The sequence below is a fragment of the Onychomys torridus genome, chromosome 11 (assembly GCF_903995425.1).
Source record: "Onychomys torridus chromosome 11, mOncTor1.1, whole genome shotgun sequence".
Taxonomy (NCBI): domain Eukaryota; kingdom Metazoa; phylum Chordata; class Mammalia; order Rodentia; family Cricetidae; genus Onychomys; species Onychomys torridus.
Window position 1 is genome coordinate 62216684 of NC_050453.1, and position 70576 is coordinate 62287259.

The 70576-nt window shown below is 48.6% G+C and overlaps 1 protein-coding gene and 1 pseudogene across 1 annotated transcript; both read left to right on the forward strand.

Moving 5' to 3' along the window:
• The first annotated feature begins 4765 nt into the window (after window positions 1–4765).
• Window positions 4766–49885, forward strand: Mapkapk2 (MAPK activated protein kinase 2). Its single transcript, XM_036202912.1, has 10 exons — window positions 4766–5291; window positions 42683–42822; window positions 43030–43094; window positions 43359–43438; window positions 43834–43960; window positions 44477–44552; window positions 44918–45042; window positions 46262–46347; window positions 46464–46544; window positions 46994–49885. Exons 1-10 carry the CDS (start codon window positions 5055–5057, stop codon window positions 47129–47131), a joined length of 1155 nt encoding a protein of 384 aa, XP_036058805.1. The 5' UTR covers window positions 4766–5054; the 3' UTR covers window positions 47132–49885.
• Window positions 29785–29883, forward strand: LOC118593624 (annotated as a pseudogene).
• Window positions 49886–70576: the final 20691 nt, after the last annotated feature.

A 70576-nucleotide genomic window follows, 5' to 3' on the forward strand; every position in this document is an offset into this window, starting at 1 on the left:
AATCTGATGCCCCCTTCTGGCATGAAGGTATACATGCAGAACACTCATACATAAAATATAAAAATACATTAAAAAAAAAAAAAGAAGGCTATGTGGGAATATGTCTATTCATGATTTATGTAGGAGCTGTGAGCGTGGACTGTGGGTCAGAAAGACTTGGTTCTGACCTCTGCTGGAAGAACAACCCCAATGAAGTTATTCCTTTAGAGCTCAACATTCTCATCTATATGATAGATACTTGTGAGTAACAGCATATATCACACAGGCACACCTAGAACATGAGGCTCTTCAACAAGAAGGACATTCGTGTGTCTTCTATATAAAGGTCTATGTAAGTGGTTTAAGACTAAAATGGCGGTCTGTGTTCACTAGGACCCAGGGTCTTTGTGTTTTCACCTGTCATCTTCAAACTACAGCTTTCATGTCCGTGACAGAGGAGGGCCGCCCAGCCTCCAGAGAGTTTCATTGTAGCTAGCAGGAAAGAGAAAAGAGGAGGGAATTTTTTTGTGACACTATTCTGAAGATACAACACCACTCTAGAGTGTAGTGACAAACTTCTACAGAATGACAGACCAAAGTGAGGGTACCAGCTGAGTCCAACGTGGTGAATTAGTGAGTTTTATTGGGGTTACATACAGAAATATGGGCAAGGGGTTAGTTACTACAGGAGCAGAAATGACTCAGACACAGCTGTGTCTCCAAAGCCCACCCCAGTATGGTGGCAGCTCATGAAAGCTGGAAACAGTTCATTTATCAGCCTGCAGGTAGCTCAACAGGCTGGAGAGCGTCCTTCTCAGATTGTTCAGTTGGTCTGAACGCCTTCCAGGAAGCTGGGCGGGTCTCAGTTTCTCCCGGGTAGCTTGGCTGGTTTGAGCCTCTTTTGGGTAACATAGCTTGTCTGGTGGTCACAACAGTCTTTATAGCTAAGCATGCTGGTGGAGGGAGGGGCCTATTGCATCAGGGAAGTTTTAGGAATTTCCGGGAACCTTTGAATTGTTTACTTCCTGTCTTGAGGAGCTCCCCTGCATGATAGAATGTTTCACTTCCCCTTAAAACATCCTATTGTCTCGTCCTCATTTTAACATCCTGTGTTTTAAGGAGAGCTCCTCCAAGATGGGCGGTTTTAACCTCAGAGGGAACTCCTCCACAAGGAGTTTCCTGGGTAGAACTAAATCTTACAAAGGAGCCAGCTGTAACAGAAGTGGAGGAATTAGGAGATGAGATTTGTATTTAGACAGGCATGTGCGAAATAGTGCATCCCTGTCACTGTCAAAGCAGGGGAGAATAAAATGTCATTGACTAGTTAAGGCGACTAGCACCCTCGGCTACAGACATTTGTGAGATTTAAACATGGCAATGCAAGTTGAGAGAAACCTGAACAATAGCTGGGTGTGGAGTCATCACTCACCTGTCGTTCCCATTGCCATCTTCATCCTCTCCGTGAGATGGTGGGGAGTATTTCAAAACTATGACAATGTGTTTCCTTATTTTAACTGCCTCTTGCTGATAAAGTAATCCCCAGCGGCTTCTCTTCTTTTAAAAGATACTTTGAGTTTCATCGTTTATATCGTTTTTATTTCATTTTGCTTTGTTTGAGACAGAGTCATGCTTTGGAGCCCGGGCTGCCCCGAAACTCACAATGCGGCCTAGAGTAGCCTCAAACTTATGTCAATCCTCCTGCATCATCCTCCTAAGTGCTGAGATGACAGGTTTCAACCATGCCATCCAGCTTTTAAAGATCCCTTTAAACATGCCCTCATGAAGGGAAACTGCGTAAGGAGGAAGGCAAGGGAAAGGTGAATAGAGCGTGCAGACAATGGCTGTCTCAGGTAACGCACACAAGGATGGGTTGGAGGGTAGTCTGGGAATCACCTCTTTAGATGCATGCTATTGTCCAAGTCCTAGTTTGTCTTTTGGGTCCACAGGTGCCTATGACATTACTAAATAACTATAACCAAATAGAAACAGAAACACACAGACCAATGATCCGATAACACACATGTGCCATGAATCTGGGACTACAACTGATGTAATTCTATATACTTTTGGTCCTTAAATTACCTTCATGTACACTATATTACATGATATATGCATTTGCATGTCAATACAAATCATACTTTGTTTTGTAAATAGATTCCCAACAACAATTTCTTTTTTTGTAATGCTTTGCTGGGGCTCATACCAAGGGCTTTGCACATGAAAAGCATATATTCTATTCCTGCACTGCAGCCCCAGCCTGACTTCCAACTTTTGAAGTACTTTTACACATCCTTAACAACTCTCGCTTAAGTAGCTCTCAGCAGATGACTGAAAGCTTAGTGGTTGACAAGCAGGATTCTGGGTTTTATTTTGTCCTTGTGATATCTCTACAATGTGGGTACAGCAGATGTTATTTCCACTACTTTTTAGACAGGAAAGAAGAAATTGAGGGACTTTTGTGAGGTCACATGGCTAGCCAGTGTTAGAATCGAAGGCTCTGGGTCTCTTTGTTGAGTGCTTTTCCTGTGGTTCATCCTGCTCTCGGGCTGCTCATTTACACTGTCCTGTGCCAGATGTCTTGTCCTTTTGAGCTGTGATCACGTGAGTGTACATTTGGGGTGTGTATGTGGAATATGTGTCTTAGTTGTCCTGTGTGTTCTCTAGGTGCATCTGGCCTTTGTAACTCCAGAAGAAACTCCCTATTGGGTTTCAATTCCCCTTACACAGGAAGGCAGAGCTCAATGTCAGAAACAGGTTGCTAGGCAATGGGAACGGAGCAAGAAGCAAGGAAGCAATGCTTGAGGACCAGTGATGTTTAATAACTCCTGAGAACTGATGTTGTATGCCTTGTGAAGAGTTATCATAGATGCCATCTCATTTAATTGTTACTCAGTTATGAATGGAAATGTTAAGATTTTTTTCTCATTTTTCCAGATAGAGGTGCTTAAGGTACCTTACTACGACAATTGGATCTTGCTTGTTTCTATTTTGTAGTTTCCCACTGTGCCTTGCTGTCTCTGAAGAGCTCATTCTCTCCCCAGCCTTGTGGAAAGAAACAGGTGACTGCTGAATGCCAACAAGAAGTCCTGGAGACCCCACTCTGCCCTGTGGTGGTGCAGGGCTACACAGAGCTGAGGCAGTTAGGATGGGAGCCCCTTCCACCTGAGCCCCTGAGGACTTCCTCCTCCTCGTCCGTGTTCCTTTCTCCGTCCCTGCATCTTCGTGGTCTCAAGTAGTGCCTTTAAAAAGTCAGGGAAACCCAGAATCGTCTAGCTTCATCTCTAGGGGTAGAAGGAGGCTATGTAGCTGCAGACCGAAGTGAGTGAATCTGCCTTCTATCCCCAGGCCCCCCCCTCTGCCACACTGCTGACACAACTACTGTGTCTTCCCCACTGGACCAGGATTATCACCATCTGTCACCACAGGGCTGAGCACAGAGCACTGAGCACAGTACTGAAGACAGTGCTACCTGAAAGGGGACCAGTTATCTCCTTGGTCCATAGTGAGTTGTTGCTGGATCCTAAGAGGGTGACTGTAGTTCTTCACCTTTTCATCTCTGACTTCCTTGAGACAAGCATCTTCTGAAAATCCGAACAGGGAATGGACACCAGCAAAAGCAGCCTTACCCTCCTGGGCTATGTAGCCAAGGCCCTTTTCTCAGGACACTGCCCCAGCTCCAGAGTTTTCTTGGGACACATTAGAGACTCTGCATGGCCATGGGTCAGGCCTCATCTCTAATGTGTCGGTATCTGGGAGTACATTGGAACTGTGTACCTATTTTGCTCCTTCATCTCATTTCTTAGCCACTTTAACAGTCAAATCCTTGTGGATCTCAGCTATGCTATTGGCCAGTTAGGTCCCTTTTCCTTGGAGACTTGTACTAGAACTAGATTGCTTTAGAATCCCACTGTTTGTAGCCTCAAGGATGAATTCCCCCAACCCTGGAACCATTCCCCAGCCATTCCCCCCTGCTATAGTAGCTCCATGAATTCGAAACACAACAAAAAGGTATATATAGGAGAGGCGTGAGGTTTGTGGGTGTTCTGAGATAAAGCCTGCCTTTGTTGCTCAGGCTAGTCCTCTGAGCTGTCATCCTCCGGTTTCAGCCTCCTGCACATTACAGGGATCTACAGTGCCCCCATCCCTTTCCAACCTCGGGTCCTTTTGGATTTACATTAAAAATATGTTCAAAGCCAAGTAACTAAACTGTTCATGATTACACAACAATACATTTTCACTGAAAAACACAATCCATGAAAAAAAAAGTGTAAAACGCCAAGCGTGTTATGGAAATCGTGACTATTGCCTGGCACCTGATCCTAGGATGAATAGCCTCGGTAACTCCAGCACTACCCCAGTATCCCCCCCATATCCCGGGGTCCATGCAGGCAAATTTTTACCAATCACCCGTTTCTTTCAAAATAGACCTCTTCTCCAAATTCTCCGATGACCTATCTTCTAGATCCGAGCAGCTGGGGAACTACAGATTTTGTTTGAATTATCCTGCTGCTTTTCTTTTGCGCTCCCCCTTCCCTTTGCCTGCCCCTTCCCCTGGTGAGGAACTAGGATTTCTCCGCGCACTCTCTCCCTGATCGCCAGCTAGCACAGCAGTCCGGGCCAACCAGGTCCCTCGGCTCTCCCGCCGCTGGACATCCTCCCCTTTAAGGCCCACCCCCCCCCCATGCCCACGCCCCCCCCCCCCCCCCCAAGCCCCACCCTCGATCCTCCCCTTTAAGGACTAGCCCAGGACGCCGAGCAGCCTGTGACGCGGCCGCCGCCCCCGGGCTGCTACTTCTCGGCGCGGCGATTCCCCCCCGGGCCGGGCCCCCGCCGTCCCGCGTTCCCCGGAGCGCACGTCTCCGGGGGGAGGGAGCAGGGCTGGTGGGCGCCCGCGGCGCACAGCGGGACCCACGGGGCCCCGCGACCCGCCGAGCCTGGAGCCGGGCCGGGGCGGGGCAGCCGGCTCCAGCCCGGAGCAAACTTCGCCGCCGGGCGGGGCGTGGCGGGGACCCGGGCCCGAGCCGGAGGAGGGGGCGGCCGCGGCCCCCGCCTCTGCGCGCGAGTCTCCCGGCACCATGCTGTCGGGCTCTCCCGGCCAGACCCCGCCGGCGCCGTTCCCCAGCCCGCCGCCGCCCGCCCCGGCCCAGCCGCCGCCGCCGTTCCCCCAGTTCCACGTCAAGTCGGGCCTGCAGATCCGAAAGAACGCCATCACGGATGACTACAAGGTCACCAGCCAGGTGCTGGGCCTGGGCATCAATGGGAAGGTGCTGCGGATCTTCGACAAGAGAACCCAGCAAAAATTCGCCCTGAAGGTAAGTCTGGGCCGCCGTGGAACACCCTGGGATCCGGTGCAGCTTCCGGTCACCCCGCGAGTGGCCGGGACCCGAGGGGACTCACGGGGACTGCCATGTTTGGGGTGTGAGTGGGATCCAGCCGGTGGCCACGCTTGGGTCCGGGACGGCCTCTGATCGCTTCACCCGGCGCCGAGGACACGGTGACCCCATCCTCCCTCCCTCCTTCCTTTCTGCGGGCACAAAAGGCCCTTTACTCATTGAGCTGGTTGGTCGGTCGGTTTGGAGAAGTTCGCTCTCCGAGCTTTACTTAACCCTGCTCCTTATTTGGGATCCGGAAAGTGACTTCGCTCTCCCTGGCCTCACGAGGTCGGCGCGCAGTGGCGGGGCGCGTCGGCGCGGCGCTGGAGACTGGGGACCCCGCCTCCGTGCCCCGCGATTGTCTGGAACCGCCAGCGCCTGGCCTGCGCTGCCGGGCAGGCAGTCTGCGCCGCGCTGTTTCCTTTGCTCCGTACACCGTAGGAAACCTAATCTGTAAGTCAGGCTCGGCCCAGTGCTGGTTCTGCAGAGCCTACTTTGGTCCTGGTAGCTGGCGACTCGAGGCCTGAAACCTGATTCTTGTGTTTGGGAAGCCCACTCCTCCTCTCTCCAGGTCGAACCGTCCCTTTCTGTGTCTCTCTCTGTTTCTTTGGTATCGGAGAATGGAGATTTCAAAGGCTGTCATTCAGGGTCACCACAAAGTTTTCTTCTCCCAAGTGTTTCAAGTTACACCATATCTCTAAAGGTCACTTGTCAGGTTTCTTTCCCCTGGGGTGTCTCAATGATTGGAGGAGCGAACTACTTCCTGTGTTATATTTTTCTCTTTCCTTTCAGCCCACACAGCTTGCTTTGTTTCGAGCTATTATATACGATACATGAGTTATGGGTGAGACTGTTGTCCTATACTGTCAACTGGACTGTAGCCCTGGTACTTTGTAGGGAGCAAGTAAGTCTAGTTTCTATGGTCATCTCCTTGCTATTTTCATCCTCAACATCAGATTTAAAAATAAACAAAGCTATAAGCTCTTGCTGCAGGACCTTGTTTGCAGCTTGGTGTTGAATGTTGGGGAGGAACTCTTATCCCTGCCTTGAATACTACAGTATTTGTACTCTTCACTTTTCTTTCCGTCCCTAAGTAGCTAAGTGAGGAAAAGACTTGATTGGGTTGATGTGGCTCTGACCTTGGGGACTGGAGGTAAGTGAACAGTTTGACCACAGTTAACTGTATTGTTGAGGAAGTGACAGATGTTCTTTCCGGGAAAGACTTCTCCCTCCTCTGAGATGCCATCTGCCTTTACCGATCAGCAGGCTGGGGACACTGGCTGTTCATTCTCTTGGATAGTTGGAACACAATATAAAGACTTCTCAACAAAAACCCTTCTCCTTTCCTGTTCTGCATAAACACACACACACACCATCCTGGGCTGTCAATTCAGATTTCTGGTATAATTAACACTAGAGAAGTGTGTGTGTGTGTGTGTGTGTGTGTGTGTGTGTGTGTGTGTATTTCCTTTGAATAGTTTTGAAAGGAAAAACCCTAGCAGCATATTAAATAATCCTCATGCTTATCCTTTCTCTAGTCAGAAGTGGGTGAAGACGGAAGACGGAGTCTGTTTTGACAGGCAGCCTGCTCCTAGATCTTAGAAGCTGACTCAACTGTTACGTTGCAGATTTGTCATACATCTATGTGTTAAGATTTAATAATAGAGGAAGGAGGGGAGCCGAGCTGTTTGGAGAATGGCAGCAGAGCAGCACTTTCCTACCCAAATATTGGCTAAGACATCGTCACAGCCATGGGGAATCTGGTTATAAGGCATCCCATTTCAGTGACACGCACCACAGAGATTTCTACATTTTATACTTTAAAAACTTTAGGCGCTGAGTAGTGATATGATTTCGAAATGAGGAGCCTTTTTATGCGACAGCAAGGGCAGAAGATATAGTGGAACAGGCTGCGGTGATGACCCTTTGGATGCTAAGAAAAGATGAGCCTGTGCTCTGTAGAGTGTACTGAGCCCATGCCGAGGGGTGGCCCTGCAGCCTGGCTCTCGTGGGGTTCTGGAAGGCTGCTATTATGTAGCCCCAAGATAGGATGGGAAATGAAGGCTGTTCGTAGTCTCTGCTCTTTGTTCTAGTAAGAAAAACCAGAGCTTTAAAAATGATCCAGAGATGGTTTAGCAGTTAGGAGCATTTGCTGCTCATGTAGAGAACTGTCTGTAACTCCAGTTCCAGGGATTTGGACACCCTCTTCTGTCTTCTGGGCTCATGTTTATGTGCTTGCTGCACACACTTACGTGCAGCCAAAACACCCATGCACATAAAGTAAAAATAAAGGACCCACCTGGTCCCGCTGCTTGCTTTATCCTCTTGGGGAAGCTGATGTTTAGATGCCTTTAGTGGGTGCTGCCACCTGGCTTCATCATCCTTCTGAGTCATGCGTACACTTCCAGTCAGTGAGAAGCCAGTGGAGAGGGCATCACCATCAACACATTCATTTTGTAGAGGAGAAAACCAAGGCCCAGAATGCAGGCATAACCTGCCCAAGGCAAGTGGTAACTCTGGCTGTCCACTTGACAGAGGCAGGGACTGAACTCACTTCTTCTGTTTGCTAGTCTTGGGTCTCTTTCTACTTGTAGCTATAGTGGTGTTGATAGGCATGCAGTTGGTTGCTGTTTCGGAGTGCCTTGAACCTGAAGAGCGGCTCTGACCTATTGGCCCATTCGTTGGCCAGAGGACATTGGTGGGTATATGTCATCTTCCAGCTGTGATTGCTAAAGTTGGAGAGGTGGCTTGCAAACCATGCCAACAGCTCCACGGGTTTGGGATCTGTAACAAGGCTGATTCCCCCCACCCTCCCACCCCTTCCCCAATTAGGGAGTTTGTGATAGAAATACTATTTATTATTCTTAGGAGATTCTGTTATTTCTTTGCTAGGGACACCTAGCCTCAACCCACTTGTGTATGAGTTGGCTGTATTCCCCGTGGGTCACTTGGCTGCATTCGGCTTCCCTGTATCATGGTGACGCTTAGGTATTAGCTGAACAAATTTAATTAAAGCCTGTACTATTGTCCCACTCTGCTGTTCAATGCTTATTAGGTGAAGCGTGTTATTGCTTTACAAAGTAGGGAATGTTGTCGTAACTTATCTCTGTTTATCTTTCCATTGCACAGACTAGAGGAAGCAAGGGCCTGTAGATTCTTCCCTTTCTCCAGCGTGCCTCCCTTACGAGGTCATTCAGGTGCCACAGTGACGTAGCTGCTCTTGGTATCACGATGAGGAGATTAGACCCTCTCACAGTTGGCCTGGACATTGTTGAAGGGCAACACCGGCACCCTCGCCTGCCCTGCCCCCCTGCACAGGCCATGTCCTCATTCTGTGCCCTCACTGGAGAGATGACTGATAGCGTGGCTGGCAGGGGCCAGTATCTCAGTTTGACGTTTGCTGGATGGAAACCTGAGGTGAGGAAAGTCTCATGATCATGCCACCCAGTTTGGTTCCAGGTAGTTGGCAGTTTGTGGAGCATTCACCATACGTTTATTAGGATAGAGGGGAGTGGCATTAGTGCCCTGTAAAATGTTGGGGGTCAGGAAACCTATTTGGAGAAGGCAAGATTAACAGATGTAGTCTAGGGCAGCATTGTCAAATGTGGTAGTCACTATTTGTGTGTGGTTGTTAGTATTAAAGGTAGCCAACACGAAGGCATCCGACCAAGTGAAAAGTGCAGCTGGCAGCCACAGTTTGAATGCCAAGAAGATCCATCTCTGCCATCCTTGCAGAGAAGTCGACCGGACTTTGCTGGCCTGGGGGCTAAATTGTGTGACCAGGAATAGAGGGATTCTGAAGGAGGGACATCTGTGAGGATTGATGATGCCAAGGGAAGCTTTGGCTGGTGGCAGTGGGGACTTGCTGGGCCTCTGAGGAATGAGTGGGTCTGCCAGAAGTCATGAGACTGGCTGCAGCTAGAGCTGAGGGAAGAGCAGGAGACCAAGTAGGTCAGGAGCAGAGGGGCCAGGAGATCAGAACTGAACTGACCCATCTGTGGGTCAAATCAGCTTTTTTTTTTTTTTTTTTTTGAGTGGAGAGGACTTGTGGATGTTATAAAGAAAGCATCATTGAAGTTGGGGTTTGTGGACTTTTGGATGGAAGGGTTGAATTTCTGCCTTCAGAGAACATTTCTCACTTTTGGAAGTAGACTCCAGGCATGTCATCCTGGTATGGTCGTGACTTCTCTCTCTACTGCAGCAGGACTCTGGGCCTCTGTGATGCAGGATTAGAAGTGGGTTAGTTCACGGTCCTTTTTCATTTGTGAATTCTGGGCTTTCACAGAATTTGAAAACTCTATAGTTAAAATATGGTTAGGTGGCCGAAAGGAGGGGCGAGGACAAACCATTGTAGGGCCTCAGGGTCACATATTGGTGGGTATCTGGGAAACAAAGTGCTCTTTTTGAAGGAGGATGAAAGCATGGGTGTCTCTGGAAAGACAAGGGGATGAAGGCATGGGTGTCTCTAGTGGGGAAGACAAGGGAGTGTTACCAGCAGAGCAGGCATGAGAATGGGATCAGGAGCCAAATCCTAGGTCTGGCTGCAGAGTCAAGCTATTACCCACTCGAAGCAAGATGTGAGGGGTCTGTGTCAGAGGGTATGCCAGCTAAGGTGGGGAGGGGGCAGCACCTAGGGCTTCATAGTTTTGATATGCAGAGCAGACCTGCTTTGCTTGGAATCATGGCTCTCCCTGGTTGGGCACAGCAGTCCACACTGGCCTGCCTCCTCTGTGCTTCATACCCTCTGAAGGGTCATGTTGAGGTCTCACCCTCCCTTCTCCCTCACCTTTTGTGTGTTCCATGCCTTGGATGGAGGTGAGTGGACAGAGTTGTTTGTAGGGACCGCAACTCCTCTTGATAGTTGACTAGTAATGGACTCTCCTTGGTCATCCTTGTCACCTCCTCCATCCCACTGAGGAAGAGGCTGGGCTGCTCAGAAAGGCTCAGTGGTGTGTCCCAGTATCTTGCTTGCTTGTGAGCAGCAGGGCCATATGCAGTGGAACCTGCCCTTGGTGAAGAGTCTTAGACTGTTGGTTATCAGCAGGGAGTGGTGCTGGTACTGTGCTGTGACCCTCAAACTCAGGTCCCTGGTCTCCTCACAAGTAGCTTTTCTCATAGCTCCCCTTGTAAATGGGGCCATTGGTAAGAAAAGAGGGCCATGTCAGAAGAGCTAGATACTACGTGTACTAGTAAGACTGAAGTGTCTTTTCTAATTGTTAGGACTGATCCCCCTTAGGATCTTTAAGACTTGACAATTTATATTTTGAGGCTCAGACATAAGTTCAAATATTAATAAACAGAGATGGGCCTGTTTTTAGGGGTTATATACTAGATAAAAAAGTGAAAAACCAGCTAAACAGTAACAGCAACAAAAAACAGCCCTAAACTCCCAAATGCCTCACTAACTGTGACTTTGAGTAGGTTGTTCACCTTCCAATGTCCAGCTGCCTACATCTGAGAGTTGGCCTCTAGCCATCACCAGGCAAACGCTGGTAGTGTGGGGTGGTAGACGAGGTCATGCAGGAGGCCAGAGGCCAAGGGTAAGACAGATACTGACTAGTTCTGTGTTGAATGGTCAGCAGAACCTGGGCCAGTGTGGATGCCCATTTGATGGGTGTAATATATCCAGCCAACCGTCTTTACTGACCGGCTGCTCTTTCCCATATGAAAGCTTAGAAATTATTTCAGCTGGCTGCTCTTGCCTTGAAATTAGAAGAATCTTAGTGGAGTGGCGGTACAAGGTGGAGATGGGGCACTTGCCAGACTCTTTGCCATTTGAAGTCAGAGGGGCATTTGGAGGCCACTGTGATTGGCTGTGAAGGCTGTGCCCTACATTGAGACATCTGACTTGGGGGTAAGTATGGCTGACTTGTAGTCACAATATTACTGCTAGCTAGGCTTTGTTTTGGCTTGAGTTTTCATTCACTTGAAGGAGTGCCTCTTAATCCTTTCCAGGCTCCCTTATGGGCAAAGTGCTGTTCTGAGCCTGTAGATGGGGACTAGTTCCCAGAGTTGATGAGGATGTGAGGATTTCTGTGTGGGTCCACTGACCCTCAGAGAGGGTTTAAGGAAGCCAGTGGAGAGGGGCACATCTGGAGACTGCCTTTTTTTCTCTCCTTCCTGTCTGTGCCAGGCAAGAGCAGTGGTTCAGCATGCATGGTGGGATCTTGTGTGCTAGGCTGGCCTGATGTAAGGAGGAGTGATCATGAGGTCGCGCTTGGCCTCTGGCCTTGTCGTGTTCTTGGAGACTTTATTCTGTGGTCCAGTAAACACCTCCACATGCCAGCTGGGAGGTGGTGGAGCCTGGGACATAGCCTCAAGGTCAACTTCTATTTGTATGGGATGTTCTCCTTCAAGATGGGAAAAGCTACATGTTCGTTCCACTGGGAACTTGAGCTTTCCAGAAGGGTCATATGAAAGGGCATCATATTCTGGAGGGATATCTTCAGGCGTCTCCCGACTAGTGCCGGTTGGACTCATCTGGGAGGTGAGCATGGTGACCGCAGGTGACAGCACTGTGGCCATCCGTGTAAGGAGCTTCTGCCTGAGCAGACAGGAGGGAGCTGGGCTGCTGCTGTCTCTCTTCTTGTTTAGCCCCAAGATGGGTCTTCCTTTGACTCTGAAGCAAAGGGAAGAGAGGGAATCCAGAGGAGTCTTCCCGGCTCATGCTTGTGTGGACTCCCGCTTCTTCCCTGGAGCTCCTTACTCTCCCTGTTCTTTGTGGCAGGTGGTTGAGTTGGTCCCTGCGCTCCCTGTGTGGCGTTGTGAGTACCCTGTTGTTACTAGGAGCCTCCCAGACCATGCTGACCATTCACAGCCTGGCCTCCTGCCTTGCCCAGTTCTGATACCTAGCCCCTCTGTCCTAGTGTCTAAAAATAAACGCGCCGCTGCTGTACTTCTCTCTTCAGCCAGACCCTGGTGTCCATCCCAGGCCCTCTTGCCACACACGGCAAGGTTTATCTCAGTTTTCACCTGTGCCCTCTCCCCTTCCAGCCTGAGCCTTGTGGGTGGTTCGAGCCAAAGCGATGAGCTCTGGCTGTGGCCTCTGCAGGCATCTTGAGTCACCTAGACAAAGGCTGTGAGGAGCTGTCCTGCTCCTTCCCCAGGCAGGGGAGGGCCAGACAGAGGAGGGTGAGCAAGTTTTTAGATGGTTAGGCCTTCTGCTCTGTTGACCTGGCTCTTGCCAGTGGGTATGACTCTGCCCCCAGTGCCTGCCCTGGCCTGGGACTGGGTGTGCTGCCCTTTGTCCCCTTGCCCTACACCTAAGTCACACTCTCCACCCCATGGTGTGGGCCTCATGTTACCACATCCTGAAGTATGACTTCATTGTATTGACTTCCAGGAGTAACTGGGCCCTGGCTTTCTGAGTTCCTCCTTGCTGAGTTGGGCCAAGACCCTTCAGGGCCTCCTAGCTCAGCCACCTAGAAAGGGTACAAAGAACAGAAGGCCTTTACCCTCCCACTGTGGTGGCAGAGGCATCGATGGTGTCCATGGAGGTGCATCCTCTCTCTAAAACTGCTGGGGTTCTATGGAGCAAAGTAAAGAAGCTATACACGTAGAGCGTCTCTTAGCTGGAGAATCTGCGCAGGAGATCTCCCTGATGTCTGCTTGAGCAATTGTTCCAGTCCCTGGACAGGTGTTGGTACAAGGCAGGGCTCAGATCCGTGTTCTGTGTCTGTTTCCAGGAATTAAGGTGTATTTGGGGGGCAGGGGTATGTGGGTCCAAGAGGTAAGACTTGGGGAGTCCTCAGCCTCCATGGAGTTAGCCACCTGGACCATGTTTCTCTGACTGTCCTCTGTTCTCGGGTCCTCAGGACTTCATTTCTCCTACACAATTTATCAACCAGGGCCCGTTGGCCTCTGGCTGGGAGGAGTTGGGTGTAGTTGCTGAGAGTTTATTTTTAACTGTGACAGAAGGGGCCCTGTCCTCAGAGTAGCATGCTTTCTCGCTTTCCCATGGAAGCCTTCTTCCTTGGCCTCTGATTCTTAGGAGAGAGCTAGTAGACTTGTAAGGAGCAGACTCTGCAGGAGCTGGGGAGAAGACACTGAAGGTGGAGCCTGCGGATGGCTTGCCATGCTTGGCTTCTGGAGAGCTCGGGGTATGCTGTGGGGAAGTGGAGGATGGCCAGGACCACGAGTGGAAGGAACTCAGAGCATCCTAGGAATGTGGGCAGACTGGTGGAGGCCACTCTTGCCCTGGTGTTGGAGAGGCTAGGCTAGCAAGGGGGTATCTCATGCCTTTTCCCGCCTCACTATTGGCATCTAGGCCACTGGCAGGCCAAGGGCCACAGTGAGAGAGCACACTGTATCATGACCTTGTTGTCACTGCTTCTTCCTCTGGAAAACTTTGTGGTGTCTTCCTCTCAGACTACCAGGCTTACAAGCACCCACACTGTCTCACAGAGCTGGCCAGGGATGCTCAGCGGCTTCCTCCCCTCTCCTTCCTCCTCCTGTGCTGTTAGAGGAGTGGGGGCACTCTAGATCCCTCTCCTGGATCTCACACTCTCCTCACATCGTGGACTTGATTACCATGGCTCAGATCATGAAAGAAAGTAAGAGCAAGTGGAAAAGGAAGCAGTAGGGACATGAGGCAAATGGGGGACAGTGACTCAGTCAGTCAGCAGTGGAATGGAGGTCTTTCCCTTCCGCTCCTTGGTGTGCTCTGGGGATCAGTTTGCCTGAAGCCCAGCTCTGATCCTGTAGCTCCCCCATTGGGTTGCTTCTGCGTGCTAATTATAGTGATTTAGCCAGATGATGCCCAGGTCTGGTCATGCCCCCCCCCCCCCCCGTTGGAATGTTGACTTGTTTTCTGGCGCATTCCCATTCCTTTGCATCGATCTCTCTGTCTTCCTAGTCTCCTCCTTCCCATTCTAACTACATCCACTTTTTCTGTCTCCGCGAAGGCTGGTCTTTCCTGAAGTCCTTCAGGTCCAAATGGGTCCTGAAGCTGAGGCATAGCGCAGTAGCAGAGCATGTGCTTAACATGCATGCAAAGGGCCCCGGGGTTCAATCCCTGGAATTCTTTCTTACCCCTTCCTCCCCCAAAAAGGAAGTAGAAAAAAATGTAACCCGTCTGACCAAAGAGACCCTTCCCTTCCCTGTTACTGGGCTTCTTAAGTACATTTCTCCATGTGCAGGAGATTTGGTTCAATATTAGACTAGATGGTTAAGCCCTTGGAAACCTATGTCTTCGTTTTTTTCTTGTATCTTTTTTCTTTTTATACATTATATAAAGTACATTATTATGTTTATTTTGTGTGGGTTCATGCATGTGTGTGTGGGCGGGTCTTCTTCCACCATATGGGTTCTTTGGGTTGAATTTAAATGATCAGATTTGTTAGCAAACACCTTTACCTGTGGACCCTCTCACCCACCATACCCTCTAATCTCAACATCATGACTTGATGCTCTCATTAAAAACAAAGTTCAGCATTGGAAGCACTCAGAGCGGTACAGTGCTGGCTGGGCTCTGGGGTGTAGCTAGGGGTGTAGTAAAACCCTCCCTGTCAGTGTGTGTCCCTGCCCTGTCTCCCGACAGCTGCCCCATCCACGCAGATCTGACTCCAGGAGGTACCGTGTGTTTCTCCCACTCCCCTTCCCTGCTCTAGGCCCCCTCCCCATTTTCCTCCCTTGAACAAGGAGACCCTCCTGCCATGCATGTGGAGTGTGCCAGCTCTCCTCCAGTTCTTGGCTAGCTCTAGACCCGCAGTGGACATAGGTACAGGCTGGTGTTTCTGTCTGCTGGCCTTGTGCCTGTGTGTTGCAAGACAGACGAGTTTTGAGCGTCAGATTGCCAGGTCTGAGGTCAGAGCCCTCAGTCTCGTGGGGCCACTTATCTCCCATGTCCAGCAGCTTGCATAGGAAAGAGAACCCGAGCAACCTGGTTTCCAGCTCTGGGCCATATCTGGATTTCCCTCAGTTCCTCTGTTTGTAAGGCAGAAGGATCAGACTTGATTAGCAAAGCTTGTGTACTGAATACCTTTCCTTCAGTTTTCCATGCTGGGGAAAGAAGGGTCACCTGGGTCCAAGGGGAGGTGCTGTACAGCAGCCATCCTCCACCAGGTTTTTCTCCGTTTTTTGTAGGCCAGTGTTATTTTATCCTCCTTGGCTGCAGTATTTTTATTCACTCACCCAGTGTTTGTAAATGTTTGTTTTCCCCTACGATGCCTCCTGTTTTCCCTGCTGACTGGCCATCAGGGTGCCCAGATGGCTGGATTAGACTGGAATGGGAAGTAGTCATTGTCATCCCCTTGGGTTTACCCCTCCTCGGTGTCTCTGCTGTGTGAGACAGAGGAAGTCGGAGGCTTGGAGTGTTTATTTGTTCTTGTTGTTTTAGCAGTGTGGGCTAGACCCTGAATTTCTAAGCAGGATTTGCTAATGGTTTCCTTCATTCCCAACCCTCCAGATTCAGAATGACTTGCTACTTAAGGGAATTAAGTAGGTTTGGTAAGATGGTTCACCTGGTACCCTGCTGCCAAGCCTGACCTGAGTTCGATCCTCAGGACCCACATGTGTGTTGTGGAATGTGTGTGTCTTATCCCCCACCTCCATAAGATGTAAGTAGTAAGAAAATTAGCAGTGCCAGGAATGACTTTTGTAGAGCCACATGCTGGCTTTGATTCATACAGCACCCTTCTGTCGTTCAGCCCTCTGCTGGAAGCTCAGCTGCTCTCAGGTCTCTTGGATTAATAACGAGTTCTTATGGAACAGATGTGATGGATGAGCAGTGCATCTGATGCGGTGTGCGCCCGTTAGTCCTTGCAGTGGTGTAGGAGCAGTGGATGAGCAGTGCATCTGATGCGGTGTGCGCCCGTATTAGTCCTTGAAGTGGTGTAGGTGCAGTGGATGAGCAGTGCAGCTGATGCGGTGTGCGCCCGTTAGTCCTTGAAGTGGTGTAGGAGCAGTGGATGAGCAGTGCAGCTGATGCGGTGTGTGCCTGTGTTAGTCCTTGCAGTGGTGTAGGAGCAGTGGATGAGGCATGCAGCTGATGCTGTGTGCGCCCGTATTAGTCCTTGAAGTGGTGTAGGTGCAGTGGATGAGACATGCAGCTGATGCAGTGTGCATCCGTATTAGTCCTTGAAGTGGTATAAGTGCAGTGGATGAGGCATGCAGCTGATGCAGTGTGCATCCGTATTAGTCCTTGAAGTGGTATAAGTGCAGTGGATGAGGCATGCAGCTGATGCAGTGTGCATCCGTATTAGTCCTTGCAGTGGTGTAGGTGCAGTGGATGAGGCATGCAGCTGATGCGGTGTGTGCCTGTGTTAGTCCTTGCAGTGGTGTAGGAGCAGTGGATGAGGCATGCAGCTGATGCGGTGTGTGCCTGTGTTAGTCCTTGAAGTGGTGTAGGTGCAGTGGATGAGGCATGCAGCTGATGCGGTGTGCATCCGTATTAGTCCTTGAAGTGGTGTAGGTGCAGTGGATGAGCAGTGCAGCTGATGCGGTGTGCGCCCGTGTTAGTCCTTGCAGTGGTGTAGGTGCAGTGGATGAGCAGTGCAGCTGATGCGGTGTGCGTCCGTGTTAGTCCTTACAGTGGTGTAGGTGCAGTGGATGAGGCATGCAGCTGATGTGGTGTGCGCCCGTGTTAGTCCTTGCAGTGGTGTAGGTGCAGTGGATGAGCGGTGCAGCTGATGCCTTGTGCGCCCGTGTTAGTCCTTGCAGTGGTGTAGGTGCAGTGGATGAGCGGTGCAGCTGATGCCTTGTGCACCCGTGTTAGTCCTTGCAGTGGTGTAGGTGCAGTGGATGAGCAGTGCAGCTGATGCCTTGTGCACCCGTGTTAGTCCTTGCAGTGGTGTAGGTGCAGTGGATGAGTGGTGCAGCTGATGCAGTGTGTGTCGTTAGTCCTTGCAGTGGTGTAGGTGCAGTGGGTGAGGCATGCAGCTGATGCAGTGTGCGCCCGTTAGTCCTTGCAGTGGTACTGCAAAGTAAGTCTTTTCTACAGAAGAGGAAGCATGTTCAGAGTAACGAATTCATTAGCAGTTATTGAACACCAAGTGCTAAGCGTTATTTTAGGTTCTGGGGACATATCAGCTTATAAAGCAGACAAAACTCAATCTCATCTGCAGAGGGCTTGTGTTCCTGTAGAGGAAGACAGAACACAGTATTAGATGATACAGCTCGTCAGATAGTAACAGGTACAAAGGAGAAAATAAAAAGGGAAGAGTCTGAAATGCCAGGAGTCAGTCTCTGTCTCTGTCCCCCCTCCCCCGGGTGTGTGTGTGTGTGTGTGTGTGTGTGTGTGTGTGTGTGTGTGTTTTAGTTTTACCTGGCAGGTTGTGAACACCAGATACACTTGGTAGAAGAGGTACGTCAGGCAGAAGGACTAGCCAAGGCAGAAGCTTTAGATGATGAAAATGCTAATTCCAAGCTCCTTTGTCCTTTCCGAGACAGGCTTCACTGTATGGCTTGAGCTGACTTCCCGTCATCTGCAGCTTCTGGCCTTGGCGACTCCCTCTTCTACCCAGTGTGGGCTAGCTTGCCCGGCTCTCAGAGTGCGTAACTGAAACCTGGCCTTCTTGTAGTTCACAGTACTGCCTCCAAGTAGTTCTTCCATGGTCACATTCCAATTCAGAACGTAGGTGACCTAGCAACTAATGTTTTATTTTTAATATTTATGAAATGCTTTTTTGTTTGTACAAATTGCTACAATGGTAAGAATAGTTAGTAGGCCTTGTCTTTAAAAACTTATGTTTTTTTTTTTTTTTTAAGACAGGGTTTCTCTGTGTAGCCCTGGCCATCCTGTAACTTGCTCTGTAGATCAGGGTGGTCTCGAACTCAGAGTTTCACCTTTTTCCACCTCCTGAGTGCTGGGATTAAAGGCATGCTCCACCACCATCCAGCTGGGAGCTTACAGTTTTATACAAAGTGTATAAAAGAAATGAAAACAGGCATGGCTACTCCAGTCTGCACTCTAATCCAGAACCTCCTGTGGTCTGGTACTTAGTTTTATTAATAGATCAATGGAAAGGCTCCGGGAGCTGGTGCTGTCTATATAACTAGCAGAGAAAGAGCCACAGGTGGCCAGTAAAGCATACAGAGACACAGGGTGGGCTTCCCAAGACAGGGCGGGTGGAGGTGGGATCCCAGAGACACAGGGTGGGCTCCCCAAGACAGGGCGGGTGGAGGTGGGATCCCAGAGACACAGGGTGGGCTCCCCAAGACAGGGTGGGTAGAGGTGGGATCGATCATTGCATGGTGCAGCCTAGGACACTCCATGGACACACACCTGGGACATTTGTGGAGGGTACAGGCAGAACTCTAGCCAGCGCTGGCATGTAGGAAGTGGGTGGGACCCCAGGCTGCTCCCTTTTGTTTGATCAAGGAGAGAATGTTTCTTAATTGACTCTTCTAAAGAGCTAGAGAGGAAGAGTGGAAACCATCAAGGAGTGTGGGGCTGAAGTTGCAGCAATGGTTTTGTCTCCTCCCTGGCCTCATCCACATCCTTCATTGCCTAGCCCTGGTCACCTCTGCTTCTGGCTTCCTGTTGAGGAGAGGGCAGGGCTGGGACAGGAAGGTCTGTCCGTTAATGCAGTTGAGAAATGAAGCAATGGGTTAGGCCTTTTCCCCCCTAAGTGTGGTCTGTGACAAAGGAGGTTGCAACATTTTCTTTTTCTTTTTACAGAGTAAGAAGGAGGGGGGAAAAACCCATCTTCCAGTAAACTTAAAAAAAAAAAACAAACCCCAAAAAACCAAAAAACCAAGTGTGTAGTCTTAGATGGTTGGTTGTCTGTCTGTCGTGTCCCCCCCCCTCCATCCCCCCCCCATCCTTCTCCCCAAGAGGCTATCCTTGGAGCAGGCTAGCTGTGTCTGTAGAGAGGGAAGTAGCCATGACTTGGACCAGGGTGCCTGTCTGTAGCTCTCCATGTATCTGTCTGCTCTCCTGACATGTGCTTGGGGGGGTGGGGGTTGCTGGCACTCCCTGGATGTTGAGGGCTGCTTGAATAGAACCGGTGCCCAGCTAGCGCTCTTCCTGGGCCTGTGTTCATGCGGTATGGCACAAGGCTGTCGCAGCTTTGGTCTCTCAGCTCAGACAACCCCCTTCTTGGTAGATCTGGACTGTGTATTTAGGCAGAAGCAATGTGTGTGAGGCAGAGATCGAAACTTGAACACTTGTGTTAATGTGGAGTTTTGGTCATGTCTGACTTTGGCCTCTGGGCTGGAGGAGCTGGGCAGGAATCCAGTTAGTTGTATTTGGAAATGTAGAGATGATATATTTTCAGGATGAAAACTTTGTGAGGTTTGGAAACCGTCATGGAACGTAACTGCCTTCCTGCATTTCTTTAGTCAGATTACTTTTCTTTGTCTTGGCCTTCTCTACTTCAGCGTAGCCCCAAATTCTAGTGCAACCCAGCTTTGAGCTTCCAGCTTTAGTCCTCGAAGGATGTTCTGGGTCATCCTTGGGAATGAGTCTCCTTGCTGGTAGATGTTGATCGCCCAGGGTAGGTGTAAGCTAGGGCAGGTATAAGCTGCCTGTGTTAATTGTTGGTCCAGGCAGAGAAAGGTAAAGCTCTTGGGGGTGGTGTGTGTGTGTGTGTGTGGGTGTGTGGGTGTGTGTGTGTGGTGGTGGGGGAGGCTTTGTTCCAGCTCTCTGTTCCCTTGTTGGTGCTTCAGGTACTGGAAACACAAGGCTTCTCCTGTCTTGCTGTTCTCTTTGGAGAAAACTGCCCTGTCTTCGGCTGGAGAGGAGCAGGAGGATTGGGGCCAGTGTGAGAACAGCTGTTATGTTCTCACATGTAGTTATTTAAATGGCAGTGAAGTAAGCCTTGCCTGCATCTCCAGTGTCCAGTGGTTGGCTGGTAACCACTGTGCTATGCAGCACAAGGGAGAGAACATCTTCTCAATGAAGACAGCCATTCTGGTCCAGATCAGCTAAACTTGGGGGGGACTGGAAGAGCAACTCGAAGTCTATCATATAGATTGGGGATTTAGCTCAGTGGTAAAGTGCTTGCCTAGCAAGCACAAGGCCCTGGGTTTGATCCTTAGATCAAAAAAAAAAAAAAAGATAGAGAAAGATCTTTTCAAAGCATTTAGTTTGTCTGTTTCAGGCAGCATCCCATGATAGAGATGCTTATGTAGCCCTGTGGCCCATAACCCAAACTGACCCATCAGATTCACATGTGGGTAGCATGTGAAAGTGTAGCTTTCTGGGCAGTTGTCCTGTGTTTTATGGAGTTCTAGACTTTGCAGTGGAGATATTCCAAAGAGAGTATCTTTTCAAAAATGGAAAAATCTAAAGTTAGCTTGCAGAGATGGGTTTCATTCTAGCATTTTTTAAAACAACAACAACAACAACAACAAAAACAAAAACCCTTTAATTTTTATTGTGGGAATGTATGTCTTCGTGTACATGTTCCGTGGTGCATATGTCAGAGGTTGGAGGATACCCTTGTAGGATTGGTTCTCTTCTTCCATCTTGGCGTGGCTTCCCGGGATTGAAGTCTGGTCATCAGGCTTGCCGGGCAAATGCTTTTCCGTGCTCAGTCATCTTGCCAGCCTATATGATAGCATTTCCATACGGATGTCATTATATATTGTTCTATATCATCCGCCTTCCTGACTAGGAATGTGTATTTTTAGTCAGAATTGCCCAAGTCTGGCATCTGTCTAGCCTATTTTTAAATTCTTTAGTGACAGAGCTTTACTCTTTCTTAAGGAAACCTTACATGTTAAAGAAATGTTAGAGCTCTGTTTATTGAGTAACAATCCTTTGGTAACACTTTGTCTTCTTTAGACCCATGGCAAAACTTTGACTTCATGCCTTGTGCTTAGTCTCAGCAGATAGTAAAAAAATGCTGTAGTGTGGACCCTGCCAGGCACATTTTCAGGGAGCCTCAGTAGCCGGGGTTCTGGGGAGATACGGAGAAGCAGCACCATTTCCAGGATCCTTTGGCTGTTAGACCTGGTTGAGAGACTGAGGAGAGGTCTGGATGCCTGGAAGGCACCCCCCCCCCCTGCTGGCATGGCTGCAGGTACCATTTGCCTCACTGTGTCCTCCTGCTGCTCTGTGTGGTTGGCACATGCCCTCTAGGATGTCCATCTGCTTCCTTCGGAGACCTTGAGGGACTCAGCCATCTGATGGCTACTGTTTAGAGAGCTTCAGTAGAACACCACCACCCCCCAACTCCCCTTCCTAAGCATAAACCTCTAAATCTGGTATGCAAGCAGGTTGGGTTTGCTCTCGTCCTCTCCCTCGTCCAGACATTTACTCCCTTCTCTGCTGCACATGTAGACACCTCGTTATTTTCTCTTGACACCTTCCATACGCTCATCCTTCTGCATCCTTTTGCTGGGGTTTTAATCATCCTCAGAGACTCATGAGAGATCTCACCTGCCCACGTTCTACCGGTCCAGGTGAACCAGCTGTGGATGGACCAGTGGCAGTCGATCTGTCTGCATGGGTACACAAATCCTAACTGCTGTTACCCCCACTTCCTCTCCGCTAGCTCAGCTCCAGGGCGACAAGTAGTGTGGCTCGTTGTTTGGCGTTCCCACACGCAGGCCCAGTGCCCAGAACTCTTCAGGATGCAGTGGTATGGCAGGAGTGGACCCATGCTTTGCCTCTTGGTTCTGGGGATTTTGAGGAGGCTCTCAGGAGAGCTGGGGCCCTTTGCTCAGCACCAGCATCCTCACCCTCAGCATCAGCTCCAATGAGAAAAGTGCTGTGTAGAGGGCTGATAATTAGCAAGCAGCATTTGAGGCTTGTCTGCCTTAGAAGCAAACTGGTATTTAAACAATGAAGTGTTTTAAATCAAGAATTTAAGCACCAGCTTCAGCAGCAGCTACTGCTGAGAAAGCCCTACCCAGCTACAGGCCAAAGAGTTCCATAGCCTTGAGAAGAGTAGAGGGGAAGGGGTCTGGCGGGCGCTAGAAGGAGCTGGCGGGGCTTGATTTTGCTGTCTGGGCTGAGGATGCTTGGGGAGTGGGGAAGTGTTTCAGAGAAAGGCTGTCAGCAATCCCTCAAGTCCAGTGTCTCCCAGGTTCTACTAATTTTGCTGAGTGGGCAAGACGAGAATCTGGAGAGAGAGGCTAGGAATAAACTCAGACATCTATCCTAGGGTATAAAGCACATGAAAGTATTTTTATTTTAACATTTTTATCACTGTTTATTTTTATATAACATATTGTTATATTATTATTATTTTATGTGCCTGTGAGTGTCAGATTCCCTGGAACTGGATTACAGCTGGTTCTGAGCTGTCATATGGGTGCTGGGAATTAAACCTAGGCTCTGGAAGAGCAGCTGAGCCGTCTCTCCAGCCCAGTGTTTTTATTTTTAAATAGCACCCCTTCAGCACTGCTTGGTAATACCTCATGAGTTTTTTTTTCTTCTTCTTCTGATGCAACTGAGATGGAAGGGAGAATTAACGTAGGGCTTCCTCCCTTCAGGACGCACAGAGCTGGAGGAATTCCCCAGCCTCTTGATAGTGCCCAGACACTAACCACAACCAGCAACTCTGACAAAGGTGTTCTGAGAAACACAAGTGCCAGGAATAGTCTCGACTTTGAGAGAAGAGCAGCTAGCTTGTGAGAGGCTTCCTGTGTGTTGGGGAGTGTTTGAGAATGCGCTGCTCTCCCCTGTGTGTGTGTGTGTGTGTGTGTGTGTGTGTGTGTGTGTCTGTCTGTCTGTCTGTCTCGCCCGCACACACATGCTCATGCATGCATCTGTTTGTACTCAACTACACAGATCATTGGTGATACCTTTCAAGGTCAGCTTCATTGTGAACAATGTAGAAAGTCCACACCCCAAGAAGGCTAAGAGATGGCCAGAGGCTGATTTTCTGTAAGTCCACCCCAAGGTACCGGTGCTGATCCAGGTGCTGTGTTCTTCCCCCCCAAAGTTTAACAAATAGTTTTCCTTGGGGAGTAATGTGCGCTGTTTTCAAATTTGAAAAAAAATCTGAGATGTGTAATTGGAATGTGAAATTTATGCGTGAGTGTGAGGATCTGTGTGATGTCAGAATGTGTGTTACTGTCAGTGTGCCATTATTTATCTGGCTCTTGACAGGAAAGCTGGCCAGAGTACCCAGCAATCCCTAGCTGTTACGGTCTGTGGGTCTTCCTCCTGCTCCATGCAGGTTTTTCTGCTGGAGTCAGGGGTGCTGATGGCTGAGCTCACCTAGATCATGTGTAATGGTTGTTGTGTTGATGGCTTACCAACATAGGTGTGTACCTTGAGGGTAGCGACCTGGGTACTCAGACAATGTAAGATAGTTGGTGATGGTAGGGGCAGGGAAGACTCGTCAAGAAAATAAAACTAGTTGGCTCAGGGCTGGAGAGGTGGCTCAGTGGTTAAGGTCACTTGTTCTTGTGAAGGATCTAGGTTTGTTTCCCAGTGGATCACAACTGTTTGCAACTCCAGTTCCAGGGCACCCAGTGCCCTCATACAGATACAACATGTAGGAAAAACACCAATGCAAATGAAATAAAAATAAATATTTAACAACACACACACACACACACACACACACACACACACACACACACACACACACACACAAACTAGCTGGCTCCTGGGGGGCATGCCCTTATTTCCTGTGGCATTGTGCACAGATGATTCATAGGCAGAGTTGGCTTTGAGTGGTGTGCAAGTTCTGGCCCTCTTACTAGTTTCTTCTGGTCCCTGGGGGAGTTCCATCCCCACTGGACCCGAATAGCAATGTGTGTGTGTGCATTTGTGCATTCATCTACCTGTTGCTTTCTTCTTGCCAAAGCTCATAGGAGAAACGTGCAAGCAAAGTGATTCTTCTCCATGCCAGGTGATGGAAGAGCTAATCTGGAGTTTGGGTGACCATGAAAGAAGGGGCTGCTCATTTCTCCTCTCTGAAGCCAATCCTGAAGTGTTCTGTGACATCACATAGGTGGGGGACGGTCTACAAATGTGTATGTGTTGCCACATTAAAGGGCCCGAGAAGTTCTCACTAACAGAAGCTGTTACACTGTGTGATTTGGACATAAAGGACCTTCTCACGCTCCCTCTCCTCTCTAATGTATGCATCCTATGGCATACTATCTGAGAAGTAACAATACACTACTCCTTTTCTGAGAGAACTGCCCAGTGATTCAGAGAAAGTCACCTGACCCGAGCCAGCACCTGTTAGAGAGATCTGAAAAAGCTGTGTTTGTGTGTGCATGTGTAGCGTGTATGTATGTGCGCATGTGTGCTCTGGGGGCATGGTGGAGGAGGGATCTGGCAGGTGGCTTCTGTTAAAGGTGGCCCTGCCTGAAGCCCTTTGGCTTTGTGTTTCTGGGGAAGCTTTGTCCTGCCTTGGGAGCAATGAATAGCAGCTACATCTGTCGGGCCTGGGAAGTGCAGTTTGCAGTGTGGGGGTGAAGAGCAGTTGGCAGACACTCCTGCTGGAGGCTCAGGCTGCCCAGGGCTTGGGGTAGTGGGGAAAGGAGGGGCTGGGGATCCTCAGGCAGCTGCTTGCTAATCCTGGCAATGGGAGGAGTAAGGTTTAGTCTGCTTTTATCTCCCTGCATTCTTTTCTGACTACAATGCCAGGAGGCTATGCTGGCCCTTGAGGGGACAGCTAGGAAGAAGCAGGTGATTTAGAGGTTTTCTCCCCTCCTCCTTGGCCTGAGGGCTTTGGACAACAGACCAGAAGATAAAGGCACTCACTTAACTCTCCATTATCCAGAGTGAAATTCGGAATTGTGAAATAAATTGAGATAGATTGACTAAGGCTTGTGGAGGTTTAAAAATACCTTTTAAGTAAAATAAACTTTTTTCCATTTTTTAATTTTATGTACATGGATTTTTTTTTTTTGCCTGTGTGTATGTCTGAGCACCACATGCATACCTGTTGCTGTGGAGGTCAGAAGAGGGTGTCAGACCTCCTGGGACTGGAATTATAAACTGTTGTGAGCCAGCATGTATGTGCTGGGACTAGAACCCAGATCCTCTGGAAGAGTAGTCACTAAGCCATCTCTCCGGCTCTTTCTTGAATTTTCAGAGTCTTGCTTGGAATTGTTTTTAGAGCATTGGTGGTAGTGGTTGAAGGTGAATGATTGGTCCCTAGATGTCAGGCTCCCTGAGAAATTTCTGGAAGGCCTTACTGGATTCTTTACCCAGAGTAAACCTAGGTCAAGGGGGTTTCCGGAGCCGGCTGATGGCCTCAGTGCTCTTCTGGGGGCAACTTGCAGGGAGTCTGGTTATTTCTAAGAAAATCCATACCTGGGACAAATAGGAATCAGTCCTTTCCTGTGGCAAGCATTCTGGCACTGCTGGGAGACGGCGGTGTGATTCAGGCTTAGCCAGGTTTCCTACCTGTTTCACTGATTTCATTGTTTTTAGTCCACTTTCTCCCTTCTGAGCTTTCACAGAGGCCTTAGTCTGCCCTCAGCAAGAACTAGGTGTCTTTATTTTCAGCTCTTTGGCTTGCTCCCTGATCTCACACATAACCTGAGCCCCAGTTACTGAGATGGGGGAGGGGCAAGCCCAGTGGAGAAAGGACTCATGCTGGTGCTGATTACTTGTCCCACTTGTCCCAAGACTGGGAAGGCCAGCTCTGGTGTGGGAAGCAGCAGTATTCAGGACTAGCCACTGCAGCCAACTGGGGTTGTACGAGCTGCAGACTTTTAGCCTCCAGGGCATCTGCAGGGACCAGCACCTTTGACTCCCCAAGACTGGCATAGTTCTCTTGTAGAGAAGGACCCTCTACTCTCTGCGGTAGAGGTGGGTTGAGGGGGGGAGAAGGCCCTGAACACATGAGAGGAGTGTGGATGATTCCCCATCAGCTGGGCATGCATCACTGCTGATGGGAAGGCCTTTAACATCTTCCAGACGAATTGGTCATGATGGAAACTTACCCCCAGTGGAGCTTTATTTATTCAGAAATCTTAACTTTTTCCAGGTTGTGGTAGTACCAGCTTTTTACCCACTGTCCCTGAAGGCTTGGAAGCAGGGTGGTGACGGAGCCTGATGCTGTCGTGGCCGCCTGTCCATCGTCTTCTGGTCAGTGCCTCTAACTGACTTAGGGTTCTAGCCAGAATGCAGTGCGTTTGCACTTGGGGAAGAGTTGACGTTGCGCCCTCACTGCCTCTCTTAGACCTGTCAGTGCTCTGGTCTCGCCATGGCCTGCTTGCAGCTGTGCTCCATCTGGATTCAGATGCTGTCCTGCTGTTCTGTGTGATGAGGGTCTCAGGTCTCTTCTGGTGACTGGCACAGTGATTCCCAGGTAGGAGCAGGACTCCCCTATCGCTGGCACTGCAGACTGCCTCCAAGCTCTTCAGGCTCCCTCTTTGGGGTCTGTATTAGTTACTTGGTTGTTGCTATGATAAAGTACCATGACCAAACAAAGGTAGTTTAAGGAAGAGAGTTGATTCGGGCTTACAGTTTCAGAGGGATGAGAGTCCACCATGGTAAACCTGAGGCATGGTAGTCATCAACAGGCATGGCGGTCATCGACAGGCATGGTGGTCATCGGCAGGCATGGATGTCAGCGGCAGGAACTAAAAGAGTACATCTTGAAATGCAGAGAAGGAACTCCAAGTGGGGGCTTTTAAATTCTCAAAGATCCAGTGACTATTTTCTACCTTAGCCAGGCTGCACCACCCCATAATCTCTCTTAAACAGTACAACCCTCTGGGGACCAAGCCTCGAAATGCCCAAGCCTACAGGGGGCATTTCTTATTTAAAGCACCACAGCCTCTGAGCTGCCACACATCCACCCATCTTCACCCCCTACCCCTGGCCTAGAAGTTGTTTTGATTTGTGAGATGGTTTTATTTGAAATGTATACGCCCTCCTTTAAGACCTTGAGTCCAGAAGCTTCACATGGTTCGGGTTCCCTGGAAACCAGAAAGGCCAGGTTGAGAAAGAGCAGACCAGTCGTAGGCACTGATAGCCAGGAGAAGTTCTCTGCTGTCCTGTTCGTTTCTTGGGAGATGCACAGGCCCACTCAGGCCAGGCACGCCTTAGATTATGTAGGGAAGAAAACAGTGAAAGTGACTTGTCCATAGTTTCTCACTAAGTTGATTGCGTGCTTAAGTTAGAACCTACTTGTGCTACTTTCAGGCATATTCTTGGTCACATGACAAAGTATCACATGTTGTTTTACGCTGCCAGATCTAGATGATCTATGTCATTGGAGTGGGGGGTGGGGACAGAGATGGTAGTCTTAAAATTATTGAAACTGGGCTTTCAAAAAATATGAGTGAATTTTTTTCCATCCAGAAAAATATATTCCTTTAATTCTCTTTGGCTTCCATAATATTGTTTGTTACACACACACACACACACACACACACACACACACACACACACACACACAGACTGGGCCTAAGAGATGGGCCTTCTGCTTATTGGTTCAGATTTTTGCTGTGGGTCATCCATGTGCAGATGGTCGAGGGCTGCTTGGACCTTAGGCTGTTTCTCCGGGGAGCAGCTGGTGAAGTAGCAGGCTCCCTGCGTTTGGCTTGTGCGTAACTGCTGGAGATGTGGGAGGCTTGCATTGGCATCTGTGTATTCAGTTCTCTCTAGAAAAGTGGCTTCTAGAGATGTTATAAATAGGGGTTTGTCAAAACTGGACAGCATATGTATTCTTAGCCCCTTCCTGGGTGCTGGATTCCTTCAGCCAAGGCTAGCGAGAGTGGGCGGGACTTGTTTCTGACCACAGTCACATAATGATGCGGCTGGTCCCATAGGAGCAGGAGGTGACCTCCAAGGTCTAAACGTCAACTTTACATTTGCTCTGTGCTGGCCAGCGTTACCTGTCACCAGGTCAGTTCTTGTGTCGAGAGGCCCCTCTGTGGGCTGAATCTAGCACTGCATTACACTTCCTCCCATGACCTCCCAGCCACCTCCTGGTCCCGTGGCACTGGGAACTGGCTGTTCTTTCTCCTTCCCATAGCTTTTTACCATCAGGCATTTCAGATGTGCTGTTAGTGTCCATCTGCCCTGCCGCCTAGGCTCTACCATTAGCCTCTGACTACATCGTTTGTCACTCTTTCTGTCTTTGAACTTAGCGACCATTCACATTGTGTCTGGGGGACACATTTCATAGTTGGTTTAGACATCAGTGCGTTTCACCACATACTCTCAGCATACATACACATTTGAGTCTAGTGTCTGCTAATGGGTTCCACATACAACCCAAATCTATATAACAAAAGGTTATTACTCTAGTAGATTCCGCCATGCTCCTCCCAGCCATACCCCTTTACAAGATGGAGACACTCACACACACCCTTCCACTCGTGTGCGTGTGTGTGCGCGCATGTGCGTGTGCATGTGTGTGTGTGTGTGTGTGTGTGTGTGTGTGTGTGTGCGCGTGTGTGCGCGCGCGCCCCTGTGTGAATGAACTCTTGCCTGAGGTTCATTCACATGGTTGCATGTGTTGGCAGTCCGTTACTTCTCGTGCGGAGTCCTGCACCACTGTGTGGGCATGATAATTTGCTTCTCTGGTCTGCTGTGTGTGGCGCTTGGGGTGTTCCCAGTTTTGAGAGCTGATGAGTGGCCCATGTGCCTTCTTGCGCACGTCTTTTTCTTATGAACCTGATGTTTTCATTTCTCTTGGGTGAGTAGCTGGCATGGCATTGCTTGGGGCCTGGAGGCTGTTGCTTCTTGTTTCTGGCCAACTGCCCTGTCTTCTTGCTGTCTGAGATTAGGGAGAGCCTACTCCACAACTGAGTTACTCTTGCAGAGACTGTGGCTTCTCCTTGGAGCCCACCCAACTTTCTCAGGGAGAGGGAAGCGGCCAGTTCACAAGACTTTACCATTGTTAACCTGCTCACTGCCACCAGGGAAAGTAGAGTTTAGTCTCTTGGTGGCACCCCATGGAGCCTTAGGACTGTTGCTGCTTTGGCCCCTTCACTGCCTCTTCGGGGGGTCTCTTTTTCAGGCCTGTGGCTCTGGTTTATTGGGCTGTTTCTCTTGTGTCATGGGTCTCAGATCCACTACACCTGGTTATTCTCTTTTGAGAAAGGAGCACTGTTTTCACTGTGGCCTAGAACTGAGCAGCAGTAGTCGGGATATGGTTGCATGTGTGCAGTGCAGAAAGTGGGTGAAGCTGTGACATCAGATGAGTTAATGTGAGTCAAAATGCTGTGGCTGTAAGTGCTATTAAGGTACCCAGCATGGCGTCATGTCAAACTTTGGATACTAATATCATTAGCTGCGTGCCTTCTGCTTGCCATTGTGTCATTAACCCTTGCTTCCATCTGATGAAAAAGCTACTGGTAAAATTAGCTTAATCTGGACTCTTTGTTTAAATACGTCTTGGTATTATTGACGAGATGCATCTTTGTGGTGGGGACTGGGGAGAGTTGGGGTGAAGGGGGGGTGGGGAGAGGGTGGTATTGATCTACGCTGTGTAGGAAGTAGCAGCATTATGGCCTCTCCTCATTAGATGCAGTTACGGTGTGTTTCCCAAAGCCATAATGATCAAAATATTTGCCAGATACTGCCAGGCGTGCCTTGGTGGCAAACATCAGTCTAGTTTGGTGGCAGCACATTCACTAAAATTGGAACTATACAGAGAAGACTAGCATGGCCCCTGCATGTGATGTACACATTCATGAAACATCTATATTTTTCCATTTTGTTCCATCCTTTGCTTTCTTGAGGATGGGTCTGTGTTAGGGATGTGGGGCAATATTCCTCTTGGAGATCATCATGTAGAGCCACAATTGGAATATTTATTCCTGCCTATCAGAATGTAGAATAAAGTGATTTTGATCTAGGGGGAGTCAACCTAGTTTGAATCCATGTCCAAGATGTAGCTTTTCCTAAAGCTAATCATTATGGATTTTTAGTCTGCATACTTCCAGATTATGTGCTTTATGTAGTCTTCATTTTCCATTGCTTATGGATTTAATTTACTACAGATTAAATGACCAGGAAATAATACACCCTGGCAGCACAGCTCAGGTTTCAGCTGCTGTGGTGTATTAACATTGAGTCATTGCGTAGAGCATAAACTTTGCTGTGAGCTCTTCATCCCACAGGTCACTGTGTATGGCAGATACTCATTGTGAGCAGTGACAAACCAACTTTCTTTTTAGAGTCATTTTGTTGTTGGTTGGCCGTTGTGTTTCTTCATTGTCCCCTAGTGAGAAACTCATGGCCTATTTTGTAAAAACAGATAGCTGATGGACAGTAACAAAGATGGAATTTCTGCCAAGAAATGAAAGTAGTAGTTCTGGAAGTGAAGTTTGAGCCAAATATTATAGAACTAATTCCTAAAAGTGAGAGTAAGGACATTGCTGTTGTCCATGACCCTGTATGCAGACAGGGACTCAGAAGGTGGCCTCTGGACAGTACCCTGGAAGGAGTTTTGTGGAGACAGATGAGGAGGTCTCTGCACTGGGAAATCTTCACAATGCTGCACTGCAGAGGGTGGGATCAAAACTAGTCCCCACCTGGAAAGGAAGAGGCGGTTCATGAAGCTAGAAGACATGTTCACCCCATAGCATGTACACACAGCACAAAAGCCTGCATGGTTTTGGTTGCAAGAATGTGAGACACTCATTTTCAATGTCTCAAGTGAAGAAATACAAATTTTGTTTTAAAATTTCCATATTCATTTATAACTTGAAGGAAATTTTAATGTTTTGAAAATTTTAGGTCATGGAACAATTTCCAGCCTCTGCCTGTTTTCAAAAGTGTAGGTGAATATACATGCATGTATGAATTTGTTTTTCTGTTTGAAAACATTTCTCAAAAATAGGATCAGACTGTATGTCTCACATGCAGCTTGCTTTCCCGGGAAAGAATATGTGTTGTGGGATATTTGTTTAACTATGTAAAGATGTGTTACATTTGTTCATGTTGCAGAATAGTTGCTTAACTATGTAAAGATGTGTTACAGTTGTTTATGCTGCATTTGTTTAATTAGATGTGTTGCTGTTTTACCTTGTCTGCCCAAGGCACCTGATTAGTCTAATAAAAAGCTGAATGCTAATAGCCAGACTGAGGAGGGATAGGTGGGGCTGGCAGACAGAGTTAAGTAGGAGAAGGAATCTAGGCTGGAGAGAATCAGAGGGAGAGGGAGGCGTCCTCTCTTTCAGACAGGCAGCCTCCAACCAGCCAGACAAGGAGTAGGACATACGGAATGAAAGAAGGTAGAAAGCCCTGAGGCAAAACATAGTTGAGGAGAAACAGGTTAATTTAAATTATAAGATGTAGTGGGACAAGCATAAGCTAAGACTGGACATTCATAACTAATAAGTCCCATGATTTGGGAGCTGGTTGGTGGCCCATAGAAAGCTTGCTGCAAGTATCTGAAGAACTTGTGCTTTCAGTACATCTATATCCACTTGATCTCCCCAGCAATTTCATATCATTCTGTGGTGTAGCTGGATCATGTACTTTTTAAACCAGTTTTCTGTTAAGAGATACTAGTTTATTTTCAACGTTTCCCCACCCCAACCAACTGGAAGTAGGCAGTTAGTGAGTTAGTGAGTATCTTTGATAGATACTATCATTGTCTCCATTTAGTGGTTGAGGGCAGTGCAGACTTAGAGAGTGAGATAATTGGTTAAGGCCCAGCAAGCTCCCAAGCTAAAGTTGGTATTTGAACTCTTAAATTTCAGAGCTATGCTTTTAATTACAATTCTTTACATCCTTCATTTTTCTTAGAAGTAGCCTAATAATAAACCAACAACAAATAAGTATATTGAAGAAGAGTACAGTTTTATTAAAACTTGAGTAGATCCATTGTTACCCCTAGGTTATAGCAAAGGGAACTGGAGAAATGACATTAGGAAACTTCTTTGGACCACTACCCAGATGATGGTAGACCAACTGGGTCCCACCCCAGGCACTCAGAGCCTTTTCCCCCTGGTGTCTGGTGCTGACTCCTTGAGAGGACTCTTTCCTCCTTTGCTATTGTAGTGATTTTTTGGAAATACAGAACTTTTGGGAGGTGATTTTGGCTGGTATTTCTCCTATTGCATCTTTAAAAACATCTGTTATCCGGGACACTTATTGACCTTTATTTACTTTCTTGTTACTTGCAAGTTTGATAAGCTTGTTGTCTGTGATATCTTCAGTCAGCTCATTGGTAAAATAGTAGACAAAGCCAAGAATGATGTTGTAACTGGACGTTCCCGTCCCGACTGCCTGTTTGCAAATACCCAGCAGCCGCTTCCCAAATTACCACACAGAGAGTCTTATATTAATTGTAAATGCTTTCTCATTAGCTCAGACTTATTACTAACTAGCTCTTATGCTTAAATTAATCCATAATTCTTATCTATGTTTAGCCACATGGCTTTTGGTACCTTTTCTCAGTACAACATTCTCATCTTGCTTCTCTGTGTTTTCTGGTGACTCTCCGACTCTGCCCTTCCTCTTCCCAGCATTCTCCTTGTCTGGTTCTCAAGCTCAATCTCTTCCTGCCCAGCTATCAGCCAATCAGCTTTTTATTAGCAAATGAGAGTAATACATATTCATAGTATAGAAAAGGATTGTTCCACATTCCTGAGTTAGTCATGGGGTGTATTCTCTGAGTTAGCAGATTTTTAGGGAATATTCAAGCCATGTAGTGGGAACTTAAGACTTGGAGTCAAAGGATGGCAAGGCATTGCCTTGGCCTCCAAGTGGTCTGTGGTGGGAGGAGAGCCACATTGTAGGTAATGTTTTAAGCTTTTGCTTTGTTCTGACCAAACTGGGAAAAACAGTCTGAGGACCGGTTTAGATTGACTCAAGTTTCAGAGGGTCCAGTCTGTGGTCACCTGGCCCCATGTGTGTGGAAGAATGTGGCAGAGGAGAGCTGTGCACCCTTGGCAGATAGGAAGTAGCAAGACAGGAGGAGCCAGTGACAGGATACATCTGAGGTCACCTCTGGTGACCTACTTTCTCCAGCCAGGTCTCAACCTCTTGACTATCCAGAACCTCCCAAATTAGCACCACCGAGGGGGGCCCAGGAGTTAATGCATGAACCCTGGGGAACTTCTTAGACTCCAATCATAGTGAGGAAGAAAGAGGGGCTGGCTCTGCCTCGAAGTGGCCAGAGAAGTTTCACAGGAATGGAGGACACTGGAATGGTTTTTGAAACGTACAAAGACAGGAAGACCTGAAGTGCCTGGTGTCGTTACATGTAATGTCACTTAAATATTGGGAATGTTGGGAGGTGACAGCAGATATGAAGGACCAAATTCCAAATTTCGATTTTGTTTTGTTATCTGGTGGAGGGACTTGTAGAGAAGAAGGTGTTCTAGTTAGCGTTAATTGGCAACTTGACACAGTCTGGAGTCAAATTGAGGGGAAAGCCTCCGTTGAGGAATTGCCTAGATCAGATTGGTCTGTGGGGGCTTGTCTTGATTATTTATTAATACAGGAGGGCCAGCCCGCTGTGAGGCATCACCATCTCTGTGCAGGTGGTCCTGGCCTGTCTAAGAAAGCTAGCTGGCTGGGTGGTGATGGTGCATGCCTTTGGTCCCAGCACTGCAGGTCTCCTTGCCCCCTTCTCTCCTCGGTGAGTTTGCACACTTTCTCCCAGTGTGGTGTTCTTATCTTACTTTTGCTTTTGCTAAGGGGTGTCTGTGTGTGAGCATCAGATACTCTCAGGTCAGTCAGTTCAGACAGCTCCTTGGCTTATGTCTTCAGCTGGGTGAGGGATGGCGTCTTAAGGTTACATAAGACATTGCCAAGTGCCTTGTTCTTAGCAGAACAGAAGTTAACTTCTCTGTCACGTGTGCTCTCGTGTTAGGGGACTAGAGAACTGTCCCTATCTGGGCCATTTCTATTAATGACGTGGGAAAGAGAGAGGGGACTAACTGCAAAGGCCCGGAATACAGCAGGGATGGGTGTCTTAAGGTTTTTATTGCTGTGATGAAACACCATGACCAGAGCATTTTGGGAAGGAAAGGGTTTATTTGGCTTACACTTCCACATCACTATTCATCATTGAAGGAAGTCAGGACAGGAACTCAAATGGGGCAGGAACCTGGAGGCAGGAGCTGATGCAGAGGCCATGAGGGGTGCTGGCTTGCTCCCATGGCCTGCTCGGCCTGCTTTCTTATAGAACCCAGGATCACTAGCCCAGGGATATTCCCACCCACAATGGGCTGGGCTCTCCCCCACCGATCCCTAATTAAGAAAACACCCTTTAGACTTGCCGACAGCCCAGTCTTCTGGAGGCATTTTCTCAATTGAGGCTCCCTCCTCTCAGATGACTCCAGCCTGTGTCAGGTTGACCTAAAATTAGCCAGCCCAATGGGAGATATCTAGGGTGGATGAGATAGTGTAGCAGCAAGTATTTGGGGCTCAAACTCCGTAAAAATTCATTTATGGAAAAAACAAATCATGACCACCATTAAGCCATATACCAAACAATCCACAATACACCCAAAACTTGGAGGTTAGAGTGTGAATCTTAGATCTATCACTTACTAACTAGCCGGTTGGCCTTGGGCAAGTGGCTTCAGTAGCCATCTTCGTAAGGTGGAATGGGTAATAGACTGTATCCTGTAGGGTCTTAGGCTTCAATGTAGCAGTAGTGTCTTGTGTGAAGTGTAACTGACACAAGATAGTTCCATAACTATGAAAATTCCCCTTTTTGTTTCTAAGTCCTAATTCATCTGTTGGAATAGAAAGAAACACCAGTGTTCCCAGTCTCTCACCCTCTTATCTACATTAGTTACTTTTCTGTTGCTTTGATAAAATGCCAGGATCAAAAGCACTTGATCAAAAGCAGCTGAGTCAATTTTAGCTTATGAGTCCAGAGGGCTAGAGTCCGTACTGGAGGGGAAGGCATGACGTGCTTTCAGGACTAGCAGCTGACTGACCACATTTTCGTAGCATACAGGAAGCAGAGAGTAGGAAGCAGGGAAGGTTGTAAACCCCCAAAGCCCACCGCTGGTGATGTACTTCCTTCCTCCAGCAAGGATGAATATCCTAAGGGTTCCAAAGGCTCTGGATTTCATTTCAGAAGTGCTGCCAACTGGGGACCAAGTGTTCAAATACTCGGAGCCCTCTGGGGCCATTTCTCCTTCAGACCGCCATACCGCTGAGGACTCCTGAGAAGTACGGTCCTACTGTGCACAGGGTTCATTTCCACGCGGGTCAGAAGTTGTGAGCAGCAGTGTGGTTTGGACCTAGTTTGCCTTCGGTCATAGTTTGGCTCCATTCTCCAGGAAGTTGTGATGCCTTTTTACTCTCCTGTGCACATGCGCATCCTCCTGTCCCTCGAGCCTGTCCCTCGGTTCTGCTCCTCTCCCTCTGGAAGGAAGAAGACCTGGCCTGTGCAGTGCACATAACTCCACACCAGTTCAAAGCTCCTCTGAATCATTTCGAAAAAGAAATTCATGCAGATGTTAAAGAATGAGACAAACATAAGAAGTAGGAAAAAAGGGTGGACTGTGTGCTTGTCCATAACATCTGCTTACTGGTGGTCAGCACTGTTAACTCTTCTTTTGAGATTTTATTTTATGGAAATGAATGTTTTGCCTCAGTCTATGTTTGTGTACCGTGTTTGTGCAGTGCTGGGGGGGGGGGGCAGAAGAAGGTTTTGAATCCCCATGGCTGTGAGCACCATGTGGGTGCTGAGAGTTGAACCCAAGTCCTCTGGCTGTAGAACTGGTGCTCTTAAACACTGAACTCTCTCTCCAGCCCAGCACTGTAAACTTAAAAAAAGAAAATTTCCTCCAAGAAAATCTTGGGCATTCATGAGGTCGTGTGTTCTTTCTCTTCTGTCTTACACATGTGCATGCACATGCACACATACCCCCACACCCCATACCCTTCTTATTTACAACTTGTGGGGGTCTGTTCTCTCCTTCCACCATATGGGTCCTGGGGATTGAACTCAGCTCCCCAGGCTTGTCAGCATGTGCTTTTACTACCCATGGAGCTAGCTCTCCAACCTCTTTCCTCTGTCTTAAGAAACAAAACAACAACAAAACCACACAGAGAGTTATATATTCTGTTTAGTTTTCATTTCTTTCTTTTTATTAAAAAAAGAAATTTAAGGACTACACAAAAGAAGAAAAATGTTGCCTGTAATCCTTAGTAAACCTAAATTAACCCGTTGGTGAGTGTGCATCTTGTCTTGAGGGCTATGCTTTGAAAGTTACTTATGAAATGTGAATGCAGCTCCATTAAAAAAGGACATTAAATACAGCCAGAGCACCACCTGGCTCCTTGTGTGCTCTCCCAGTCACAGCACCCCGTTCTCTGGGTGGTAACAGCCGAGAAGCCGCTTCATTCTCTCACCGAGGGCAGCGTGTTCTGTGGTCTGCATCTGTATGTGCACATCTTGATCAGCTCCTTATTTGTAGACATCTGGGTGCTAGTGGGCTCCCTGCCATTCAGTGCTGCAAGAAAAGGATTTGTAAGGCCATTATTGGATCGAAGATGTAAACACAGTTTTCATAGGTATGACCAGATTTCTCCAAAAGTAGAATTCTTTCAGTTACGAGTGAGGATCTGTTCCCTGAATCTTTGCCAGTCTAGAAGTTTGTTCAGATGTTAAAGTTTTGACAGCCTGATACAGTTATGACCCTTTAATAAGTATTTCTCTTTATAAGCTGCAGTGGGCGTTTTTACTTGGCCATCACGGCTCTTTTTCTTATCCTTTCGCCAGTTTTATGTTGGGTTGCTAGAGTTCAGTTAGCACCTATCCCCTGAGCGTTGCAATTGTTTGGAAAATTGGTCATTTACAGTGTGACGTTTTGTTGAACCGCAGTCCTTTGGAACTGCCTCGCCAGTGGTTCTGGAGCACCAAGGGGCACAGCAGGCAGTCACCTCAGCGGAGGTCACTTCTGGGCAGCACGGTGAGGGTGTTTGTGGCTTTTGGTACTAGGGATTCCTCATGTCAGTTTAGCTTTGGGTGGAGATGTTCCTTCATCGTAGTTATAAAATTCAGTAACAAATAGGGGATGACTTGAATGTCCTGACCAAATGTGTGGGAGGGAGTACATGCACAGGGGGCCTGGTGCAGAACACCCATGTACCTCCTTTGCTTTCTGAGGATTGTGGGATCTCTTTTTGGTTTTATGTTGGCATCAGTTTCTGGGGAAGCACATCTGCCATCCTTGTTGAGTTCTGCAGAGCCTCCAGCAGGCGGACATACTCCTTTATATCAGTGATTAGAGTGGACATGCGTCCGCTGTCACCTTGTGCTTTGGATCACGGATAGATGAACAAACAGTATGGTGTGTCTTTCGGGCCTGTTGGCAGCTGTCAGAGGTTTTGGGAGTTGAGACTCTTACCATGGTGGCTGTGTCTGTGGCAGCATCTTACCTACTGCATTTGCAGAACAGGTTACAGTGTGTAATCAGTTCATGTGTTTGGGGGGCAGAGCTTGGAGTGTGTGTGTCTCCTTACAGTATAATTAAGTCCCATGGCTTGGGGTCTCATGCTTATTTGTTAATGCCTTCTGTTGTCTCCTCATCCCCGCAGCCAGTGTGGGTACACGCGGGCACTCTAGGTTTGGCAGAGTGAGGGCATCCTGTGTGTGTCCCTCCCTAGCCTGGAATCTTGACGGACCTGGCTGAGATAGCAATGACGGAAGGACAGAATGTCTTGGTTGCAGAGCTCTGTGACTTCTTCATGCCTTTCATCCTTTACAGTTGTCTAAGTAGAGCTAAGTCAGCTTCCCATGGTGTGTGTGGAGGCTCCACTCCCCAGGCTTCCTGTTGGAAGGAGAGGCCTAGACATTTTTGAGGAGACTTCTCCCTGGAAGAGCTGTCTGGCGCTAAGATAGGAGTGAGTAGAGCTGGAGTGGGTGAGAGAATGGCTGAGGGGACCTTCAGCCTGCACCTTCCCGAGGTGCGTGGGGGACAGCTGAGGGGACCTTCAGTCTGCACCCCTGGGCACGAGCTGTTTTCCTGCTGGAGACTCTGAGAGCTTAGGGATAACCTAGCCCACAGATGTGAGTGTCTAGTTGCCTGAGTGGAGGCGTGCTACAGGGGGCTTCACATTCCAGTCCTGCCTCAGCTGGCTGCAAGGTCCTATGGAGGGATTTCTCCATACTGGATGACCTCACTTAGAAGATAGGATGTTCCCGCCCAGTGTGGGCGTCGGACAGGTGAGATGACACAGTGCACGTACTTGGCCGTTTTACTTGGAGATACCCCTCCCCCGAGCCGTGCCTGCTGCTCACAAGAGGTTGATGAGACCTGTCCACAGACCTGTCCACGGACCTGCCCACAGACCTGTCCACGGACCTGCCCACGGACCTGCCCACGGACCTGTCCACGGACCTGTCCACGGACCTGCCCACAGTGGCGCCTTTCCAGGTCCTTCTTTCCTTTACCTTGCGTTGCATCTGGGGCAACCAGGCAGTACAAAAGAAGCGTTTGTGGGCCAGAGTGAAGAGACCGCGGCCCTGGCCTCAGCGAGTGGTGAGGTGTCTCCTCTGACCCAGCCGCCTCCTGGGAACTCAGAGGCCTTGTTCAGCAGCACACCACACGGTCACACACTTGGTACCTGAAATGGACTTTTGCATCACTCCTGGCACCAAGTTGGATTCAGCACGTCTCTGCTCCAGCTGTCCCTTTAAGTGGTGTGTGGAGAGAGAGCTCAAGGCTGCCCTGTGTCCTGGGTCCCCACTGCCTGGTGCCTAGAGCTATGAATAACACCAAGTGAAGTGAGCGTGATTGGGATCCCAGCTGCCCACTTCAGGGGAGCTAATAGACTAATGCGTAGGGGCAGAGTAGTGAAAGCAGATCACTGATGTAGCGCCAAGAACCGTTCTTGGCAGTGTGTTGCTGTTCACATGGTAGACTTGTTTAGCACAGCGACCCCATGGCCTGTCATTGGATGTTCAGGAGATGAGAAAATGGGAGGCACAAGGGGTTAGGAGCCCCTCTCTGGAGTTCACAGGGCTTGTGAGGTCTATGGAGTTTGTGTGGCAGCTTATTCGGTGCGCCTGTGTCTGTGTCTGTTGGTGGTGAGGAGTGCCACAGGTCCAGGCTCCTCTCTTTCTTTCCCATTTGGGGATTCTGTCTCAAAGGGAAAAAAAGTGTGTGTGTGTGTGTGTGTGTGTGTGTGTGTGTGTGTGTGTGTGTGTGTGGTTTAGTTTGATTAGAGTATCTTCTCAGGAGATCCCATGATGGAAGATCTGGAGGGAACATAAGGGAGTCAGAGGTGTACAGCCAGAGGCCAGAGCCCATTTTCAACACTGGGCAGGCCTACACCTCCCATACTGCCGCTGTCTTAGAACTTCCTTCCTGGGTTGTGGGCTCCATGGCCTGGTCCTGACCCCTGCCACACTTGGCAGGCAGCCTCGGCTGTTGCACCTTAGTTTAGGACACACATCTTTTGACCTTTCTGGCAAAAGAATTTCAGACACGCCATGTAGGGTTGAGTGTAGGTACAGAATTGGTTCCAGGCTTAGCATGGGCACCATAGATTTCGGAGTTTCTCTCGGGTCGTGTGTGTGTGTGTGTGTGTGTGTGTGTGTGTGTGTGTGTGTGTGTGTGTTTTGTGGAAAAGTCCATTTTTCTGGTCCGGAGTTAAGGTCCTTTGTTCTCCAGAGACTCCTGGCGTCTGCTGCACCTGCTGCTCCAGCTTGCACTTGCCAGGGTCCTCTGGCAGCTTCTTGTCCCGTCTGCCTGTGGGGTGGGGCTCAAGGTGCCTCTTGCCTCTCTCTACTTAGCCTCGTATTCAGGCTTGCAGTTTTGGTTCCCCTCTCCGGTTTGTGTGTCCTGCACGTGTCTCAGAGTGTCTTTGACACCTCATGGCCCTGCCCTGTGACGTCAGCCTGTCTGACAGATGTTAAGGTCTGTCATAGCCTCACTTACTTTTCATGTTCAGTGAAGGTCTGATAAACACGTGCCTGGGATATATAGGGAGACCCTATCTCCAATGAAACAAAACGAAAGTGGAACTCCACTAAAAACTGTACATATTCTAAAAATGAACACTTTCATAGTTAACGCCTCGTCTCTCCAGCCTAAGCAGGTTTCTAGAGGATGAAACCTAATTTCATTCTGGTCACTTATCTTCCTGGGAAATTTTAGGTTTCCCTAAGAATTGAGAATTCTCCTGTTCCAGTTGACTTTATCTGGAGCAGAGAGGCCTGCCTGCAGCTCCCCCCTCCCCCCCCCCCCCACAACCACCCCGGTCTGCTCGGCATCATGTGTGAGTCCAGGCTGTGGATACCAGTGCTTGGATCATGTCAGAGGGCTGACACAAATGGACCTGGTGGTTCATCTGGCTCTGGAAACACAGGAGCCTGCTCTGATGCCTTGGTTACCTGGCGGTTCATCTCTTATCAGATGCCCCTAGATGTGGAGGCGAGCGTGAGGGTGTGCCCCCCCCCCCTCATGGGATTCTTTTTACTTTCGTTCTACGTGAGGAGAATGGGGGAGAGAGCTGGATCCTAAGTATTTCCAGTGCCCACCTCTTGTTCCCTGTCCTCTCTTCCCCACTAGCCTGGACATTCAGATTGCCCTTCTGTGTTGGTTTTGACGTTCAGTACCTTGTATGGCCTCTAGTAATTCAGTCAGTACTTGTTGAGTTGAATTACATGCACATGGAATTGGCCAGTGCCTCTCTGTTCCTCCTACAGCACGGGGGAAAGTCAAAATACCTGCCTCCCAACCCCCAACACACGCCACACAGAGCTTGTGCCGTGCCCTCATGTGGCCACAAGGTGGCAGTGTGACACAGTGGGGAGCTTGCATCCTGTCTTCTGACACCAGCAGATAGTGGGGAGATAGTGATCTAGTTGGTTCTTTGTGGGTTTCTGCATGGGAAGTTGCTTCTTCTCTGAGACTCTGAGGTATAGGGTAGAGAGACTTGGAATTTGGAGTCAGACCATGGCTGTCTTCCTAGAAGCGTATCCTTGGGCAGGCTACTTTTCTGTCTCCTGTCCGTTAGAAACAGTTCAGCACAGCGTGGAGCACAGCTTGAAAGCACGTTCGTTTTCTTGTTAGAGATTCCTGTGCTTGTCTTTGGCTGCACCTCAGCTGTCAGAATCTACTTACCAGGTGCTAGCTCCATGGACTTGAACTATCTTCTCAGCCCCCTGCTTATCCCGGCCAGATAACTTCATTGTAGTCAGTACCCAGTCCTCACCTTATCACCTGTCTGGATGCCTCTGCTGCCTGCCTGTCCGTCTGCTCCCTGGCCTGGCTGTTTGCCTGCCAGCTTGGCCTGCACAAGAACCGTAGGAGTGTATGATGTACTGGTAAATCTGTGTGGGTCTATGTCTTAAAGATTTTAGCATTTATGCCCCACATTTAGCAGGCACTCTAGTAACAATGATTGTTACTACTGCTGAGCACAATTCAACCTTCATAGCCTGTCTGAACAAGCTGTTATTCCATTTTACAAAGCAGAGGTGTGTTAGCATGGCTTTGACTCCCAACAGAATACTTCTAAAAGAGTTTAAGCAGTCAGGAAATTGTTCTTAGTTTTTTGTTTGTTTGTTTTGTTTTGGGGATAGGACCTCTCATAGCCCAGGCTTGCCTTGGATTCATTATGGAGCCAAGATCAGCCTTTCTCTCTTGTCTGGTCTCCCAGTTGCTGGCATTGCAGGTATGCCTGGTGGGATAAGGGATGCTTGGTGATGTCACGAGGATTTGGGAAGCTGCTGTGTGTTTCACTTGCTTCCCTCACTACTCTGTGTTCTTAGGCTAGTCCCCTTACTGGTATTCCATGGTGACAGCATGCTCCTAGCCACTGGTGCAGGAGAGACGGTCTAGACCCCGGGCCTTTTTCTGTGGCCACTTCCTGATAAATAGCCTTCAGAATTCTGGGCCTTTTGGATCTTCAGCTTGTTCCTCAGCTAGATATGACACTAATGAGCCTTTAAGGCTGGTGAGGGTCCAGTTTCACTTAATGCCCCTGGACACCTGGTCTGGGGAAGAGGAAGGGGTGTGAAGGAGACTCACTGAGTTGTACAACTTGCTCAAGGCTGCAGATGTGGTAGACACTAGGGTTCCGACAAGCACCCAGCTGACTCCACAGGCGTCTGTCTGGATCTGCTGTAGGTTTGAGTGATCTTGGTTTCTGTTCCTGCTGATTCAGGAATCTCTCCCTTTCTTGTCCACCTTTCCTTGTAGTGGTTCTTTCCAGTCTGTCTCCATGGGACACTGTTCTCCAATCCTTGACTGTCTCCTGCCTTCTTCAGACTTCACTCTCTTCGCTGATGGAAGGCCTTGGTGGCTGTTGGGATGAGGCTTGTCTCAGCCTTGCTGTTCAAGCTCTGGAGGGTCAAGTTGAAGTTTTGTGTAGAGTGGTTAAGTTACCACCGAGTGATCCTCGGATCCCAGAGGGAGAAAGACTGGGGAAGATGCCATGGAAGAGGCCTTTGCCCTGGAGAACGCATTTGTGGTGTTTGTGGGGAAGCTGCCACATGGACATAGCTTCCAACAGGCGTGGGGTCAGGCGCAAGCTCCCCCTGTGGGCTTGTGTCATTCAGGAGGTGCTGTCCTTGCAGATGCTCCAGGACTGTCCGAAGGCACGCAGAGAGGTGGAGCTGCACTGGAGGGCCTCCCAGTGCCCACACATCGTGCACATCGTGGATGTCTACGAGAACCTGTACGCAGGGAGGAAGTGTCTGCTGATCGTCATGGAGTGGTGAGCAGCCTGCTGTGTCCTGTCCAGCTTAGCCCCGTCACACTGAGGTGCCTCTGCCTCAGGATGCAGCCCACTGGGGACCTTGAAGCTTGGAATATCAGCACTTGGTTTCCTTTGGGGGCAGTGGAATGTGGTGGTGGTGGTGGGGTGATTTGCTAGTTTCCAGATCATTCACTGTGCCTTTTTTTTTTTTTTTTTTTTTTTCAGTCTCGATGGTGGAGAGCTCTTTAGTCGAATCCAGGACCGAGGAGACCAGGCATTCACAGAAAGAGGTAGAGAGGGTCTGCTGTGGTGTTAGCTTTGGGTGGACAGGGTAGTAGGCAGCGGCAGGGCCTTTGCAGGACCTGCTCACAGGAGAGGCTGGGTACTTCTCTCTCACACTCACTGCTAGGAACACCTCTCTCCCTCAGCGGTGGGCCAGTTCCCAGCTTCTTTGTGTCTCTGATGAGTTGGTGGGTGTGGGAGACTGAGGCTGCATTGGTAGGCTGTTGTTTCGAGCTTTCAGACCTCATCTTGTGTTTCTCTCTCCTCTGCAGAAGCGTCGGAAATCATGAAGAGCATTGGTGAGGCCATCCAGTATTTGCACTCGATCAACATTGCTCATCGGGATGTCAAGGTACCACGTATTTATACCCCACGAGCTGTGAGAAGGGGACCGTGGAGTCCTGATTGCCTGGTTCCTCAGGGTAGGGTGGGTCTGCAGACCAGTCTGTGGCCTGTGGAGTTAGTAGTGAAGCCCTCTTTGGCTGCACTCAGCCCTGGGTCTCCTCATCAGTACCTCACGGTCCCACACACAGCATTCTGGTCCAGCAGTGTTCCCCACAGTTCCAGGCACTAGTCTCTGGTTTCCTGGCCCTCTGAGGCAGGGAGCTGATGTTCTCATGGTGTGCAGTGCAGGGGGACTGGATGGATGCATGGTTGGTTGAGCAGATGAAGGAGGCACAGTCCTTCCCCTGGGGTTTCTCGTAATATTTCCACAGGGTTGTTACTTCATCATCTCTCTTTCTGCAGCCTGAGAACCTCTTATATACTTCCAAAAGGCCCAATGCCATTCTGAAACTCACCGATTTTGGCTTTGCCAAGGAAACCACCAGTCACAACTCTCTGACCACTCCGTGTTATACACCATACTATGTAGGTGAGTTTAGGGGAGTCCCGCCCAAGGACTGAGTCATTGCCCAGGCTGTGTCTCAGCCCCTTGTTTTGCTGGTCTCTGGAGACCATAGATCCTTACCTGGTACTGGCTGTCAGGACTCCATCCCAAGTGGACTGCCCAAGTTAAGCTGTGACCGAGTGTTATGAAAATAGTCTGCTGGGCTTAGGGCACAGTTAGGTGTTTGTTTACTCTTCTGAAGAGCCATAATTTCTGTCACATTCTCTGTGGAGCTAAAGTCATAGAATAAGCTGACTCATAGAATAAGCTCCCAAAACATGTTTGCGAAGTTAAGTGGGCAATGTGTGTTTGCAAGTCTTCAGCAGTTTGGGAATGTTTTCACCCTAAGAGTCCAGCTGCAGGGTCCCTTCTGGGGCAGGGCCTTCTGTTTCCTCCCCCACTCCAGCTGCTCTTCCATTATGATGGGATGAAGGACCCAGAAACAGGGAGGTCTCAGTGTTCAAAGAGCCAGGACAACCCACAGTGATCTTTGCTTTACAGCTCCAGAAGTGCTGGGCCCAGAGAAGTATGACAAATCCTGTGACATGTGGTCCTTGGGTGTCATCATGTACATTCTGTAAGTGGGCTGGGGTGTGGGCTGGGTGCTAGGCTGCAATGTGTTAGGGAGCTGGGGAAGCTTGTACCTCTGCAGGACAAGAGGAAGAGGCAGACAGTTCCCCTTTGGATGGGGGAATTCCCTGGGAATCCCCTGTATCCCTGCTCCACTTGGTCCTTAGCAGGTTCTGGTTGCTAAGTGGTGGTATAAACTAGCTAATGGGCTAGACTGTTTCGTTGACATCCTTGGCACGTTAGAGTCCTGGGTCCTGCTGTGTCTGTACCAACCGTTTTCTGTTTCTCTGTGACTATTTCAAGAAGAGACTGTTTCTTACCCTATTATTGGTACAGGTTCCTAAATAACACCCATTTTGTCCTCTTCTTTAGGCTGTGTGGGTACCCCCCTTTCTATTCCAATCATGGCCTTGCCATCTCTCCGGGTATGAAGACTCGTATCCGAATGGGCCAGTATGAATTTCCTAACCCAGAATGGTCAGAAGTATCAGAAGAAGGTAGGAACCAGCCTTTGGGAACAAGGGAAAGAGTGTGTGAGCGAGTGTGTGCACATGGAGGTACAGGTGCTTGTCTCACATGGGTGCTGGAACTGGGGCTTGCACTTGTTCCTGTGCCTTCTAGGTGTGTCTTGCCTCTGGGAAGTGCCTGGGGTGGGTTAGAGCCATGGGTCTGTGTAGGCTTGTCCAGTGGTTTAGCATCATGGTCCTTGGAGCTACTGATCTTGGGTAGCTGCCTCCATATAGTCTCCTTCTGAGCCTGACTAATGCAGACAAGTGCAGGGCAAAGAATAGCTCCTGAGCTGTCCCATCCCCTGAGCTGTGTCTGACCACTAAGCTGTCCTGTCTCCTGAACAGTTTGTGCCCTGAACTGTCCATCCCTGTTCGCTGAACCATCCCATCATCCCCTGAGCTGTCCCATCCCCAGAGCTGTCCTGTCCTGTAAGATGAATTGCTAACTGGTTTTATTAATAAGGAACCCAGAGCCAGATATTGGGGTAAAAACTGAGAGGTCAGGGATGCAAAAAGAAGCCAGCCACACTCTTTATTAATTAATTAATTATGTATACATTACTCTGCCTGCATGTATCCCTGCAGGCCAGAAGAGGAGGGCACCAGATCTCATTACAAGTGGTTGTGAGCCACCATGTGGTTGCTGGGAATTGAACTCAGGACCTCTGGAAGAACAGTCAGTGCTCTTAACTGCTGAGCCATCTCTCTAGTCCCGCCAGCCACATTCTTACCACTAGGAAATCCTCAGCCAGAGAGGCCTACTTCCTGTGAACCCATGCATATATGCCTTTCTGTCCCTGCCCTCTTACTTCCTCTCTCTGCCCTGCTACATCACTTCCTGTCTGTCTGTACAGACCTCCAGATCTCCATGGTTAGTGCTGGGATTAAAGGCATGTGCCACCACACCTAGCTCTGTTCTCAGTGTGGCCTTGAACTCACAGAGATCCAGATGGATCCCTGCCTCCCGAATGCTAGGATTAAAGGTGTGTGCTGCCACTGTCTGACTTGTTTTATACAGTGGCTGGCTTTTTCCTGATCTTCAGATAAGCTTTATTGGGGTGCACAAATAAAACATCACCACACTGTCCCCTGAGCTGTCCTGTCCCCTGAGCGGTCCCGTCCCCTGAGCTGTCCCGTCCCCTGAGCGGTCCCATCCCCTGAGCGGTCCCGTCCTCTGAGCTGCTGTGTCTTGTGCCTCGCCCTGTAGTGAAGATGCTTATCCGGAATCTGCTGAAAACAGAGCCTACCCAGAGAATGACCATCACAGAATTCATGAACCACCCCTGGATCATGGTAAGCTTTATGGGCTGGGGAGACCTGATTGCAAGGGACTGTTGTTGTTCAGTATGGTGCCTCACCAGGACTTCACTGCTCCACACTGACACTGGACCCCGTTTCTCTCTCCTCAGCAATCTACGAAGGTCCCTCAAACCCCACTGCACACCAGCCGTGTCCTGAAGGAGGACAAGGAGCGGTGGGAGGATGTCAAGGTGAGGGCACCTGCCGCCGGGTCTGGGTTCTCCATCCCGTGTGACATCCCGCAGCAACAAAAAGCTTTCACTGGCTTGTGGCAGCGGTTCTGTCTACCCAGACTCTGCCGGCTGCTTCCCATGAACCCTTCTCCCCAGGGCTCTGATAGGACCTGCGGGCATTGGGGACTATCTCCTCCGCTTCACATGGAGGTGCCAAAGCCCCTGGCCAGCTACAGGATCGGTCCCAGACATCCTGACGGCTGGCCCAGGGCTTGTTAGAGGGTTCCTGGGAGAGTCGCTACCCAGCAGCCAGTTTGTGCTGGCCCAGTGCTGGGGCTGCTGCTCTCAGCAGTGTGGACCCACAGCTGGCCTGTGCCCTCCGCCCTTGGTCTGTCTTGCCTGTGTGTCTCCCACTGCTTACGTCTCTGCCCTCTTTCCCGGTTGCATAATCTGGACCCTGCTCCCAGGAGGAGATGACCAGTGCCTTGGCCACGATGCGTGTTGACTATGAGCAGATCAAGATAAAGAAGATCGAAGATGCATCCAACCCTCTGCTTCTGAAGAGGCGGAAGAAAGCTCGTGCTGTGGAGGCCGCGGCCCACTGAGCCGCTCCGTTTCCCGCCCCACTGGAGGACAAGCAATAACTCTACATGGATATATTTTTGAAGCAAAGAGACACGAGTTGCTCACTGCTGCCTCCTGTCCTGGGCTACATGGAGCCCAGATATGCCTCTGGCTGAGTTCTGCCCTTGGCTCTGGCCTCCCTCGAGAGGGGCTGGAGGAGGATGTGTGAGGAGGGGTGAGGTGCTCTCCAGCCCACGCTCCTTTTACATTTTATCTGTAATTTGACGTAGAATTTTTATGGAACCTCTTTTATTGTCCTTTTCCTGCTCCTCATCTTTTCCCTGACCCATTCCTGTCTGCAAAGGCTGGGTTCACCTGAGGGTGTTGTGGAAGTTGTTACAGGGAGTGTCCCTGGCTGGTCCCATCTGTCCTCTCTGGCCTCCTGCTGTAACCTGGGGTCCCCACTGGCTCTAGAATCTGGGGGCTCCGGGGAGAGTGGGGAGGAACGTGCCTCTTGCCTCCTGCTGAAGCCCCAGACATCACCAGTGTGCACAACAGAGGAGTAAGTGTGTGCATGTGTGTATGCCCAGGCCCGTGCCAGTGACTGGGCGGGCATTGGAGGGTCTAGGGAAGGCAGGGCTGCAGGGACTCCTGCTTGAACTGAGCCTGCCTAAATGCCTACATAGCTTGTCTAGATCCTGAGCCAGGTAGTCATGGCCTCTGTGTTAGCTGGGCAGGGGAGGCAGCAAGGGGTGAGTGGACACTAGCAGCCATCAGGAGGACTGGGCCCTCTCAGGATGCCCTGTCCACAAGTAGTGCTGGTCCTAGGTCCCTGAGGCTCTGACCACTGAGTAGCCTCTGCTTGCCCTTCTTGCCATTATTAACCCACCCTTGTTGAGTTCTCTGAAATTTTTAGCCATTTTTCAATAGGCTGTCTCTCCGCTCCCATGGGTGAGCTTGGGAAGGTTATACTGCAAGGCGTTTGTATTTCATGCATCTTCCCCGAGCTCTGGGGTACCTGCCAACCTCCCTTCTTTGGCAAGGGCAGGGCCATGTGTGGTCTTCCTGGATTTCCACCGTATGGCCTGGTGGGCGGGACAGTCTTCACACCAAAGATGTCTTGACTCTGTCCCTGCCCACTAGCCACCTTACCCTCTAACAACTCAGCCTGGGTGGGGGCTCCCCAGGATTGAGGAGGGGCAGGTGGGGAAGAGTCTTTGTGCCATGGTCCCCCATGCCCCTCCCCTCTCGCTGGAGGAGGGGTGGCTCCCTCAGGGGTTGGTAGAGGAGGGGTTCCTGGACATCTCTGGGCTTGGAGGCAGGGCCCAGATGTCTACAGCTCCTTCCTCGTCTTTGATGGTGTGTTCAGCACTCAGACTGTTGTAAACTGTTGTTTTGTATGAGCAAAATTGTCTTTACTAAACAAATTTAATAGTTGAAAGTTTTCATTCTCTTCCTTTCTGGGGCTCAGGCCCTTGACCTCTTGCCTCTGTCTGCTCTTCCAGAAAGGGCCTTTTGTGGTGGGTGGCAGCGCCCTGGAGGGGCGAAGAGGGCCCCCTTGATGGATCAGCGTGGGAATAGCCCCTCTTAGTTGAGGGCCTGTGAAAGTGAGTGCTGATCTCTTTGGAGCCAGGGCAGGTGGGTGGGAGAAATCACTGAAGTGGGTCCCACCCATGAAGGGTTCCAATTTTAAAACCAGGGTGGTTGTAATACCTTAGATTTCCAGGAGGGAGCAGCACAAGCCAGGCAGAAACAAACGTGCCTGGAGTACCAGTGACCCAGCCTCCTCAGAAACCCTGTGATGAACTGAGTGTCTCTGGCAGAGTGCAGAGTAGAAGCTGGTTTGCTGACTCCACAGCTTCTGTTCCCAGTCAGGGGAGAAAGGCAGGGGCAGTGTGGTGAGTTGGCCCTACTTGGTGAGTTTACCAACCCAGAGGGGGAGGCCCTGTTACAGTCACATAGCTGTTGGTTTGGGCTAGAACTCAGGCCTCAAGATCTCAGGGCCTGGAGTGTTCACTGTCTCCCACTGGCCCTTTCTCTGGAGGACACACTTACCTGCTACCCTAGCCATCAAAGGGCTTGTGTCTCGGCCACTCCCCTGAGAGCACTCATTACCCAGAGAGTCATCCAGCAGGCACTCTTGCTTTAAAGGAACTCTGTCTACACTTAACAAGGCTGTCAGAGTGAAGCCTGCCGCCTGAGTTACAGGCTTGAGAAGGTGCCTCTGTAGCTGGGATAAATGTAGTGGCACAGAATATGGCTATTACTTGATGGCTGTGTAGGGGGGAAGCCTGGTAGAGCCTCACTGTGCTTACAGGGCTCTGCAGAACCACATTCTATTGTGCCTTTCCCAGAGATGGCTGCCTTCCTTGGCTCGGGGCCCCTTCTCTGTCTTTCGAGTCAGCCACTTTGTATCTCTCCTGTCCTTGTGTTGTGCTCTCTCTGACACTGCCTGAAGGATTTCCCTGAGGACCAGTCTGATGAGATTGGGCTAGCCCAGGGCTAGCCCAGGGAGCCGGTTACTAAGACTTTAACCTTTTTTCCATCTGCGAAGTCCTTTGTGCTGTGGATGCTGATATGTCTGCTGGGCCAGGAATAGCGTGGACTTCTTTGGGGGCCACTGTTCTGCTCCAGAGGGCTGTCTCAGAGTCTCCTCATCTCAGGGCACCAGGACTATTTGCCCCTGCGTTTTGCTTTCTCCCGGTCCAGCTGACAAGGTCTGATACTGCCTTCCAAGGAAGAAGACTACACAAAGGTGGAAGGTCTGGCCACGCCTCTGTTACCCCCACCTCACTTCCATGGTCTTCAGATTCCCGGTCTCTAACTTGGGGGAAAAGGATTAAACGAATTTTTTTTTTTTTTTTTTGGTGTGGCTGTGTTAATGTATGCCACGTGTGTACAGATGCCCAGGGGTTAGGTCCTCTGAGGTAGCAGGCAGGTTTTCCTTATGAAGAGGTTCAGGCTCAGAGGCAGACTCTTACCCAAGATCACACAGTAGGGTGACTGTAGGTTGGGTTTTCTGCTGTTACCGTTTGGGTTCCTTCAAAAGACACAGGAAGTAAGGCTTCTGGGTGGGAGGAGAAACAGACTGGACCCTGTCCCCCGAGGATAGGCTAAGTGTTGTGAGGGGTTCAGGAAACCACAGGGTTAATGTCTCCTGTAGTACCCCTCCGGGGTGGTTTTGTGTGCACAGAACTCCTTCTAGGGACTGCTGTGCTAAGCGGGGCCAGAGGTCTAGGTTGGGCCTGTGGCCTGCTCCTCTGGTCCCTCCCTGCTCAGGAGTAAGCTTGCCATGGGGTTGGTTTGGCAGGCAGTTCAGTTCACTAGGGTTTTCCTTCGGCTGGGTTGGAGACAGGAAGACAGCTGTGAACAACAAGAGCAGGTGCGTGGGCCTGAGTGGGTAAGTTGTAGGTGGAGCCTTTGCAAAGTGTGAAAATTCAGTTATTCGAGGGAGGAGGTTAGGGAAAGTGGCCGCACCACCGTGAGTGTAAACAAACCACTGGATCCTGTTTCGTGTGGGGTTGAGTGGAGGCACAGACTTTTGGGGAGCAGCCCCGTCCATCCTCAGCTCCCGGATCTGCCTCACAAAGCCTACATTTAGGCCCCTGGCTGCTTTGGGTGAGCCTGATGGGGTTTGGGAGCAGCTGCTTTTTACAGGGGACCTCAGGCTTCAGTTTTGGGGGCCTATTCTTGGCATCCTTTTGCCCTCTCTCTGCATGGAGTCAGGCCAGCATGGAGAGATTTCCCACTATACCACTCGGTTTAACATCCAGGTACTTCAGTGTGCCCTGTGCTAAGGGAGAAGGAAGTGTGAAGCCACACTCTGCCCTGGGGGAGCTGTGCAGAGCAGGGTGTGCACGCCGCTCTCACAGGCCTGGACACTTGGAAACTGTTGCCATGGGTGAAGGCTGAGATGCCCACTTCTACATGCTCCCCGTCCCTCAGCCTTTCAGAATTTTAGACATTTTGAGACAGGAGAGCCGAGCAAGTGGGAAGGAAGCCGACACCGGCCCGCCAGTGCCCCATTAAAGCCTCCATCCCCTTGCTTTGGCATGTCAAAGTTAAGAGCCTTGAAGGTGGGGAGCAGTTTTCCGGTTTGACGGTTTGTGCCATTTGCTCTGGGCCTGCCACGTGCTGCCAAGTGGAGTGGCGAAGACTTCCAGCCACTCTTGAATAAAGATGCCACCTTTGGGCCCCTTGCTGTTACCAGAGCCCCAGGAGGGCATCCCTGTAGCCCTGGGGGTTGACCCTCATAGGATGCTCTGGTAGAAATAAGGGGCTAGTGTAGTCGTGAGTTCTCACTGGGCTCTTGTCTCTCTCCTGAGCCAGGCCCTCCCTTTGGGCAGCCACAACCCTCTTGTTTTTTTTTCTCAAAAGCTCTTCACGCAGCATTTTTGTTCCATGGCCAGTCCTGTTGGCTCTGCCCACCGAAGAGCTTGCCCCCTTCAGTGGGGAGGCTCTGGTCTTTTTCCCACCCCTTCAGCCTGGACTCTTCATTCTCAAGTGTGTGCCCTCCTCAACCAGAATTTGGGAACATACTCTGACAGGGATTTCCCCATTAGTTTCTCAGTTCATTAATAGTAAGAAGCTGCATGGAGTGATACCTTCATCTAAGATCACTTTGAGTTAGTTTGTGACTCACTAGAAAAAGCTAGCTTTGCATGAAACTGAACCATGTTAGAAGGCCCGGAAGGGTGGTCCTGAGGATCTTAATGACCATTTAAAGGCATGGCTCCCCTGATGTGGAAATCCCCTTGTCAATAAATATTAAACATTTGGGAGCCTCCTTGGAACAAGTAATAAAATTAATGCTTGTAAGCGTCCACCTTTCATATTTTTAACACCAGCATCTCAAAAGCTAAGCTTACCTTGGCATTCACACATGCTCTGTGGAGAATTGTTACCATGAGGGTAAGTTACCTTCCATAGCTTTTGACTTGGAGATCTTACACCTGTCAAGGATTTAGGATTTCAGGTGGTTGTCCTGGGGCAGTAGAACCTGTGCATGGTAAATTATCATTAGAGACCAGAACTGTCATGCAAATGCATTCATTTGCCTAACTTTCATGAGGGCAGGGACAGTAGAGTTTCTTACTCTTAACTCATACCCCTGCTAAGATTTGCAAGTGAAATAACAACTCATTTCCCCCCTTTGCCAACTCTGAGGCCCTCCCTGTGTGTCCAAATATGACTGTGTCTCAGCCTCACTAATCCCAAGGGAGTCAGATTCCTGGGGCTTCAGGGTATCCATAAAGGTTGTGAGTGTGAGTGGGTCCCTGGCAAGGCTGTGGCCAAAACCCAAGGCAGGTGACTTTAGTCCCTGGGAAACATGGTTTTGCTTGTTGCTCAGACCCAGCAGCTGTGAGTCTACGGTTCCTCAATTGGCTCATCTCTTGAGGTAACCAGGCCTCATGTCTCAGTCAGATGAGTTCTTCTGCCAGGCCTCATGCCTCAGAGAGAGGTGAGTTCTACCAGCCTCGTCCTCTGATTTGTAAACCTGTGATTATGAATTCACCAGTCAAAGGCTTTCTTTTCTCTTCAGAAAAACCATGACCTCTTCTGGGCTTGAGGCCTAGACTTTGGTTAGCCAGAGTCTGTGGTGCAGAGTTCTTGCTTTTGCAGTAATGGGCGGGGGTTGGGGGGTGGGGCTCTGGGTTTCTGGCACTCAGTTGCCTCCTTTTCTGGTCATAAACCTTTCTAAAGAGACATTCCTCATAGTGAGACAGGAACCCCGCCTCCTACTCCACCCACGACAGGCTAGGCTAGGCTCTCAGTCTGCAAGGAAGAGGGTTGCAGGTGAGAAAGCCAGTCTGACCTGCTTATTCGAGGTTCCAAAATAAGAGGGGCGCTTGGTTTCCGTTGCATGGATACTCCTCTGAGCAAAGCCAAGCACAAGCTGAAGCCCGGTGGAAATGAGACGAGGTTGTTTGGCCGTGCAGGGTGAAGTGACAGCCGCCCGAAGATTGTCCCATGACACCAGTCCCTTCTCCAGCTTGGTTTGTATTCAAAGAGTTTATTACCCATAAGCTTATGAACACTGCGGGCAAACTGCGTGGAAGGTGTCATGAGGCATATCGTTCTGCAATTTGCCTTTGAAAGTTGTGAGCACACAACACTTAACCATGTCCACCATTTGAAAGAATTTAAAAGATTGATGTGTGATTTGTGTATGTATCTGTGTGTATGCACGTGTGTGTGCAGTGTGCACGAACAGATGGGTGTGTTTATGCTCCTGTGGAGGCCAGGAGAGGGTGTTGGGTGTTCTCTCACTTCCCTAGACCTTTGAGGCATGACCTCTCCCTGAAACTGGGGGCCATAATTTCTCAGCTGGAAGCCTGCAGGCTTCCTTTCTCTGCACCCACTAGGAGCTGGGGTTTCAGGTGTTTGCTGGATGTCCAGCTTGCTGTGTTTCTATGAGGATGTGAACTCTGGTCCTCAGGATTAGGATGTGCACTCTGGTCCTCAGGATTAGGATGTGCACTCTGGTCCTCAGGATTAGGATGTGCACTCTGGTCCTCAGGAGGAGGATGTGTACTCTGGTCCTCAGGATTAGGATGTGAACTCTGGTCCTCAGGATTAGGATGTGAACTCTGGTCCTCAGGATTAGGATGTGCACTCTGGTCCTCAGGATTAGGATATGAACTCTGGTCCTCAGGATTAGGATGTGAACTCTGGTCCTCAGGATTAGGATGTGAACTCTGGTCCTCAGTGTTAGGATGTGAACTCTGGTCCTCAGGATTAGGATGTGAACTCTGGTCCTCAGGATTAGGATGTGCACTCTGGTCCTCAGGATTAGGATGTGAACTCTGGTCCTCAGGATTAGGATGTGCACTCTGGTCCTCAGTGTTAGGATGTGCACTCTGGTCCTCAGTGTTAGGATGTGAACTCTGGTCCTCAGGATTAGGATGTGAACTCTGGTCCTCAGGATTAGCATGTGCACTCTGGTCCTCAGTGCTAGGATGTGCACTCTGGTCCTCAGTGTTAGGATGTGAACTCTGGTCCTCAGGATTAGGATGTGCACTCTGGTCCTCAGGATTAGGATGTGGAACTCTGGTCCTCAGGATTAGGATGTGAACTCTGGTCCTCAGGATTAGGATATGAACTCTGGTCCTCAGGAGGAGGATGTGTACTCTGGTCCTCAGGATTAGGATGTGAACTCTGGTCCTCAGGATTAGGATGTGCACTCTGGTCCTCAGGATTAGGATGTGCACTCTGGTCCTCAGGATTAGGATGTGCACTTGGGTCCTCAGGATTAGGATGTGCACTCTGGTCCTCAGTGTTAGGATGTGAACTCTAGTCCTCAGGATTAGGATGTGAACTCTGGTCCTCAGGATTAGGATGTGAACTCTGGTCCTCAGGATTAGGATATGAACTCTGGTCCTCAGTGTTAGGATGTGAACTCTGGTCCTCAGGATTAGCATGTGCACTCTGGTCCTCAGTGTTAGGATGTGAACTCTGGTCCTCAGGATTAGGATGTGAACTCTGGTCCTCAGGATTAGCATGTGCACTCTGGTCCTCAGTGCTAGGATGTGCACTCTGGTCCTCAGTGTTAGGATGTGAACTCTGGTCCTCAGGATTAGGATGTGAACTCTGGTCCTCAGGATTAGGATGTGGAACTCTGGTCCTCAGGATTAGGATGTGAACTCTGGTCCTCAGGATTAGGATATGAACTCTGGTCCTCAGGAGGAGGATGTGTACTCTGGTCCTCAGGATTAGGATGTGAACTCTGGTCCTCAGGATTAGGATGTGCACTCTGGTCCTCAGGATTAGGATGTGCACTTGGGTCCTCAGGATTAGGATGTGCACTCTGGTCCTCAGTGTTAGGATGTGAACTCTAGTCCTCAGGATTAGGATGTGAACTCTGGTCCTCAGGATTAGGATGTGAACTCTGGTCCTCAGGATTAGGATATGAACTCTGGTCCTCAGTGTTAGGATGTGAACTCTGGTCCTCAGGATTAGGATGTGCACTCTGGTCCTCAGTGTTAGGATGTGAACTCTGGTCCTCAGGATTAGGATGTGAACTCTGGTCCTCAGGATTAGGATGTGCACTCTGGTCCTCAGTGTTAGGATGTGCACTCTGGTCCTCAGTGTTAGGATGTGAACTCTGGTCCTCAGGATTAGGATGTGAACTCTGGTCCTCAGGATTAGGATGTGGAACTCTGGTCCTCAGGATTAGGATGTGAACTCTGGTCCTCAGGATTAGGATATGAACTCTGGTCCTCAGGAGGAGGATGTGTACTCTGGTCCTCAGGATTAGGATGTGAACTCTGGTCCTCAGGATTAGGATGTGCACTCTGGTCCTCAGTGTTAGGATGTGAACTCTGGTCCTCAGGATTAGGATGTGAACTCTGGTCCTCAGGATTAGGATGTGCACTCTGGTCCTCAGGATTAGGATGTGCACTCTGGTCCTCAGTGTTAGGATGTGCACTCTGGTCCTCAGTGTTAGGATGTGCACTCTGGTCCTCAGTGTTAGGATGTGAACCCTGGTCCTCAGGATCCCACAGCAAGCACTCTCAGTGCCTGAACCATCTCTTCAGCTCCCATCCTTACCTTTTATTTTATTTATTTATTTTTGACAGGGTCTTAATTATGTGGCCCTGGCTGGCTAGGAGCTCAGGCTGGCCTCCAAATCACAGAAACCCACCTGTCTCTGGGAGCTGGGATCAAAGGCCACGCCCCACTCATCTCCACCATTTTAAGAGGGTCATTCTCTTTTGGTGTTGTATAACCATCCTTCAGACCTTCCTCCTGCTCATTAAATAACACACAACTTAGTTTTGAAGCTACAGTCCCAGCTGATACCGTGGCTTCTTAGCATACCTTAGGAATTTCTGTGTTAAACTCACAGTTCTACCATAATTATTATTATTTATTTTTTAGTGCAAGTGCTTTACCCTTGGCCTGTACCCTGGTCCTCATTCTTTTTATTTTTGCATGTAAATGTGTAGTATTCATTCAGTGTGTGTATGCATGTTTATGTACGTACGTGTGTGTGTGTGTGTGTGTGTGTGTGTGTGTGTGTGCGCGCGCGCGCACGCATATGCAGGTGTGTGTATATATGCATATGTCTGTGTAGGCTTGAAGTTGATACTGAGTGCCCTCCTCAACCACTCTCTATTGAGTAGGATCCTTTGAACCTGGAGCTTGTGGATTCTGGGTAGCCTAGCTAGTCCGATTGCTATGGGAGCTCTTTGTCTCTGATTCCTGAGTCTGGGCATTACAGGAAGCCGCCATGCAGGTTCTGGGACCTGAACTTCAGTCCTGTATCCATTGAACCATCTCCCTAGTGATGGCTCTTTTTTTGAAATCTTTAAGCAAACAGACAAATGAACAATATAGTTGTAATTTCATGGTATGGATGGCCATAATCATTTAACCTATGTGTTAATGGGTATTGTGTTTCTACCTCAAACCTCTTTAAAAATCTTTATTATTTGTGTGTGTCTGCACATGCTTGTGTGGTTTGTGCATTCTGCATGTGTGGAGGTAAGAGAAAAACTTACGAGACAGGGTCAGTTCTCTCCTTCCACCATGTGGACATCAGGGACTGAAATCAGGTCTTCAGACTTGGGAGATAATGGGAAAAGGGGGGCTAGATAATGGGATATTCCATGGAGTCTACTTCAAGGTCAAAGGAGTTTATTCAGAGTTCAACTCAACAACAAGAATAATTGAGTTGGTCTCGGAATCCAGGGTGGTGGGGCACGGTCCAACTCGGTTCTCAGGAGAGCTCTGCCTTGATCTGCAGCACCAGCATCCAAGACCACAAGGTAGTGAAGAAGCAGGGAGCATGTACCTGTAGTGGGTAGCTGTATTAAATACAGCAATAGGTACCCTCCCAGGTCTTAAGGGGTCCCTGTCTGGGCCACGCCCCCTGGGGGGGGGCTGGCACCTAGCAGTTACCTGCTGCCTCCCTAGGGGCAGTGCTTCAGGGTAAAGCACAGACAAAGGCCCCTACAGGGAGCAAATGCCTTTCTTTACCTGCTGAGTCATCATCAGTCCAGAGCCCTCCCACCACCTGCTTTAATAATCTTGTGCAGTGGTTTTGAGGACAGCTGTAAGATTTCTGCAGGATCCATTCCTAGAAGTGGAGAAGTTTGGTCCGAGGGTAGGTATATACACTGTAGGCTTGATGGGCACTGCCAGAAAGATAGTATGGATCATTCAGTGATGAGCATACTTTGCATGTTGCTCTATGAGAGGGAGGTCTGTGAAAGGACTTTCCCTCAGCACTGGAGCAACCCAGACCTCGAATAAGCCTTCTGAGAATGAGAGGACGTTTGAGGCACTTCCCCAAATGCATAGATGCATACCCTTGGCGGAGTTGTGGGTGACTGGAAAAATCAGGGCAAGGGGATTCCTCAAGCATCTCCCTGCACCAGATGGAGGCTTTGGCTTGGTCTGTAGTGGCTATTTGCATAGACTTGGGGCATGCAGGCAGAATGCTCAGACTAAAGCCTTCCTTTGGGTCTTAGCCCCGACTAGCATTTGTCTCGACTGGGCTTGCTTCCTAGACTGTAGCACATGGAGAAAGTAGCCAATAAAAATGAAAGTGTTCCGATAACAGGCAGGCTTTCGTAAAGGGGATTGTAAAGGGCACCTGGAGTGTTGTGGGAGAGTTTGGGGGCAGGCTAGGGATATTTGGGAAAGGCATATGGTAGAGGAGTTGACCCTTGCTCAGGGCTTTAGATTCAGAACAGATGCAGGTATTCTTTCCTTCAGTACAGAAGCTCAGGCTCTTTGCCTGTGAGAAACCTTGGTAGGACATTTATCGTGCCCCCCGTCCTCTGTGACCATTGTGGAGTCGGGATTATCATTCAGTAAATAGCTTAGATACAGGAGAAAGCTCGGGGCTGTGAGTAGGTGACTGGACCTCTGTGGGCCTCCATTTATCAGCTGATGACGTGAAGACCATTAGGGCAGCCATGAGACTTGTGCTGGGGGCTTACTTTTCCTACTCTGCTGTGCTCAAGTTCATGGTAGCATCTGTGTGGAGGATGTCCCTCTCTACCTTGCTCCTAGCCATTGAGCTAGGCATGCTTTCCTGGAAGAATCATGACTCCACTGATGGTTGGAATTATCTGTAGGTGTCCCTGGAGCTTGTGGAGGCTTCTAGACTATGCAGTAGGCAGGACACTGGGACCCTGTTCTTCTCTCAGGGGTAGATGTAGTCTGGTGGTTTATCTAGTCTCATTTCACACTCTCGATTTTCTTAAAATATATATATATATACAAAATTTATTTTTATTTTGTGTACATTGGTGTTTTGTCTGCATGTATGTCTGTGTCAGAAGCTTTGGAACTGGAGTTACAGATAGTTGTGAGCTGCCATATGGGTGCTGGGAATTGAACCCAGGTCCCCGGTTAGTGTTCTTAACTGCCGTCTCTCCAGCCTCTGATTTTCTTATATAAATAAGTACATACATTTACCCTGAAAACCTTGCATAGTTTGGCATTTGCTTCTTGGCAAGTGCAGGCTATCATTTCTTACTGCCTGGGCTTAGAAGCTTTGTGAAAGCACTATTAGCCTAGCTAAACCATTAGAATACCGTGTAGATGACTCAGCCTGGCCTATGATATTTGTTATTCTACTGCTATGCACTGTAGTAAGCAGTCTCTATTACTTCTTAAAAAAAATCTTTATAGGGAATTTCATATGGGCATATGATGAAATGTCGTTACCTGTGCCCCTCCCTCAACTGTCTAACATGTCTCTCTGCCAACTTCATGTCTTTCGATAACCCACTAAGTCTAGTTAGTACTGTCCATATGTGTTTGGGTGTGGGGCCAAACACTGGAGCATGAGAATCTTACCAGTGAGTGGCCTCCTAAAACAGTGACTCTCCCTTCCCCAACAACTATCAACTTCAGGTAGCTTCTCAGTGAGGGGAGGGGCCTGGAGATCATTGACCCCATCTGTGCCAGAATTTTGGCTGGCTTTACCCTGTGCAGGGGTCTGCTTCGGGACTTGGGGCTCTTGAGCTCCCTGAAGAGGAATCTTGGCCATGCTTACGTGTGAACTTTCTGGGGCACAGCTTGGTAGGTGGTCACTGGGGAGTCTCAGTGGAGTGCCGAGAGTCGTCCATGGTAAGAACTAGGGTAGATACTGGGAAGAGTGGGCTTTGAGGGTGATCTGGGGCCAAGGGTGAGTCACAGAGTTCCCCTCAGAACCCTCATCCCATGGTCTCTAGAATGTGCTGAATGAGCTCCACCGCCCGTACTCAGCACTGACCCTCCCATCCCTCCCACGGCTGGCAAGATTAATCAGGCTTGGGAAGAAGTCACTGTTTTCTTACAAGCATTTGGCAGAGAAAACTGGGCTGTATCCCGGCAAAGAGGGGCACACACATTAGCACAGATCTGGAGGGAGAGTGTTTAAGGAGCTGGGTCTGATTTGAGTTTCTGAACCTGGTTCTTTCAGATCATTATGTTGAAGGAGGTGTGGCCTGAGAGTTGAGAGAAGCATACAGGATGAAGTGGTGGGCTCATGGCAGCCCTGGGCTTCCATTCAGATGCTGCCACTTGCCAATTCAGAGCCTAGAACTCTAAAAACTGCAATGTCTTCCTGAGAAGATGGCCATGTAGGGACATTTTGTTATAGTGTGTGAAAACCAAGTAGCCTGCTGGCATCAACCCTTGGCCCAATTCCAGACACTCACCTTTTGTGAATTCTTGTATCTTTGACTTGCAACATCCCAAAGGGTTTACTCTATAGACTTGTAAACAGAGAGGCTCAGTTTAACCAAGTCCTGTGGAGGAAGCCTTCATAGTACTGGCCCTGGAGACCCGGGAGAGGTTTACAGCACACTTGGGATACTGCACAAGCAAACAAGGCATCGGAGGGCTCCGACAAGCCAGTTTGGAGCTTACAGTGTTCATGGACTGAAGGCCCCGGTGTGAGCCATTTTGTCCACTCCTAGACCCCAAGGTGGAAAATTCTTTCAGAGAAGGAACAGCTTATTTTGTTTGCTTTGGCTGTGTCACTTTTCAGGGAAGCCTGCCCTTATTGTCTGACTAGAAACAGGAATTGTCCCTCGATCTCTGCTAAGGTTAGGATCTGCAGTGTCCCTGAAGGCTGTGTGCTGAGAGGTTGTTCTCCACTCTATGGTGCCGCCTTTAGGAGGTGGGATCTAGTAGAAGGAAATTAGGTTCTTGGTAGCCTTGCAGGGGACATTGGGACCCCAGAACCTCCTGTCTCTTTTGCTTTCTGGACATTAGAAAGTAAGCAGGCTTGCTATACTGTGTGCTCCCTGCTGTGACATTCAGCCTTGTCACAGGTCTACAGTAATGGATCCAAGTGACAGTGAGCCAAAATAAATCTTATTTATCCCAATGTCAGAAAGCTGATCAACACACTTCCCTAATTCTGCATCGCCACCCACCCTATACCTCTGTGGCTCGATTTTAAAAGCCATTTTTACGAGTTACAACATATATATATGTCTTCCTGAGAAGATGGCCATATAGGGACATTTTGTATATATATATATATATATATATATATATATACCCCCTATTACCCTCTTAAACTCTCCCTCGCTCTCTGTAGACTTGATAACTCTAAAAATATATGAGGCTGTACTGTTAGCTCCCCAGGCAGAGCTTTGTACCACCTTCATTTCCCAGAGGTGAATAAAATCCCCTGGAGGATTATTTTTGTGCCTCTGCGACCCGAGACAGCTCCTTCCTGAGGAGAAAGCTTTTCTGTCAAATTCTAGTGCCTCTGGCTGCCGTTCAACCCATTTCCTCTTGCTCTGCTCCCAGTGGGTGCTGCAGCAGTAACATCACCATCCATCTGAGTCCATCTTGTCTTGCAAACCTGTGTCCACTCCTGACTTGTCATGCATAGCTGCTGCAGACAGAAGGCCCTCAGGCTCTGGAACCTGGATGAGGTCCACACAAGACAGTATGCCTTTGGGGTAAGGTCAAACTCAGGAAACCCTGCATGCATAACTGGTTGGGTGTATGAGTGAAGCTGAGGGTTAGATTACCTGGCCTCATCTAGACATAGCAGTGGAACCATCAAACAAGTATGGCTGCTTTTTTTTTTTTTTCTTTGTTGTGTATTTGTTTTTAGCATTGTATTCCTAGGTGGAAGCTTACAGACTTGTGTTCGGTATGTTACAAACACAAAGAGTGAGAATTAAGGAAATAAGAAAATGCAAATGAGACTGTAAGGAGAGTCATGTCAGTGGGGCCTTTTGAAACAGAAACAGACCAAAGCCCTGTTCTTGTCCCAGAGAGTGGGCATGCTGGGCATCTCAGACTCAGAGCTGGAGCCCCACAAAAGACCTATCTCTTGGTGGGAAATCACATTGCCGATAGAGAATGACAGTGGAGTTTGCTTCTTCTCTGCAGGCCTTCTACTTACAGAATTCCTGCCCCCAACCCCTGGATGACTCTTTGAGCAGAAATGATGGGGATGCAATTTCTTTAGGTGTTGAGGTTGCAGAGAGGTAACGTTTTGTCTGTTTCCACTAACGGGAGAGAGGCGGCAACACCTGCTTTTTCCCATCCTCCACATACTGCAATTGTTCTCATAGACTCTAGAGTGGACTTCCATAAAGTGCAGCTGAAGTAACTGATCCCAGGGTTTACTCCCTCCCAGGAAGGAGTTCTGAGACTGTATCATGAAGCACACCTTTTTGATTGCTCCTTGGTGGACATGAAAGGTTCTCTTTAGAGTCATTGATGGTAGAGGACAAGTGAGAGGCCACCAATGGGAAGCTGATAAATTATGCATTTCAGAGCCTTGAAAGGACCACATGTGAATTTGGTATCTGTATTCTTGTTGTTATGAAAATATCCACCTAAGGAAGGTTTCTTTTGCCTCAGTTTGAGGGTACAGTTGATCCTGGTGGGGAAGGTCCCGCAGCAGGAATGTGAGGCTGCCATTTGTCTATTCCTTTAGCATCCCCACAAAGCGGAGAGAGGAAAGACTGCTCAGCCTGCTTTCTAAAATTCATTCCATGACCTTGGCCCATGCATGGTGCTACTCCTGTGAATTAACCCAATCTACAAACCTCACAGGCATACCCTGAGGCTGGTCATTCCAGTGCATATCAAGTTGTGATGTCACCTGAAGAAGTTCCCTGAGACTTCAATAGTCCCAACCTTCCAAAAGTCCACTCTCTCCTGAGACGCCAGGCAATCCTTTAGCTGTGAGTTCCTATAAAATCAAAAAGCCTAGTTCTACCTCAGCATATATATAACGGCACAGAGTGAGCATTCCCATTCAAAAGAGGGAGGGATGAGAGAATAGCAAGAAAAGATCGGACCAAAGCAACCCAGCAGGGAAACACCAAATCCTGCAGCTCTGTCATGCACTCGAAGAGGAATCATCTGGACGCAAAAGGGTTTTAGTCTGTAGTTGTTTGACCCAAAGCAATCTGGGCTAAGGTAAGGCTGGATATCATGGAGAAGCACACAGTGGACCAGAGCTGTTTACCTCAGAGCAGCAAGGAGAGAGAAAGGGGATGAAGGGAAAAGGAACAGGAAGAGGAATAACCAGAGACAAGGTATAACCTTTAATAAGAGTACACCTCCAGTAACCTTTCTCCAGCAAGCCCCGCCCACCGAATATACCTCCAGTAACCTTCCTCCAGCAAGCCCCGCCCATCGAATACACCTCCAGTACCTTCCTCCAGCAAGCCCCGCCCACCGAATATACCTCCAGTAACCTTCCTCCAGCAAGCCCCGCCCATCGAATACACCTCCAGTACCTTCCTCCAGCAAGCCCCGCCCATCTTCCATAGTCTGCTTAAATCTAAATACACCAATGGTTCATTAATGAAATCAGACTCCAGTGACTGTTTTCCTAAGCTCCACCTGAAAGCAGGAACTGATGCAGAAGCCATGGAGGAGCACTGCTTATGTACTTCCCATGGCCTGAACAGCATGCTTGCTGGCTTGCCTGCCTGCCTGCCTCCTCCCTTCCTCCTTCCCTCCCTCTTTCCTTTCCTTTTCTTCCTTTCTTGCTTGCTTGCTTTCTCTTTCTCTCTTAAGTTGTTTTCATGTAATATATTTCTGATCCTGTTTTTCCCTCTCCCTCTCCCCCCCCAACTTCTTCCAGATCTTCCCTCCCTCCCTCCCTACCAACCTACCAACCCTGTTCTTTTTTCTTTCTCTAAAACAAAACAAAACAGAAACAAGAAAAAGCCCCTACAAAAATGAAAATAAAAACAAACAAAAGACCAATAAGAGAGGAAAAAAAAAAGCCCAAACAAAGAAAAATGAAACAAAAGTCTCCAGAAATACCACTGTTGGTTTTGTGTTGGCCAGCTACTCCTGGGGTCTGTGTGGTTGATACACCAATGACCCCATTGGAGAAAACCAATTTTTCCTTTGCCAATAGAGATCTATTGCAGATAGACTCTCGGCTGTGGTGTGCTGTGACACCCCCCTCCACCCTGTGTCCACTTCTTCCTTTCGGTGCTGAGATCCCATCTGGCTTGAACCTTTGCAGGGACTGTGTATGCTATCAGTCTCTGTGAGTTCAGTTCCTACGTGCATCAATCTGGTTGTGTCTGGAAGACACGGTTTCCTTGGAGTCGCCCATCCCCTCTGGCTCTTAAATATTTCTACCTCCTCATCCATGCATCTCCTTGAGCCTTGAGGGGAGGGGTTTGATGAAGACATTCCATTTAGAACCGAATGCTCCGAAGTCTCTCACTCTGCACACCGTCCTTTTGTGGGACTCTGTGTTAATTCCCATCTACTGCAAGAAGCAGCTTCTCTGATGAGGGTTAAGTGAGACACTGATCTGTAAGAATAGCAAATGTTATTAGGAGTCATTTTATTGTTGTTTCTTTAGCAGAATAAATAGTAGCCTTTCCCCTTGACCCATGGTCTATGTAGTTTCAGGTTCTTGGCCATATTAGCAGTGTCAGGTATAAGTTCTAGCTCATAGAGTGAGCCTTGAATCTAGTCAAAAAGTGGCTGGGCATTCTTGTACATTTGGGTCACTATTACACCAGTATATCTTGCTGCTTTAGGTTGTAGGGTTGTCGCTGGATGATGCTGATGATTACCTTTCTCCTCCTGTATGTGTAGAGTACCTTCCAGCACCATGAATGCTAGTTAATAGGTAGACACCAGATCAACTTCTCTATGTTTCACAGACATAAATAAATCTTGTCTTCAACAATAGGGCCTTACTATCAGGTAGTGGAGAGCAAAAAAAATAGCCTTGGCAATAGCCTGTAATGTTTGTTTTTTTTATTTTTTTTAAAATTTTTTTTTATGGTGTCTTTTTGGTCAACAACTCAACAAGAGGTAACCCATTCCTGGCATTGGAGGTTTTACTTGGTAGCATCAGATGTCTAATAGGGGCTTTGTTTCCCTATTATTTGGTTACTATTTAGATTTTTTTCATATCTGTATATATTGTAGGAGTATATATAGTAGGTTTCCATATTGTTTTTCAAATTCATCCTGCTTGCTTATACAGCACAGAATGCCTGCCCTGGGACCACTCACAGTGGGCTGAGCACTCCCACATCAATCATTCATGAAAGAAAATGCCCCACATACTATCTATAGGCACTCTGAAAGGGACATTCTTTTCTACTGAGGTTCCCTTTTCTAAGATGACCCTAGCTTGTGACAAGTTGACAAAGAATTCCCCAGCACAGAAAAAAATAGCTAATTGAAATGCAAAAAAGTGAATATGAAAAATATAGAAGCTACATGTTTTATGAACAATTTAGTGGAAAGTAACTTAAAGAAATGGAGCTTTGCAATAATAGCTGATGTGAGGTGTTAGCACTATCATGTGAGTGTGGGGAACACTTTGTCTTCTGTTTTATCTTGGGAAGGTGGGTAAAGCTACAGAAGACAAGCCGTAAGGAAGCAGCTTTGGGCCCAATAGTAAAATTGAAAGAACTTTGCATAATGAGAGTTGTCTGGAAATGAAGCAGGTGGTTCATGAAGTGATGAGGCTGTTCCATTGCAAACACTGAATGTAAACCAGAGGGTCACCTGTCGGGCCCCTGTGGGCAACAGTTAGTCAAGAAGGCTGATGGCAGAGCCTGTGAGAGAATCCGCAACACTTAGGTGCTTATCAGAGCTTTCACTCATGCCTCAAGTCTACAGCTGTCTTTGTACCTCTGGTTATGCTCCCTTGACTATTGGGGATGACAGGATGGAGGATGGCCTGAGAATGTGCTAAAGCCCTGTTTCCACCATGTCTTCTGGTAAAAGCAAAGGGACTCCATGCCTCCTGAACTCCTTCAAATATTTGGGGCTTGTGGGTGAGTCAGAGGTGACTCAGCTGCTAAGAAGGAGGAAGGGGAGAGGGGAAGCCCCTGAATTAAGTCCTCTGCTGTTGATACCCAAGAGTTCATGTAGCTCTTTTGTACATATTTCTGGTTACTTGTAACCAGAAACCCAATTAACAATGACTCAGTCAAGAGGACAATCATTACCTCACACCTAATGGAAATGTGGATGTTGTTTCTGATTTAGGATGGGTAAAGTCACGAGTTCAACAAAGTCACAACAACCTCCTGGCTGGTTTCCAGTTCTGGTTTGCTGTTTTGTACTTGTTCATTCTCTTGTGCTTAGTTGCCAAAGCCGCCCCCCCCCCCACCAAAGTCTTCACTGATTTTTGCCTCAAATATGTTCAACATTCAAATGCAGGAAACCAACCAACCAACCAACCAACCAACCAACCAACCAACCAATCCACCCAGTCTTTGCTTAAAAAAAAAAAAAAAAAAAAAAAAAAACTGTATTAAAATATGCAGACGGGGTGGCACACTCTTTTAAACCCAGCATGTGGGAGGCAAAGTCAGGTGGGTCTCGGTGAATTCAAAGCCAACCTGGTCTATACAGTGAGTTCTAAGCCAGCCAGATTTACATGGTGAGACCCTATCTCAAAACATATATTAAATTAGCACACAAACAGGTTTCATTATGGCATTTTCCAACATTTTTCTTGCTGTCATTGGCCCTTCTCTTCTCCATCCTCTTCTCTACCTTTCTACCTTGAGTAGCCTCCTCTCTTTAGGTTATTTTAGCTAGGAGGTTTTTTGTCTTTTCAAACAAGTCTTTGTTTCATTTCATTTATTGTCCTTTTATTCTGTGTTTCATTGACATCTGTCCTGATCCTCATTATTTCTTGCCATCCGCTGCATTTCCCTCTGGCTTCTCCTTTTTCTGGATCCTCGAGTTGCGTCATTCGGTCATTTATTTGAGACGTGTCTGCTTTTTAAGTGTGAACACTTGAAGCCTTCCTCTTAGAACTGCTTTGGCTGTATCCTAGAGGATCTGTTAGGTTGTGCTATTATTTTTATTTCCTTCTAGAAAACTCTATGTTTCTTCTCTGCTTTCTCCAATGACCCATTGTCATTCAAAAGTATTGCCAGCCTCTAAGTGTTTGTGTAGTTTCTGAAGTGTCTGTTGACTTCTACCTTTATTGCACTGTACTCTGATAGGATACAGAGAATTATCTCAAATTTTAAATTAAGGCTTGCTTCGTGCCTGTGATGTGATCAATCTGAAGTAAGTTTCCATATGCTTTCGAGAAGCATGTTCCCTATCAGACAGAATGTGGATGGTATAGGCTGTAGATATAGATATAGATATGGCTGTAGATATCTGTTAAATCCAGGTGATTTGTCTTATCATTTCCCTGTGAAATGCCTTTGCTGGCATTTTTAGTTTGGAAGACATATCTGGATATGAGAGTGGGTTATAGAAGTCTCCCACTGTTATGGTGTCAGGACCTGCGCCCTTTCATCCCTTCAGTGTATGTTCTATAAAATTGGGTGAGTTACCCTAATTTGGTACATAGATGTTTGCAATTTTCATAGCTCCCCAACTAAGTGTTCCCTTTTTAGATATGCAGTTTGCTAGTAAAAGATATGAAAAAATTGAGTGTCAAAGGATGGAAATCAATCTACCAAGTGAATGGAAGCTATGAACAAGGAGCCACGTGGCTGTAGTGCTTCCTCCTAACTTTCTAGAAGCCCTAGCCTTGCCTCTCTGTAGGCAAAGCTGCTTGTGTATTTATGTGCTTTGTGAACTTGACACATGTCTCTCTTAAGGCTCAGAGACAGCTATGTTGAGGCACTGGTGGGAGAAGATATAGTTTCTTGATTTTTTTTTTCTTAAAGTAAAGGGTATTCCTATTTAAGTCACAAAATGAGGAAATGTACAAAGAACATTTTTGTAGGTGTAGGAAAGTAAGGCACTGTCACAAAGGCCTTTTCCGGTGAGATAGGAGGTAAATTAGCACAGTGATATAAAATTGTAAATAACAATGGAAATACATTTATAAAAATTAAAATTTTTAATTAAAAAATTTAAAAAGCCTAAAATTTAATAAAACACAAAAAGGGGGCAGTAACACAAAATAGAAGATACAATGCTTTTAATTCTGTTTTCCCTCATGGGAATGAAGTGATTTCTCCTTCCCATGGATTGTATTTTTATCTCTCTATATAGGTCAGGGGAAGAACTGTTGACCAGAAGTTCAGATAAGTTAAATCCACATACCCTTCTGGATTCTGGATGAGCAGGGCTTCTGTAAGTCAGGGGTCTTTAGAGTTACAGAGTTTATGGAATGAATGTATGTGTGTGTGTGTGTGTGTGTGTGTGTGTGTGTGTGTATGGGAATTTATTGGAATGACTTACAGACTGCAGTCCAGCTAATCCAACAATAATGGCTAGCTGTAAACAGACAGTCCAAGAATCTAGTAGTAGTTGCTCAGTCCCACAAGGCTGGTCTTCTGTATATGCTGGAATCTCAAAGAAGTAGGCTCCAATGCCAGGGAAGGAATGGATGTGCTAGCAAGGCAAGGGCAAGCAGACAAAGAGTAGAGCCTTCCTTCTTCTATGTCCTTATCTAGGCTTCCAGCAGAAGGTGTGGCCCAGATTAAAGATGTGTCTTTCCTACCTCAAGATCTGGATTAAAGATGAGTGTCTTTTTAACTCAAAGGTCGGGACTAGAAGTGGATTCACCCACTTCAAACCAAGCAGGATATCTCTTACAGGTGTGCCCTCCATTTCTGGATTGTAGTTCATTCCAGATATACAAGCTGACACCCAAGAATAGCCTTCACAGTAGGCATGGTTACTTTCTGACGGAGTTCTTGGGCTTGGGTCCCTCCACCTTCCCAAGCAGTTAGAGTGTCTACCCTGTGACTTGCAGCCACATGTGCCCCAGGATAGCCATGAATGCATCCAACACAAAGTGGTAAACTGTTGTTAGAGTTTTCCTGCCTGGCCCACAGTCAGGACAAATCTCTCTCACCCACCAGGCCCATAGACGCTCAGAACCAACCAAGTAAACACAGAGAAACTTACATTGTTTAGAAACTGTAAGGCTGTGGCAGGCTTCTTGTTATCTACTTCTTCTATCTTAAATTAACCCATTTCTGTTAATCTATACTTTGCCACGTGGCTTGTGGCTTACTGGTGTGTGTCTTTACATGTTGCTTCTCATGGCGGCGGCTGACAGTCTCTCCACCCAGCCTTTCACCTACCAGAATTCTCTTCTTTCTTGTCCTGCCTATACTTCCTGCCTGGCCACTGGCCAAACAGCATTTTATTTATACAGAGCAATATCCACAGCAGTAAACTAACATAAAACATTGAGATTTTGCTTTTGTAACTCAGTTATGTGGTTCTCAAGTATGAACTTTGGAGATGACAATATTGTATCATCACAAGGCTGGACATGCTTGCTCGCCTCTAGCCTCTTATGAATTAGGGAATCAAACTTTCCACAGACAGGCTTGCTGTGATTGCCACTCTGAAGGCATGTGGAAGGCCCTTGTGTTCAGCCAATGACCGGTAGTCCATTGTGTTGTGCTCCCTTCCCTCGAAGCTCAACTTGGCAGTGGTCATGTGTAGGGTCAGTGTAGGGCAGTGGTCATATAAAGGTCATGCTTTATATCCTTGTGCCCTCGTGCTTAGCCTGCTCCGGTCTTCTCTCTATGTTTTCGAGATTCCTGTGCCACAACTGATGCTGATGTGTGGGTGGCTGAGTTGGATGTGGGCCTGCTCGTGGGGATGGCGGCTGTAGTAATACTGGAAGCAGTGGTGGTATAATAGCAGCGCTGGTGGTTGCTGGGGACCCTGTCATGGTAGAATTCCACTGGCCGTGCTCATTCTAGCAGTTGGCCGACTGAGGCTCATCTACAGGGTGGCCGGGGCAGCTGTGGCTCCAGTTACTGTACTGGCAGTGGTATCGGTGGGGGAGGCAGATGCCTAGTTCATTTCTGGGAGAACTTGTTGTGTGGTGCAAATGCTGGTCAGTCGGCTACTGGAGTAGCCTGGCTCAGTGGCTCTGTAGCCCGAGTCCCGCTTCCTTTAACTACAGTCCAGAACTTGCTTGTCTGGATGTCTAGTTTTGTCTCTTTGAGGCAGACTAGCCTCAGACTTATTATGTAGCTGAAGATGACCTTGAACTCCCAGTCCTTCTGCTTCTACCTCTCAAATGCTGGGATTTCAGGCTATCCTTCCAGCCCAGTGTCCTAGAGTGAGAGATAAATATTGCCTTGCAGTCTTTCAGTCCTAGAAAAGAGCAGATGATGCTTCTTCTCACTGGCTAAGTAATAGCACAAACCCTTCCCCAGTTAGTAACTTTGCTGTGACAGACACATATGACAGAAGCAACTTTGAGGAGAAGGGATTTATTCGGCTCCTGATGTTAGAGAGATTGCTGCTCATCATGGTGGGGGAGTTTATGGCAGTGGGAGCATGTGACACAAGAGAGATTCCAGCTCATCATGGTGGGGGAATTCGTGGCAGTGGGAGCTTGTGACAAGGCTTCTCAAATCACAGTCACTGGGAAGCAGAGACAGCTGGGTTAAAAAAACAAAAAGCAAAAAACCTTTAAAGGTCTACCTACTGCTAGTGACCTTTACCAGCCGGGCTGACCTCACAAACACTCCACAGCAGTCAAAATGTCAAATGCCGCAGACCAAGCATTCAAAACGTGAGGCTGTGGCTGCTGTTTCAGAATTAGATCATTATATCCTAGAAGGGGCCTGCCCCTCTGAAGCACGTGTGCTTACTATAGGCACACAATGAAGGAAGGCTCTTTATTACGAGAGATGAGGGGAAGGCCAGACAACGGTGGTGTCCACATTCTTTCCTAGCTAGGACAGTGGATTCTTTAGGTATGATGGAGGGCAGGGTAGGGATGATGGGACTTTATTGCTTTGCTGCCTGAAGCTGGGAGTGGGAGGCAATTGATGCTGACTGTGGTAGACCACCGGTTCATTGGTGAGGCCTGAGGGTCTCACTCAGCAATGGGTTGTAAGTTCAACTAGATGACCTTCAAGAACTAACAGCCTTCAGCATGGGCCCACGGCATGCTACCTCAGGTAAACCTCCCCTCAGATCGACAGGTCAAGGATTGGTAGTTCCACCTTCAGATAAGGAATTGAGACTGAACTGGTTTGTGGATAGGTATTTTGCACATTTGTGTCCCATTGTTTCTTTTGCCCGTTTAAAGAGTTTCTGTGCATCCCATA

Excerpts from the sequence above, each read along its gene's own strand:
- Mapkapk2 (XM_036202912.1), top strand. The coding sequence starts at position 5,055 with ATGCTGTCGGGCTCTCCCGGCCAGACCCCGCCGGCGCCGTTCCCCAGC. Across the intron at positions 43,439-43,833 it reads TTGCTCATCGGGATGTCAAG|CCTGAGAACCTCTTATATAC; the intron begins GTACCACGTATT and ends CTCTTTCTGCAG. Across the intron at positions 45,043-46,261 it reads GTCAGAAGTATCAGAAGAAG|TGAAGATGCTTATCCGGAAT; the intron begins GTAGGAACCAGC and ends CTCGCCCTGTAG.